We start from the raw sequence: 72,089 nt of genomic DNA, 5'->3' as shown, positions 1-72,089 counted from the left end.
ATAATAAGGTTAAAAAGCTTGTAATTACCAGTTTATAAGAAACGCTGGAAGTGGTGGCCATGGGCATCCAGGCATCACTGACTTCGTATGATGACGTTCCCAGTAACATGCTATAATCGGCAGGCGTGATGTTGTTAATTTGTCTAGTAATGTTACGTTTAAGATCGTCTAGTATGCGAGGATGGTCAGCATATACTGGGCTTTTCAGTGTGTCCCATAAATAAAAACCACACTATGTTAAGTCCGGGGACGTTGGTGGCCAGAGGCCTCTACTGTCAAGTCTGTCTTCAGGAAACACGTTGGTAATGTGGGCCATACTTGGGTTGGATGTGTGAGCGGTTGCTTCATCTTGTTGTAATTTTGCGTACAGCTTCTCTGCATCTGTTAATTGTGCATGCAAAGAGTTATAGACCTCTAGACATCTGGCACTGTTTAAGGTGTAACTGAAAAATATGGGAGCAATAATGCGCATGCCGGACAATGCACACCAAACTCCTATCTTCTCTGAAAGGAGAGGTTCTTCATGCAGAATATGTGGGTTGCCTTACTACAAGTATCTGCAGTTCTGGGGCTTACATAACCTGACAAACGAAATCAGATATCGTCCGACATGAAATAAAGCAAAGGGTCCAAGTAACTGCTAACAACTGATCTTAACAGTCAGCTACAATAATGAACTCTTCTTTCCCTGATCCTCAAAGTTCAGCTCTTGCACCACAACTTACACGTTAGGTTTTTAACTTCGTATCTTTTAGTACGCGACAACACGGTGTACGAGATACACCACTCTGCCGCGACAACCCGCTTACCGACTTGCGGGGACTTCTCGTAATGTCCATGTGAAATCTGTGTACAGTTTCAAGGGTGCTCACAGTCGGTCGCCAATTCCTTTGCACATCCTGAACGGATCCTACAGCCTTCCATTTCTTATGCAGATCTTGAATAGTGCTCGACGTGGGGAGTTTCATACCAGGATACTTCGCTTTTCTGTAGACTCCTTGATGGCGCCTGTCTGTGTGTAGCACCCAACAATATCAGTTCGTTGTTGTAATGCAAACTGCCGCAAACAAATATGCAACATGAGCTTCTCACAACAACTGACGCACGAACACACTGTTGCACTCAGATTTCGGATAAACTGCAGTGTAGCCAACTACCGAGACAGTATTGCCACTTCACAAACAATTCGACGAGAGACGGTTAACAGGTACGTGAGGCTTACAAGTTTCATGTGGGACACCCTGTACAGCCGTGTCCATACATCACTTGCTATCGAGAGCCATCAGAATAGTGTCGTGGCGAAATACTGAAGACAGGCTTAAACATGTCAATGTGTCCACTCACATGTAGTTGTGATTTGTATTTGAGCTGCTGCGTGTTTTCAGGATCACTTGATATTGATCGTGAAGTGTTAATTGCGATGTGGAGGAACGATGTCTACAGCCAGCCGAAGAATGCAAGGACAGACGACTTATTTTGCAAGCATTCGTAGCACTACTATTTGATTTATTCCAACGCCGAACATTCACAAGTCTCGTCTGCTACAAGTGCTTTATCTGAGGTGCGTTCAGAGAATAATGGGAGTTTTTGTTTTTTGGGAATAATTATACACGTATTTCCCCGTCAATATTAATTTTATCACCATTACATATCATACACTTACGCTGGTGATTTTACAGTCCTGTAAACACATCTTGAACTTGATCTTTGGGATAGCTTTCAGCTCTATCAGCAATACTTTTTAAATCTCAATTATGTACAAACGACGGTCGTTTAAGGTTTCATTTACTTTTGAGACCAGAAAAATGTTGCTTGCCGCCATGTTTGGCGAATATGGGTTTGCGAAAGCTTTGCAGTATAGTTTTTAGCCAAAAATTCACTAACATGCAATGAAGCGTGAAAAGGCGCATTATCGTGATGTAAAAACAAAGAATTGCCTCACCACAAATCCAGGCTTTTTCTCGGATTGTGTTACGCAAACGGTGCTGGAATTATCAGGAGTACTCTTTCTAGATCGTCAGAACATGTGGAACAATTCATGGGCCACTAAGCAGTCAAATTTGAAGAACATAGCGGGCATAAATCCCACATTTGAGCTAAGCTGTCGAGCTTTCTTAGATTTTGACGATCCAGAACGCTTCTGCTCAACTTAAATTTCGACGTCATATATGTAAGCTCATGTTTCATCATCTGTTCTGACACGTTTCAGTTATTTTGCCTCGTTGCTCACTCCATCTGGTGGCTCCCGAGACACTTACATTCGCCCCTGGTTTTGTTCGAAACTCAACAACTCTGGAACAAATTTTGCAGTCTCACATTTCATATCAAAAACATTTCATGGCATGAGTCAGTTGATGTACCAACATCATCAGCGACATTTCTAAGTGTCATACGGCGATCGTCCATCGCAATTTCTTTCACTTTTCCCACGGTTTCATTGGTTGATGGAGTGCTGGGCATTAGTTTCGATGTCTTGACCGCCTCTTCGAAACGCTTATACCACTCGTAAAACATTTTTTTACTCAAAGAAAGCTCACCAAAAGTAGTATTTAATATTTATAAAACTCGGCTGCACTTTATTTTGTTCTCATACTAAAATTTAGTACAAATAGTCTGATTCATTTTCATACAAAATGAATAATTGGCGATACAACCAAAACACATGTAATCTTTCTGACAGTTGAAAACAGACAAAATGTACCGATTATTTTCAGACTTGTTTACCAACGCAATAACGAAAAAAATCCATCGAATCGTATTAATACAGCACCCAAAATTACAGTTTTATTAAAAATTGTATTCATTTTTCTGAAGCAAGTTAATATATCCTAACAAGAAAATACGAAATACGTGCTCACCTCAGCTGGAATTTCAGGAACGAAAATGCAGTTCCGTATATTGGTGCGTTTATGATCCAAATGAGTACTTAATACTGTCAATAGCTTGTCAAAATATTACCTCTGACATTATAAAAATGTGAATGATCTTTCTATGGTCGTATTGTTTTTCGTACAGAATACTAAAGGCACAAAATTTTAATCCGTCTTACAGCAGAATATCAATCCAAATCCTCTAAATCGAGGCTGTTTGTTTTTGTGAAAATAATGTAGTCCAATGGAAGTGTTAACATCCATACTGCCCATCACAACCAAACCAGGAAATCGACTGATATTGCTCCCGCTATCTCCATGTCCAAGGATGCCGTTTGCTGTGGACAAGCGACCATCCTCTCAACGGGAAGGTACATATTATACAGTACTAGCCATTAAAATTGCTATACCACGAAGATGTGCTACAGACGCGAAATTTAACCGACAGGAAGAAATTGCTGTGATATGCAAATGATTAGCTTTTGATAGCATTCACACAAGTTTGGCGCCGGTGGCGACACCAAAGCGTGCTGACACGAGGAAAGTTTCCAACCGATTTCTCATATACAAACAGCAGTTGACCGCCGTTGCCTGGTGAAACGTTGTTGTGATGCCTCGTGTAAGGAGGGGAAATGCGTGCCATCACGTTTCTGACTTTGATAAAGGTCGGATTGTAGCCTATCGCGATTGAGGTTTATCGTATCGCAACATTGCTGCTCGCGTTGGTTGAGACCCAATGACTGTTAGGAGAATGTGGAATCGGTGGATTCCGGAGGGTAATACGGAACGCCGTGATGGATCCCAACGGCGTCGTATCACTAGCAGTCGAGATGACAGGCATTTTATCCGCATGGCTCTAACGGATCGTGCAGCCACGTCTCGATCCCTGAGTCAACAGATGGGGACGTTTGCAAGACAACAACCATCTGCACGAACATTTCGACGACTTTTGCAGCAGCATGGACTATCGCCTCGGAGAACATGCCTGCGGCTACCCTTGACGCTGCATCACAGACAGGAGCACCTGCGGTGGTGTACTCAACGACGAAGCTGGGTGCACGAACGGCAAAACGTAATTTTTTCGGATGAATCCAGGTTCTGTTTACAGCATCATGATGGTCGCATCCGTGTTTGGCGACATCGCGGAGAACGCACAGTGGAAGCGTGTACTCGTCATCGCCATAATGGCGTATCACCCGGTGTGATGGTATGGGGTGCCATTGGTTACACGTCTCGGTCACCTCTTGTTCGCGTTGACGGCACTTTGAACAGTGGACGTTACATTTAAGATGTGTTATGACCCGTGGCTCTACCCTTCATTCGATCCCTGCGACACTTTGCATTTCAACAGGATAATGCACGACCGCATGTTGCAGGTCCTGTACAGGCCTTTCTGGATACAGAATATGTTCTACTGCTGTCCTGGCCAGTACATTCTCCAGATCTCTTACCAATTGAAAACGTCTGGTGAATGGCGGCCGAGCAACTGGCTCGTCACAAAACGCCAGTCACTACTGTTGATGAACTGTGGTATCGTGTTGAATCTGCGTGGGCAGCTGTACCTGTACACGCCATCCAAGCTCTGTTTGACTCACTGCCCAGGCGTATCAAGGCCGTTATTACGGCCAGAGGTGGTTGTTCTGGATACTGATTTCTCAGGATCTATGCACCGAAATTGCGTGAAAATGTAATCACATGTCAGTTCTAGTATAATATATCTGTCCAATGAATACCCGTTTATCATCTGCATTACTTCTTGGTGTAGCAATTTTAATGGCCAGTAGTGTAATAACTTAAACGTGACTGCTAGAATCCAAAACCATCTTGCGCACTTGTAATGATGTACACGACTCCCATTGTTCTCTAACTGCCGAGTACAGTTCTCGCATTGTTGATCCGCTTCGACAAAGCCCAGATATTAAGAGCTGTGCATCGCTGCTGAAGATTCCGGAAGATACCGCCTTCTGGTAACAAACCGCTCAGCTCAGCCAGAGGAATATGAGGGGAAGGAAACAAACTACTCTTACAAATATGCCGCTTATGACAATGAAGCTATGGCACTTTGTAGATTACACTTCTCTGTTCCTCATTGTTTAGCTGATCTAAAGGTTATTTAACTTACGGAGAGAAGCACAACAAATACTTCAAATCTCCTTTACATGATTTTCTTTTTTAACTGAAAACATGTTGCTATCTTAGTTTGTCGAATAACATTATTCAGTACTGTTTACAAACTAAAAAGAAGATATATCTGTAGTGAGTTATTTCTATTCCTGGACACTGCAAATTTTGAGAGTAAAGTATGAAACTAAGCTCTCTGTTTCAGTTTCTGGATTTGCTTGTCACATAAAAGTATTTTCAGTGAGTAATACATTTTATTTCTTTTTTATTTGGTTACTTGCAGTTAGTAATAATCTTAAGTAATATTGATTGGTTGCAACTGTAGCGGAATTAAGTGAATGATGAGTTCTCTGTGTTCATGATATATGTTCCTCGTTGCTTAAATTACAAGCTATGAAAACCATCACCATATGCACACTCACGCAGGCACGCAAGCATACAGACACACACACACACACACACACACACACACACACACACACACACACACCCACACACACACTCACACACACACAGTATCATTATTGATTGTTATAGAGTACAGGGAAGCTATCGAGGACATTGATAACATATGTGAAAGGACATTTATTTTAAGAACCTGCTATTAATTTTAGAAAAAAAAAGCAAAGCCGTCGCTTACATTAGTATATTCTCCATTTTGGTGATAAATACTCAGTTTTTAAAAGCAAAACACGTACGTTCGTGTTCGATTTATTACGTGACTGTACTTTATATCGACACAGGTGCTCTGTTTCTTATACAGCACGAAGCACAGTGTTATAACTAACGGGCCCTTGTAGTCTTTTTTGGCAAAAACATTCACGTCGGTGGAAATGCGATTTATGCTCGCGTTCCACCAGAGGTATCTGTATTCTAGATTGTGAAGCCTCACCTGAAAGTGTAAACGGAAGACAGATATTTCAGGCGCATGCCGCAAAGTTAAATTTTCCTTCTCATTTCTCTGTGTTAAGTGCGTTTACACGCTCTGACATACGTATACTCATCGTCAAAATGAAATGAACACAAGCATCTGTCAAACTGACAACAGCGCTTATCTTAAAACCCCGTAGCTTATGGGGTTATTTCAAGAGTATGATTCACGACAGTTGGCTGCGCGTGGCACAGAAACCAAGTCGAGCGCTGAAACTTATTTGCCTCTGGCCAGGAATGTTTCTGTAAGACAGTACCTCATAGGACTTAATGCGAGAGACGTTCAGTAATTAAAGAGAAAAATATTAATGTAGAAATGAGACAGTTTTGTGGGAGAAGTTTTCCACTTTCATTGACATTACTGGAATCAGCTGAGAACAGCTGTCGGATAAAAACTGTTTTGTTTATAACCTCGGTATTACACTTAAAGATGGCGTATTCGCTTGAAGTTCCCACATTAGTTGAACGACGTTCAGTGGTCCAGTTTTTGCTTTCTGAGGGTGAAAAACAGGCTGAAAAATTTTTTCGTATGCTTTTACAGTGCAGTGAAAGTTGTCTGAACCGCGGAAATTTTTATCAGTGGGTAGAACAGTCCAAAAACTGTCTAACCTCGGTGACTGATGAGTAACGTCCTGGGAAACCAGCTGAAGCGTCAAATCCTTCGCTTGAAACCCAAATTTACGACATTACTCGCGAAGACCGACGTGTTACAGGTGAACATATAGCAAAACAGTTGCAGTAAGTGTTGGTAAGTTCATAAATTTATCACTAACAAGCTCAAGCACAGCAAAACAAGTACGAGCTTGGACCGGGAAGAGTTAACAAAAAAAAAATTCAAATTTGTGTGAAATCTAATGGGACTTAACTGCTAAGGCCATCAGTCCCGAAGCTTACACACTACTTAACCTAAATTATCCTAAGGACAGACACACATACCCATGCCCGAGGGAGGACTCGAACCTCCGCCGGGACCAGCCGCACAGTCCATGACTGCAGCGCCCTAGACCGCTCGGCTAATCCAGCGCGGCGAAGAGTTAACACAGCACCACAAGACGACAACACTCAAAGTGTGTACAGGCTTGAAAGAACCATATGACAAGGAAGGTGACCATTTTCTAAACCAGATTTTAACGTGTGATGAAACTTCATTCACTATTTTGAACCAGAGTTCAGAAGACAAAGTATGAAAAGTTAGAATTTGTGGAATAATTAGAAACGACAAGACAAGAATTCTCTGCAGCAAGTATAAAAAAGCTAGATTTTGTTTGGGTCAAGTATGTTAATATTAGAGGGGACTATGTTCAGATATTGTATAAATCTCATTTTGTAAAAATACAGTTTTCTTCCTACATCGTTTTCGCCCTTTCATTATCGATAGTCCCTCGTAAAACGTAGGGACGAAAATTATTTATTACCAGAGATATCAGTGTTTCCCCTGTGCAGCCTATGGCGTAAAAAGTAGATAGCATGGGAGACACATTATATCACAGGAAGGCATACACTGATCAGCCAGAACAATATGAACACTGTGCTACCATCGATATAAACCCGTTCAGGCGGTAGCAGCGTCACCTGGTGAGGAATGACTACTAGTCAGACATACGCACGGTGCATGTAGTATCAGTGAGCGTGCTGTCCGTGTGTAGAATGGGGAAGGCGCGAGATTTATATGAGTTCGACCCAGGGCAGATCGTGATGGACCGGAGGCTCGGCACGAACATTTAGGAACCTGTCCGACTTGTAGGACATTCGAGTAATTGAGGAGAGTGTCTTCAACACGCGTTAAAACCAAGGTGATACCATGCCGAGACGTCGTGGGTTGGGCGGACCCTCCTCATTATAGATGTCGGACATCGTAGGCTGGGCAGACTGGTAAAACAGGACAGGGGGTGAACTGTGGTGGAACTAACATCAGACTTTAACTCTGGGCAGAGTACAAGCGTATCTGAACACACAGCGCACCGAACACTCCTAACGATGGTCCTCCGCAGCCGACGATCCTTGAATGTGGCAATATGTCAACACCACGACATCAGCAACTGCGACTGAAATGGGTACGTGATCACAGGCGCTGGACGGTGGCGCAGTGGCAGAGCGTTGCGTGGTCTGATGAATCCCGATACCTTCCTCATCACGCCGATGAAAGGGTGCGAATCCGTCGTCTTCCAGGGAACAGCTCCTTGACACCTGTACTGCGGGATGGAGACAAACTGGCGGCGGCTCCATTATACTCTGAGGAACATTCACGTGGGCATCCATGAGTCCAGTGGAGCTTGTGCAAGGGACCATGACAGCCAAGGAGTATTGTACGCTTGTTGCAGACCACGTACACCCTTTCAGGATGATCATGTTAGCTGACTGCAGTGGCATTTTTCAGTAAAATAACGTGCCATGTCAGGAGTGTGATGTAGTGTTCGAGAAAAACAGTGGCTATTCCATATGATGTACTGGTGTCTCCAACTCGCCAGATCTCAACCTGATCGAACGCAACTGAGATGAGATTGAACGTGGTGTCACAGCTCATCGCCTCCCTCCCCTGAATTTACGGGAATTAGGTGACTTGTGCGTGCAGGTGTGGTGCCAGCTCCCTCCAGCGGCCTACCAGGGCCTCACTGCTTCCATGCCATGAAGCCTCGCCGCTGTTATCCGTGCCAGAGGTGGACACACCGGCTGTTCGCTCAAAAATGATTCAAATGGCTCTGTGCACTATGGGACTTAACATCTGAGGTCACAGCCCCCTAGAACTTAGAAATACTTAAACCTATCCAACCTAACCACATCACACACGCCCATGCCCGAGGCAGGATTCGAACCTGCGACCGTGGCGGTCGCGCGTTTCCAGACGGAAGCGCCTAGAACCGCTCGGCCACCCCGGCCGGAGGCTGTTAGCTAGGTGGTCATAATGTTCTAGCTGATCACTGTAATGACAATATGCCATTAGTTCACTGTTTCCTGTAGTTTTCATTCAAAAACGGTGACCTGGACTGCATACCAGAAAGAACGCGAGACACAGTATAGGTATGTCTATAACTCCAAACCCAGCGAGGTGACGCAATGCTTAGGACATGGGACTCGGATTCGAGAGGACTCCGCTTGAATTCCCGGTCTGGTTCAGGTTTTCCGTGATTTCTCTAAATCACTCGAGGTAAATTCCGGGATGGTTTCTTTGAAAGGGCACTGCTGGTTCCTACCCCATTCTTAAACAAAAACATTCCGAGTTTCTACTCCGTCTCTAATGACCTCGTAGTCGACGGTACGTTAAACACTAATCTTCTTTCCTTCCTTCCTTCCTTTAGTATTCTTCGAGATATTCATGGTATGCGGCAATTTCATTTCTTTCTCTTCATTGATAATTTCATCCCCCATACTCACACCCGCCCAATGTAATTACGGGGAGTCACCAGGAGGATGACATCAGCCATATCGCTGCTCTTCAGCCCATTGATGTCAAGCATTTACTTTTAGCGTTTAAAAAGATAAAACACAATAATAATGTTTTGTTTTGATGATTTACCATAAAACATAAACAGTGATGTTGTTAGCGCTAAGATGACGTTATGGTGATGACGATGATGTTGCTGATGATGATGTTTCATTTTGAAAGTCCGTCCAGGTCAGCTTCCAGTAACTGCTGTGTGTGTAGAGCGGACAACACGTATAGAAGGATCACTATGTCTGGGAGTGGGAGGATGATTTTACGCTGGTCGTGGTATGTATAAGTGGAGACTAAAAAGGAAAGCAGCGAAGATGAGTCTGGAAAGTGGGAGAGGTATTTCCGGCCTTGATCTAAGGAAAGGAACTGACGCTAGGGTCATAGCTGGCAAGATAGTTAAATGTAACGAAGAGGAAGCCGGTTGCAGTTTTCTTGGACATGATGGTATAAACACAGCACTAGTCCAAGACTGAAGACGACTGGACAGATAATGGAGTTATGTTCTTAGAGTTTTCTGGATGCGGATATGATCGTCAAATTAGAGGAGACGGAGTAAATTTTGTCAACTGATAGAGGATGTATGTGAGAGAGTGATGTGAGGTATGAAAAACGAGGCGGAGGATATAGTGTTCTGGGCCATGTAAGGAATGGTAAAATTTTGGAGGTGCGGAGATCCAGACTGTGTTGGCAAGATGGAGACGGCTCAGGTGTAGAGGACGGCGAAATAAAGCAATCCATATGTACATATTGTTAGTAATTTTATGGAATTATGGAGTTTTTGTTCGGTGGCTTGTAGATGGGGACGCCATGTTAATGTGAAAGCAAATGTTTGTCCCAGATATTTTACTGTGTTAGTGAGATGAATGGAATGGCTGTGGATGATGAGATATGAGTCAGAGAGTCGGAACTGAGTTTATTGTCTTATTTTTCATATGACCGATCTTGAGATGCACGGGGGTACGTCAAGAGGTAATGTTAGGAATATGAGTAATTAGGCAGTCTTCCACTGCTCAGGATGGAAGTCAGTGTACAAGATGTCACTGTACTACTGTTACGGCCTAATGAATGGAGAAGAGACTTTCCTTGAAACGGCGGCACACAGTGTGCAGTTTTAATGTATTGTTTGAATTTCATGAACTATAACTGATATGTTTAAGTTGATTTGTGGCCTTTGGTGTAAGTATTGAAAGCTGGGAACAGAGACTGACATGGTTTTTTTCGTACGTTGATGGACATAAGGGGCTATGGAGTGGTCAAAGGTCGGATAGTTGGGAACAGTGAGGATGTCCTCAAGTTAAGGGGCAAAGAGTTTGGTTTTATTGAGGTTGTCCGCTAACGAGTGATTTTTGTGGAGGTGAGGATTATGTGGTGAAGAATTTGGTAGTGACGGTAGTGTGATTTCTGAGTTTTGTACATGTCCGTCGAAGTTTATTTTCCTGTAGGTGGTTACGGATGTGTCCCTGTAGTAGCGAGTGACGTGTGAGAGTGTCTGGGTGTTGGATGTCGAGAAAGGATCGGTACAGCCAAATGGATACTTTTGGAAGGAGTAGAGCACTTTGGGGAATTATGGTGAGGGTAAGTGGGTAAATGAACGGCAGGAACAGGGGTGGAAATAGCTTGAGAGAAGACGGTTTGAACGAAGGATGTGGCGAGTGAGTGTCACTGGGGTTTTGGAAGGTGAGGCTTTCAATTTAGGTATGGATGGTGTCGCGGGAGACTTTCCAGAAGGTGTCGGAGGGTATGTTGAAAATTTTTAACTGTAAATATGTCAAAGGAAAGCACCTGCCTCGAGAGAGCCATAAGTCATACTCTATCTCAATCGTCGTCTCAGGCTGCCGGTAATGCAATACACTTGAGGTGACAAGAAACTATTCAGCTGCAGTAAATAACCGGCTACTGTATCGTATTAACCGGTACTGGAAGTTATTTTAATAATTTGAAACTCCAGGCGCCATTGTTTACAGTGGCAACACAGCCGTGTATTGAAGCAAGCAAACGATCGTAACGGTGCCGTATGACATCCTGCGATAGACTGTCCGAAGCTTCTTGCACTTTTTTTTCAATTTGTCAATGGATTTTCCAAACCGTTGAGAAGTAGTAAGTTTTCGCTCCGGTATGTCCGATATGTGCTCAGTCGGTGAGAGGTCTGGTGCTCACGATGGACAGGACAGTTGTACATCACGATGAGAATGTTGCTTCGCAGCAACCGTACGTGGATGTGCATTGTCCTGCTGAAAAAGCACATCACCTGCATGTCAAAGAAATGGCAGTAGAACGTGGATAACAATCCGTGAAATGTAGCGGACAGTGGTTACTTTACTATTTAGAAACAGCAAACGTGACCACGAGCTGTGGCTAATGCCCCAACACCATGAAGCCTGGGGTGAGACTTGGTACTGTAGTGAGCCGTACACGCAGTCAACTCTTTCACGTCGCAAGAATAGCCGCGCTTCGTTATGTCGTGGTAGCCTGGCCAGAGGCACACGCGGTCTTAGTCCTTCCGCAAGCAGACGGTTCCCAACAGTTCGTGGTGATGTATGAGGTGCAACATATCCCAAATTTCTTCTGTGGATGATTTTCGGTCGGCCACTGCTGCTCTCACAATGCGACGATCTCGATGTGCGTCTGCATTGCCCGCACGCCCAGAACCTGGTCTACAAGTGTGGGAATGTTACACAGGCCACCACTGAAAGCAACGACACAACAGCGATACACCTGTACACATGTGTAGCAAACCATCGATACGTACATCTAGCTAGCTGCAGCTCCATAATGTGACCCCGTTCAAATGGCTGAAGTTATTCAACAGTAGTGCGTAATCATCGGCAGGGCGTAAGTGCACAATAGAATGAACGTTGCAATTACCGCCTGCATAGTCAAAATAGGGGGCGCAGAAAGAACATCCTGAGCACCAACTGATGCCGATGACGACGGCACATGAATCGCTAATACTATAATCCATTAATATGCACATATTATACTCTGGTACTGTCTTTGAGGGCGTTGCATTTTTGGCAATATACGAGTATATTAGATTATTGCACGTTCAGAAATTCTTCTATGGAAGATTCGGGATTTTAGTATTCTTGCACGGCAAATAAGTAGCAATACTTGAATATATACCTCACAGTTAATTGTAATCAGCATGGAATTAGAGACAAACTCCTCAGAGAACAAACTATTGAATCATTCTGTTTGGTAGTCAATTTGTAGTTAAACAGAAATAACCGAAGTGTTAATGTCGTTAGTTCTCCAAGCTGTTACTACCACATGAAGAAATTTAAGTACGTAGATACGTAAATCGTCGAATGGTACTTATAATGGAAAAAATGTCATTTAATATCTATTTTTGTGGTACATTAATTTATCTGGGAGTCTATAATTTCTCTCGTAATCATCTTGTATAGCAATCCAGGATTTCATCTTTTTTTTCATGTGCTGGGATATAACATACCGATGTCTTTCCGAATCTACTACAGAATATTGGGCTGTGAACCTTGAGTAGAAATTTTATCCTTTGCTTTCATGATAATTGATAAGTTTTAATACGACATATGCACTTTATAATATCTAGTTAGTTTTCACTCACGAGCTCTTTCACACGTCGTATTCTTACACAAGACATGCTATGAACTTTTCCACGAAAGAAAATAAACCTGATAACATCTGCTAGAATGGAACCCACAGGCATTCTTTCATCTTATCGGGGGATGACACTATCGAATCGGCCGCCACAAACTTTAGACGTACTTTAGAAGATTGAAAATTTATATAGAACATCTTAGTTTTCTGCTAATAAAATTCCACGTCATTTTTAACTCCATTCGAAACTTTATTACCGTAGTTATTAAATGTATTGTATGACGATCCATAGTACAACCCTTCTTACAGATCTTTACTGTAGAAGAAACTAAATTTTATCCGTAGCTGCCTTACTGGGTGTTCAAAAAAATGGCTCTGAGCACTATGGGACTTAACATCTGAGGTCATCAGTCCCCTAGAACTTAGAACTACATAAACCTAACTAACCTGAAAACAGCACAAGCATCCGTGCCTGAGGCAGGATTCGAACCTGCGACCGTAGCGGTCGCGCGGTTCCAGACTGAAGCGCCTACAACGCACGGCCACACCGGCCGGCATGCTGGGTGTTAGTTGATGCTTCATGAAATAACAATTTTATGTACCGACACCGCATTTCAGTCATTATACTTAACGAAATATTACAAAAATGACGCAGTTTTACGCTTCTATAAGCGCCGGCGTCAAAAAATAACATTTTTTCGTTACACGTTAAATAAATACGGTTTCCCGAATTATGAAATCAAATGTGACGTCTACTAGGGCTATTTTTCCATCATCCAATCATAGTTAGATAGCTAGATACTGTCAGTTATTAGTAACCGTTAAAAATAACTGGTATGAATAATAACTGTTACTGTAATACCTGGTAAACAACCAAACAATATCTATAACGCAGGTAGCTGCCAACATGACATCTCTTGATGATGTAATGAAATGTCAGCGAGGAATTGATATTATTTAAAGGGCTCATCCTTTCATTTTTTATGCTGCTCATATTTATTTCAGCAGAAGACGAGAAACTGCGAATTACAATTTCTATCCAACGTCTATTTCACAATTCACATGTCATTAATATTTTCACAGCTATTCTCTCTAAACACTAGTAACTGAATACTCAATTACTCATTATTTTGACTGTTCTAAACTTATACCTCGTTTATAAAATTGTAATGCAGCCGATCAGACCAGAGAACGCTGCTGTGCCTCATGGCTGCTCTTTCCGGACTGATAAGGCAGTTCAAACCACTTTGCTTGAGCGCAGGTTAGGCGGGACCCGAAGACACCCGAAGGGCTTCGTATGCCTTTTCGTTAAACTTTTGTTCCTATTTTTGCTTAATATTATGACTTTTCAAATAGGTGGGCGATAGCGTGGCATTTAGAGATACCTATATTTGAATGTCAAGGAAATTTAATGCATAGTTTTTATAATATTAATGATAGAAAATCAGAGTTATGGTGCGCTGCCTCCGAACACAGCAACCAATCGCAGATATGGACTACAATTCGAGCGGTCTTTCCCACCAAAAGGGTACCGGTCATAACAACTCTTACTTGACCTCACACTGTTTATTACGTCATTTGCTTAATGCTGGAATATCAATTGCTCTGAGGAGAGAATCTTGGAGATATATACAACGGTCGCCAAAGCTAGAAATATTAAATTGTGACAGTCTTCGATTTCTTAAATGATGTGAGGAAATCTTGATGTAATATCGCTATTGTCTACAACTAAGGTCAGTGATACCTGGAAAGTTACTGTATACACTAGTTCACCTTATTCTATTTGTATTGTGGTTGTAATTAATGTAGTCTGGACAATTTTAATTTCACTAATTAAATGTTGATTATCCGCAATATTGATTACTTACAACTTAATTTATGCGTCTCATGCTTACTCATAGAACCTCGGAATCGACCTCTACATAAATAGTTCTCAAACATGGAGCTGGACCGTTTTAACTGATAGAAAACAAGTAGAATGAGAAATTACCGCGATAGAGCAAGGAAAATCTGCGAACCAGAGCTGCTAGACGCAGAATTAAAACAACTCACCAATGTTCAAGATTGGTTATTCGTTTGCTTATGTGAAAAGAACGTTAGGACCAGCGCGTAGAAGTCATAGTGATGTTCAAGCGCCAGTGAAATAGGAAGTTTTCCTGCCACTCATTAAGGACGCGACTGAACGCGTAGAGAAAATCTTGAAAAAGCGGAACACCGCGGTAATTTATACACCCACACGGAAGATACATGATCACCTAAAGTCGGCCTAGGATGCTCGCCAGCCGCTGGAAAAACCAACAATTTATAGGATGCCTTGTACTTGTGGGGAGGTGTACGGGGGTGCTACAGAAAGAAATGTAAAAAAGACTCGAAGAACACAAGGGAAATTGCAAAAGAGGGGAGACTGACAGATGAGCTGTTGCGGAACATGCTTTACAGCCAGGAGACCACCACATTCGTGTCGATATGACTCAAGTACTGGCAGCCACAAGTGGGTACTACGAAAGGCCATCCAGAGAGTCCATAGAGATTGTGAAACACCGCAAGAATTTCAGTAGTACGGAGGAGGGCATGAAATTGAATGAAATTTGGATTCCGATGCTGAAGAAAATGTGTACCAGTCTTCCACCATGGGATGATAGTAACAGCGAACGACGGCAGTCGACAACGACCAAGTGCACTCGAGTATTCAAAACACACGACGTGATGACACTACGCGGAAGCGGAATTTTGCTGTAGTCAGTAGCGAGCCATCAGACATTCAACAAAGCTACGATCCCCCTTGAAAACGTCCTCCGCGGATGGGGACGAAACGTCGGATTTTAAAGTGAAATCCCTTCGACCACGTCATAATAACCCGGAATATTTTATTAGTTGTGAAATCTGTTCTTGCGGTTGCACCATACATCATTAATCTCAATCTCCCATGAGAGTCATGAACCGACAAAAATAGGAAGCCCGCAAAGCATAAAACAGAACTTGTAGAGACCTCACAGATGGGACAGCTGAATGGTAAACGTGTTTGTTATCGATGGCGATTTTCCACTCTATGGCGAGAATGTTATTAGACGCCGTGTGCAGTAAATAGTAGCCTTCAGAGAATAAAGATCCGCTATCTTGCCTGCAGTGAAGGTGGTATCGCTCACTGCTGTCTTAAGTCTTGCTTTACACGTTACAAGTAGCAATAATTATCACTCCAAGAGCACATTTTTTTCGTCTGCATCAGCAAGGACGTATTTTTTAAGTTTATTTCTGATGTTGACTCGTTTAAACCACACAATATTTTACTCATTATTGTCAGAAGTATGTAAGATAAAGAGAAACGTTCTGTGCACAGAGAAGAACAGATGTATACTACTGCATATAAGAAAAGTCTGTCTGATCGTAATATTGTGAATACAGAATGATGGCGCAAAAAAGTTTAACCTTTGAAAGTAATCGGGAGGGAGATAAGCTATTTGAAACTTTTGCTGTTTCTTCTTTATTTCTGTTGCAATTACATTGCTGTACAGTCAGCTCGTCGGAGCTTTCGTCTCAGCTATTTTATTAATTTGAAATTCAATTTTCATAAAGATAGTCACTGACACGTAGTATTAAGACATTTAAAACTCATACCTGCATCTAAGAAGAGTCTCAAAGCTTCAATCTCTGCATTTCATGGCTGTTATATATGCCGGTGCGCGCATTCTGACTCATTTATCATTGTGGTTCATGTGTGGATACTACATACAGAAGCCTAAAAAACTTATGTTTTAACAGTTGGCAACAACAGCGTTTCACCTGTAGCCTGCATTATAGTTCGCAATTCATGGTACTTACTTGCATCACTGTTGTTATGGAAAAGTTCACGATGGGCGTTTCGTTTCAAATTTCATACATTGAGAAGTTCATGCTACTGCGGAACAAGGAGACAATCCTTTGGACTGCGATGTAGCAGGTGGCTGAACTAGTTCGATCCAACCCGAACATCATAAAAAAGGAACAGTGCCACATTCACTCACAGAAGAAGAAAATTTCAAAATTTCTGGGCAAACGTAGAGGTCAAGAAGTTTTGCATTCAGGATACTTTTACTAATCCCGAAGGCTACCTCTTTTATAGAAATCATGTTACTCAACGTACGGAAAATTAAAAACGCCGAGAAATATTTGTATCTTGTGTGATAACTTTCATACACACACTGTGAATCTCCAATACTTCTTATGGAAACTCTGGATGTATTTACCGTTACACGCAGATCCTGTATCGCTGCTGAAGTAATTCTCTACTTTCACAAAAAAAGATAGGGCCAAAACTCGACGATAAATGCGTGATATCGTGGGACAATGCATTTATGCTTTAGTGTTAACGTGGTGTATACAGATAAAAAATTATGTAAATAGGATACGATTGTGCTGCAAAGTACCTCAGGGTGTGTTGTAAGTACAGTGCATGACCTAAAAATCTGTTAACATCTGAAAATTCAATACTTTACGTAATAACGTAGGTTGCAAGGTAGAAATTGACATATATGCTTGATATCCCATTGGGATTTCCAGAAACAAAAAAACCGTGCACAAAATGAGCAAAATTAGCCGTTTCGTACTATGCAAAAGTAATAACTAGCATAGCAATCGATTTTGAGCAAAGACGATGTCCTATACAAAAAGTGCTCAACATGTCGGCCGTCATTCATCAACAACATACTGCCTGCAATCGAGGGGCAATGTTGTGAACAGCATCCCTAGTGAGGTCGGACAATTGCTATAGACCTGCGACTTCAGGTAACTCCATAACCAATAATCACACGGACTGAGACCAAGCATGACGGAACTGGTGGCTCAGCACGTGATCCTCACCAAAGGATGTGCGCAACAGATCTTTCATAAATGTAGCAGTGTGGGGTGGAGCGTCACCCCGCATAAAAGTGGTACCTTCCAACAGGATTTTATCGAACTTCGTGATCATTTCCTTCACAGCTTGTCAGGATCCGTTCGAATGCCTTTCTTATCTCGATAGGATCGTAAAACTGCAGTAGCGGATTCTCCATTCCGATAACAAACCTTCAATAACAGTGCCTTTCCCGGCGAAGTCGACATGCCGCGATTGCTGGCACATCTATCACGATAGCTCATTTTGTACAAGATTTTCATGCGGCGTCACTGTCCAGCGTCATCTGTTGGCTGGTTTTTGAAATAATTTTTTGGTTTCAATAAAACCCCAGGTAATTTCACTCACGTGTGTCAAGTGATACCTCTGTACCTACATTATTTCGTGAATTAGTGCACTTTCAAACGTAAACGGGCTTTTGGGTGAAGCTGTACATTGAGTTAATACAACGACACAGTGTTGCAAAATATTATTTTCTGGACGAGACTTAAGACGCTATTTTTTTTTGTTTTGAATGCTAGAGCTAAGGTATTCCATATTGTTATCTATTTCCAAGTGACCAAGGTCACTACGCACCCAAGTGGAATTTGTATGAATGAGAGCAGAACGAGAATCTTGGCTTATCAACGAGCCTTAACAAAAAATGTAACAGCAACAGAACCTTGAGATCAGCTTTTATGTACTGCTGAGAAAGTTTAGCCAATACAGGACCGACGCATATCAACAGCATGGCTCAAAACTTTTTAATTGAGATCACTACGGCACGTTGCTCGAAACAGAATTGTTTTAGTTCTGTAGATCAACAGTAATCGACTTTAGCACACAGAATATAATTGTAGGGAAGACAGATGCCAGATTGAGACTGCTAGACCAATAGTTGAATACTGCCCCTCATTTTTTGGATCTCGCCATTATTCAGAGCTTCCCATCTTCCCATGTAGCCCCACCTTACATCTTCAACATCGCATTGGCCAGCGCTAAAAAGTGAATGTAGCAAGTCTTCACAAGAGGATGTCCCTGCACAGCAATCATAAAAAATGAAATAAAGCGACAGAGGAACCTTCTGCAGGTACCTATCTTCGAACAGGAAACTCCTCTATTTCAGTAACAGTAAGGTTGCACCAACTTACTTGGAACACATGTGGAAAGAAAGTTCCCGAAGCTAATTGAGTTGAAAAGAAGGAACGAAACAGGAGCCCTAAATCCCGAGCACCATGAAAAGTCCAAAATGAAGCTTGGTTGGGTCCTCTTACACCATGTCTATTACGATGATTGTTGATGGGGTTAAATTATCGATAAAGCGATGATGAGAAATCTTTGAAACAGGCTGATAAATTTTCTAACTCACTGATGTTACGCTGCGTGAAGTGCTTATGGGTAACTGTAAACATGACTTGTGCCCACCTCTGGACTTCTGAGGGCAGAATGTATGAAATGACGCAGTATCAGTTTATGCCTTGAGGGAGGAAACGATGACCAATCTGGGTATACCGCATTTGTCAACTTGATATAAAACGTCGATACTGTTCTGATTAAAAAAACTATGAGCAGTATCACGCATCCTGATGGTATCCGAACTGCAGGAGAGGTCAACAAATCAAGCTGACGTAATTTTACTTTCGAAGAAATTCGTGTACTTGTCGGAAACTTCGACACCAATTTATTCTCTCGGCTGCTCTAGCGCCATAAGGTAGCAAGTCATACCTTTCGACGGGGTAGCAGCCCCACGGTGACCTTAGAGCAGGACTGAAACGCCCACGGGGTGGCAGCAGTATCGAAAGCTGTCAAGAACGTCGTCCTGCCGTTTTCGAGAGCGAAATGTGTGGGAATCAACATCCCGAGGGAAGGCGTGGTTCACTGACGCCCTTTATAGTATCACCTGAGGGCTTTTCGTGTCGATTCTGAGTGTCGGTGTGTCTGAAACGTTTCCCACGGCCACCCATAAGAGAACCGCGTGATTTCAACGCAGAGTGTCGCCGTTCTGATTTCCATTGCAGAGGCAGGAAAAGAAGGTATGAAATATGGGTACGAGGGGGCGTGACGACCTTCCCATCGCGTGACACATCCATGGTGGCGTTGGGTAGAATTGTGGTGAAATTTGGTGACAACGTGACGTCATTAACTTACGTTAAAGTTCAGATAAACTTCTGAGCTGTGGCTTTTTTTTGCAATTTCTACATCTACATCTACGTGGTTACTCTGCTATTCACAATAAAGTTCCTGGCATAGGGTTCAATGAACCACCTTCAAGCTGTCTCTCTACCGTTCCACTGTCGAACGGTGAGCGGGAAAAACGACCACTTAAATTTTTCTGTGCGAGCCCTGATTTCTCTTATTTTATCGTGATGATCATTTCTTCCTATGTAGGTGGGTGTCAACAGAATGTTTTCGCAATCGGACGAGAAAACTGGTGATTGAAATTTCATGATAAGATCCCGTCGCAACGAAACATGCCTTTGTTTTAATGATTGCCACTTCAATTCAAGTATCATGTCTGTGACAATATCTCCCCTATTTCGCGATAATACAAAACAAGGAGCCTTTCTTTGTACTTTTTCGATGTCATCTGTCAGTCCCACCTGATGCGGATCCCACACTGCACAGCAATACTCCAGAATATAGCGGACAAGCGTGGTGTAAGCAGTCTCTTTAGTAGACCTGTTGCACCTTCTGAGTGTTCTGCCAATGAATCGCAGTCTATGGTTTGCTCTACCCACAATATTATCTATGTGATCGATCCAGTTTAGGTTATTTGTAATTGTAATCCCTAAGTATTTAGTTGAATTTGCAGCCTTCAGATTTGTGTGACTTATCGCCTAATCGAAATTTAGCTGATTTATTTTAGTACTCATGTGCATAACTTCACACTTTTCCCTATCTAGGGTCAATTGCCACTTTTCGCACCATATAGATATATTATCTAAACCATTTTGCAAGTCGTTTTGATCGTCTGATGACAGAATCATCGGCAAACAATCTAAGACGGCTATGTCGTTAAATAGATCAGGAACAATAGAGGGCCTATAACACTTCCTTGGGGAACGACGGATATTACTTCTGTTTTACTCGATGACTTTCCATCTATTACTACGAACAGTGACCTTTCTGACAGGAAATCACGAATCCAGTCGCACAACTGAGGCAATATTCCGTAGGTACGCAGTTTGGTTAGAAGACGCTCGTGAGGAACGGCGTCGAAAGCCTTCTGGAAATCTAAAAATATGGAATCAATTTGACATTCCCTGTCGATAGCACTTATTACTTCATGAGTATGAGTAGCTAGTTGCGTTTCACAAGAACGATATCTTCTGAAATCGTGCTGACTATGTGTCAATAAATCGTTTTCTTCGAGGTACTTCATAATGTTCGAATACAGTATATGTTCCAAAACCCTACTGCAAATCGACGTTAGTGATATAGGCCTGTAATTCAGCGGATTACTCCTACTTCCCTTTTCGGGTATTGGTGTGACTTGAGCAATTTTCCAGTCTTTAGGTACGGATCTTTCTGTGAGAGAGTGGTTGTATATAATTGCTATATATGGAGCTATTTTATCAGCATACTCTGAGAGAAACCTTACTGTTATACAGTCTCGACCGGAGGCCTTGCTTTTATTAAGTGATTTAAGCTGCTTCGTTACTCCGAGGATATCTACTTCTATGTTTCTCATCTTGGCAATTGTTCTTGATTGGAATTCACGAATATTTACTTCATCTTCTTTGGTGAAGGAGTTTCGGAAAACCGTGTTTGTTGCACTGTCATCAGTGACTTCACCGCTGTTATCGCGAAGTGAAGGTATTGATTGCGTCTTGCCACTGGTGTGCTTTATGCATGACCAGAATCTCTTTTGGTTTTCTGCCAGATTTCGAGACAGAATTTCGTTTTAGAAATTATTAAAATCATCTCGCATTGAAGTACGAGCCATATTTCGAACTTCTGTAAGACTTTGCCAATCTTGCGGATTTTGCCTTCTTTTAAATTTGGCATGCTTTTCTCGTTGCTTCTGGAACAACGATCTGACCCGTTTTGTGGACCATGGCGGATCAGTACCATCACTTATTAATTTATGTGATATATATCCCTCAACTGCTGTCGATACTATCTCTTTGAAAACATTCCACAACTTTTCTACACTTATATGATCAGATCGGAAAGAGTGAAGACTGTCTCTTAAAAAGGCGTTAAGAGCATTTTTATCAGTTTTTTTAAATACACTCCTGGAAATTGAAATAAGAACACCGTGAATTCATTGTCCCAGGAAGGGGAAACTTTATTGACACATTCCTGGGGTCAGATACATCACATGATCACACTGACAGAACCACAGGCACATAGACACAGGCAACAGAGCATGCACAATGTCGGCACTAGTACAGTGTATATCCACCTTTCGCAGCAATGCAGGCTGCTATTCTCCCATGGAGACGATCGTAGAGATGCTGGATGTAGTCCTGTGGAACGGCTTGCCATGCCATTTCCACCTGGCGCCTAAGTTGGACCAGCGTTCGTGCTGGACGTGCAGACCGCGTGAGACGACGCTTCATCCAGTCCCAAACATGCTCAATGGGGGACAGATCCGGAGATCTTGCTGGTCAGGGTAGTTGACTTACACCTTCTAGAGCACGTTGGGTGGCACGGGATACATGCGGACGTGCATTGTCCTGTTGGAACAGCAAGTTCCCTTGCCGGTCTAGGAATGGTAGAACGATGGGTTAGATGACGGTTTGGATGTACCGTGCACTATTCAGTGTCCCCTCGCCGATCACCAGTGGTGTACGGCCAGTGTAGGAGATCGCTCCCCACACCATGATGCCGGGTGTTGGCCCTGTGTGCCTCGGTCGTATGCAGTCCTGATTGTGGCGCTCACCAGCACGGCGCCAAACACGCATACAACCATCATTGGCACCAAGGCAGAAGCGACTCTCATCGCTGAAGACGACACGTCTCCATTCGTCCCTCCATTCACGCCTGTCGCGACACCACTGGAGGCGGGCTGCACGATGTTGGGGCGTGAGCGGATGACGGCCTAACGGTGTGCGGGACCGTAGCCCAGCTTCATGGAGACGGTTGCGAATGGTCCTCGCCGATACCCCAGGAGCAACAGTGTCCCTAATTTGCTGGGAAGTGGCGGTGCGGTCCCCTACGGCACTGCGTAGGATCCTACGGTCTTGGCGTGCATCCGTGCGTCGCTGCGGTCCGGTCCCAGGTCGACGGGCACGTGCACCTTCCGCCGACCACTGGCGACAACATCGATGTACTGTGGAGACCTCACGCCCCACGTGTTGAGCAATTCGGCGGTACGTCCACCCGGCCTCCCGCATGCCCACTATACGCCCTCGCTCAAAGTCCGTCAACTGCACATACGGTTCACGTCCACGCTGTCGCGGCATGCTACCAGTGTTAAAGACTGCGATGGAGCTCCGTATGCCACGGCAAACTGGCTGACTCTGACGGCGGCGGTGCACAAATGCTGCGCAGCTAGCGCCATTCGACGGCCAACACCGCGGTTCCTGGTGTGTCCGCTGTGCCGTGCGTGTGATCATTGCTTGTACAGCCCTCTCTCAGTGTCCGGAGCAAGTATGGTGGGTCTGACAACCGGTGTCAATGTGTTCTTTTTTCCATTTCCAGGAGTGTAGATATACTTTGCGTTTCTTTTTGAGTTGTAGGTGTTACGGTATTCAGCCTAGCAGCTCACTGTTTGGAGCGTAGCTGAGACCGAGAGTGAACATTCAGGGGCCACGCTTTTGATCAATTGTAGATGAAGCTTCCAGGCACCTTTGAGCCAAATTTCGAAGTTTTACATCGGAATGGGAGACAATTACGTGGTTTCGAAAAAGTGATCCCTTAGTTTTGTTGCGCAGTGTAGTTTTGGCTTACTAACTGGTATCAGGCAGATTGCTATGATCTGGATGATAACTGATTGCGAAAGCACGAAAATAAGATTAAAGTTCAACGTGCCGTCGTGATAACTGGAGACGAGGAACAAGCTTTGGTTGAGGAAGGGTAGGGATGGAAATCAGCTGTTTCGTTTTCAAAGCAACCATCCTGCTTCAGGCGATTGGAAAAACTCTCGGTCCGAATGACCGGCGTCGTAATTCGACGTCGTCTTCCCGAACGCGAGTCCAGTATTTGTGTGTGCCGGCCTGCTCGGTACGTGTTCTAATTTCCCATCAGCGCCAAGCTCGCAAGGCGAGCGTGGGAATTCAAGCCCCAATGATCTATGGCTAGATGGTAGCTGTACCTGTGATCTGTGGCGGGTGAACACTTTCTATATCCCTTTCTATATCCCGATCGCACCCTACCGACTCAAATGTGATGTGACCAACTATCCGTTACGGAAACGGTTCGGAAATTACTGGCCCTGACTAATGAGCCGTTGGTGTATTACGTGCCACGATTAATATTACTGAAAAAATTAAGTTCATCTAACTATTGAAATCAAAGATGGTTCCATTTTAAGCAACCTGTTAAAAAAAACGAAAGGCAAGCAAACACATTATTTATGAATGACACCGTGGATCCAGCCTGATGCATTTTAAGTTCGTATGATGGCACTCTGCAAAGTAAATCGAGACTCATTTGATAAATCATGGCGTTCCACTGGTATGAAATCCAGTATATCTGGTGGCATGGTGACTGCAAATGTAGCGTCCCATGGCAATAAATAAGCATAGCACACTTGATTGCTCATCGAACATATGGACTAAAGCAAGAAAACAATGCCTAGTAAACGTGGGCTCTAAAATGCATACTTTATGAGCTATCAGAGCTTGCTTAGCAGAAAGAATGTATTTCACAGTAGCGAAGCTGAACAAGTGCTCATAGCTTCTCGCGTCCGTCGGCCGTCGTAATTTAATATATTATTATTGTTATTATTATTATTTGATTGTTGCCGACTTACGTGGTAGGCCTTAATAAAAATGATATTCCATTTAATTTTGATTTTACGATTAAATGCTTTCCTGAAGTTCTCCTTTTGAACAATATTAATCTCAAATTATTTGTTACGTTAATGAATGTTAGACTCGCTGCATCTTAAAACATGAGCATACAAGCTGAACAATGTAATAAACTTTTCATATTAATTTCCTCGGCTAGTCAATTCACTTTAAAGCAAAAGATCTTTAGTTATTAATTACAATTGCGGCCCACACACGCGCGAGAGTATTTTTTCTTACCTCCGTTAACCATTGTATTGTAGTCGGAGTCCTGGCTCTGGGACTCGGCAATGGTACTGAAAATAAGAATCTTAAAGCTAAGTATTTTCTGCAACGTCGGGCGGCTGTGGAGAAAAATTAATATTATGTTAATAGCGGGCGAGTTTTCAGCTTCCGCTAATTTATCATAAGTTAATATCGCCACGTAATGGCGTCGTTGGCTGCATCGGCCGCTGCGATTGTTGAGCTGTAAATTACTTGAATGCAGGTTAATTCAAGTAAGGCGGACATGAAATCGGGATCACCTCTTACAAATTAAAAGTGCACAATAATATTAAATCATTATATTATATGCTTAACTCATACAAATATGCTTACATTTGCCAGCACTCGAAAGATGTCCGTCGATACACAATAAAGACAAGAGAACAAGTGAAGACGACTAAAAAATTAACAAAAGAGCTATCTTGTCGCCTCTTTAGATCACTTTGTTATATTTCTTTGCATTGCATTTCTTTGCATTTCTCGACAGAGAAATTATTGTTTTACGGCTACATGAAAAAAAAATATATTATTCAGTTTATGAATGTCTCTTCTTTATAAATATTGTTTTTAAGTCTTTTCGTACTATGGCACTGGGGACGCTATAAGCTCTTAAGGTATTAACTTCAGAGTCCATGTTTACTGGATATTTTTGCTCCGAGTGATCGTTCCTCTCATATCCCTGAATACTGACCATTTCTCCTGGGCACACCATGTACATCTATATCGTAAGACCATAGAATACGGCCGGCTGGGGTGGCCGAGCGGTTCTAGGCGCTACAGTCTGTAACCGTGCGACCGCTACGGTCGCAGGTTCGAATCCTGCCTTGGGCATGGATGTTTGTGATGTCCTTAGGTTAGTTAGGTTTAAGTAGTTCTAAGTTCTAGGGGACTGATGACCTCAGCAGTTAAGTCCCATAGTGCTCAGAGCCATTTTGAACCAAATCATCCTGAAGAATAAGCATAAGAATAAAACGTAAGAAGTTCAAATGTTGAAATGTGTATGAAATCTTATGGGACTTAACTGGTAAGGTCATCAGTCCCTAAGCTTACACACTACTTAACCTAAATTATCCTAAGGACAAACACACACACCCATGCCCGAGGGAGGACTCGAACCTCCGCTGGGACCAGTCGCACAGTCCATGACTGCAGCGACCTAGACCGCTCGGGTAATCCCGCGCGGCGTAAGAAGTAATATAAGAATGAAAAGTAAGAACATGAGAGCTTAAAAAGATGTTGACCCTAAAAATACCATACACACATATATTATACAATAAAGGTAGAACATTTATTGCGAAACCCACTGGTAATTATATAAGTGGTATAACGATCTTGTATCTCCCAAGGTGATAAGAAGCATTCGTGTAGTAGTCTTCTACGGACATGGGTAGGTAAACGAAAAAAAAAAGAAAAAAATGAAATCAAATAAAATCAATAATCGAGTTCTGAAGAGGGGGCGCAAAAGCGTGAAGCCGTGACTCTAACCATTGTGCCACCGCTTCGGTTAAACTGAAGCTAAAAGGCACATAAAATACCTCGAGACCTTTGGCCGTCGTTTTCTCAGAAACGGTCGAGGTCTACGGGTAAACCGAGACACGTTGTCGCTTATTTTGACTCCTCTTCCACTGAGCGAAGTTTCTGGGAAATCGTGTGATCGCACTTGCCATGTTTCCCTCGTGCGTGTGCCTGGGCGTTTGTGCGCACAAGGAAATACTAGCCACATTCAACAAAGAGTGCTGTGCAGGGGCAGTGGCGAGTGGGCGCTCTCGTCTGCTACTTTCTGGTCACCTTTGAAGTGGATGATGTGATGAGGTCCACTTGGTTCTGGGTCTATATTACGGTACTTTGTGGTCGCATGTTACTGACATTTACTGTGAATGCTTTTACTTGTGGAACTTAGTCTGGAAGATTAATGCTCCGCTACAACTGTAATCTGAGTAGTAATTAGTTCTGCTTGCTTCAAGATACACACTGAATACGGTGCTTCATCCTCATTGATTTGAGAATATTATGGAGCTTGTCTTACTCAATATTAGATTTTTTTTAATTTCTCTGAGGCACCAAGTATGACTTTGGTATATGATTTGCACTGTCCAGGCAAATGTAAAGCTTTTCAAGTTCACGTAAGGGTTGGGTTGTTGGGTTGTTTTGGGGGAGGAGACCAGCGAGGTCATCGGTCTCATTGGATTAGGGAAGGACGGGGAAGGAACTCGGCCGTGCCTTTCAAAGGAACTATCCCGGCATTTGCCTGGAGTGATTTAGGAAAATCACGGAAAACCTAAATCATGATGGTCGGACGTGGGATTGAACCGTCGTCCTCCCGAATGCGAGTCCAATGTGCTAGCCACTGCGCCACCTCGCTCGGTTTTCACGTAAGGCTTGTGTGAAGACCGATGTTTCACTATGTTTTCTGAGGTGAGATTAGAACTGTTTTCCATGTCTTGTTGGACTTTATAAATATTTATAGGAACTAATGCGCAGCCGGCCGGGGTGGCTGAGCGGTTCTAGGAGCTACAGTCTGGAACCGCGCGACCGTTACGGTCGCAGGTTAGAATCCTGCCTCGGGAATGGATGTGTGTGATGTCCTTAGGTTAGCTAGGTTTAAGTAGTTCTAAGTTCTAGGGGACTGATGACCTCAGAAGTTAAGTCCCATAGTGCTAAGAGTCATTTTGAACTAATGCGCCTCAGTTTAAAGGACGGATAGTGTCACTTTGTTTGCTGGGCGGGATTTGAAAAGTTATTGTCTCGCAACAAGAGCTACTGTCAGTCTCTTTCTTTGTGTATGACCTGCGTCTAAAATATGCGTGTTTCAGGGAACGGAACGCGTTGAGGAAAAGGCCAGTTGTTCCGAGGAAATATTGTGGAATTTGCACAACGTGATCCAGCGGCAAACCCGTGAAGACTATTTACGTAAGGCAATTGGTTCAGATGCATATTATGGATCAGGTTCATGTTGTAATGAATGCCGACGTCGGTGGCCTTACTGATCGTTGGGAGATGGGAGACATATGTGGAATGTATGGGGCAAAATACCTGTTATTTCAACACATATATTTGCCTTACAGCCAACCTGTCGTTAGTGTAAACTTTATCATTTGTTCTACTGAATAGCTTTGTATTTTATTAACATTAGGCAATATATTTGCAGTTTTACATAGTGTGACTGCAATTAAGACTCTGGGGAAATTGTTTTAAAGTTGTTGAGGCATTGTGGGACTCTACCTGAGTTTTGGAAAGATAGTTATTGTTACAGATATTGGTCAGTACCTGTGAACTGTGCTGTTATATGTCCGTCAACATCGATGTTAAGAACTTCTTGACTTGGTATTTTTTGAGTAACATTTTTTTAAATATTTTGAAATATATGTAGAAGTGTGAAAATTTTAGAGGGATATTTGTTACAGAATGAATAAATTATCTTTTTATGGATGTTTTAAATAAAATTGTTGCTGTGAATGAATGTCAGATGTCTTCGGTTGTACTGCTGTCCTTACGCCCCAATCAGCAACGGCAATTTCGATAGGGTGTTTAAGTTAAACCGCACAAGCAAAAAGGTCTAGTAATCATTTGGCCCAAAATATGTAACTTAGGAGATATTTGCACTTCTTCATCTTCGATACTGTGAAACAAACTTCTTCCATTGCAAGACCTTTCAAATGGTTCAAATAGTTCTAAGCACTATGGGACTTAAAATCTGAGCTTATCAGTCCCCTAGACTTAGAACTACTTGAACCTAACTAACCTGAGGACGTTACACACATCCATGCCCGACGACGAATTCGAACCTGCGACCATAGCAGCAGCGCGGTTCCGGAATGAAGAGCCTAGAACCGCTCGGCCACAGCAGCTGGCCAAGACCTTCCCTTTCCATATTTTTGGAGGGTGTAATATGGACTAAAACAAGAAAACAATGCCTAGTAAACGTGGGCTCTAAAATGCATACTTTATGAGCTATCAGAGCTTGCTTAGCAGAAAGAATGTATTTCACAGTAGCGAAGCTGAACGAGTGCTCATAGCTCTTAAGGTATTAACTTCAGAGTCCATGTTTACTGGATATTTTTGCTTCGAGCGATCGTTCCTCTCATATCCCTGAATACTGACCATTTCTCCTGGGCACACCATGTACATCTACATCGTAAGACCATAGAATACGGCCGGCTGGGGTGGCCGAGCAGTACTAAGCGCTACAGTCTGTAACCGTGTGACCGCTACGGTCGCAGGTTCGAATTCTGCCTTGGGCAGATGTGATGTCCTTGGTTAGTTAGGTTTAAGTAGTTCTAAGTTCTAGGGGACTGATGACCTCAGCAGTTAAGTTCCATAGTGCTCAGAGCCATTTGAACCACTTTCAAACCATAGAATATAAATTGCAGATAGCTCTGAAGGAGGTTTGTCTAGAGTCGTTCTTTTAGCGCACCATTTGCAACTGGTGTATTTATTTTTTTTGTGTTTATTTAACTCTATCAGATTACGGCCTTTAGGCACTCTCGTACCTCGGTTTCATAAATAGAATATTCGTTTTGTCACAGTAAAGTTACCTAACAAATAAAATATTTTTAATATGACAAATAATAATAAAGCACAATTACTAGAACTAAGAATAACTTGAATGCAGGTAGAGACAATGTGAAAAATAGTACTGATTAGAAGTAATACTAGCATTACTACTACTATTGCTTCAGCTGCTGCTATTGCCGCTAATAATAATAGCTATAATGGCAAGGACAAAATGGATTTACAGTAAAACAAAAATGATATTTTCTAACATTGCGGGTTCTGAGTGAGAGTAATTTGAGCAGACTGCCTCAGCTGAGGGCATTGGAAAACGAGGAATATCTGGATGGAACGAAGAAAGTAATGGGGTAAGGAGGGCTTAAAGGGACGAAGATACACGTTATTATTGCTACAGTAGATATGCCATTAACTGTCTTTTGAAGCTGGAAATGTTATATAATTCTCTGATTTAAGGAGGGGTGTTTTTCGAGACTCGAGTTCCTACTACTAAAAAGATGTTGAAGATATTTAACTACTAAAAAGAACTTCGAGAAAGTTGCTGAGTGATAGATGGAATGAGATGGAAGGGAATTTTATGTGATGGGAAGAGAGTTTCTGTCACATTCTTCAGACAAGAGCGTTTAGGGTCTGTCTCGGTTGGTAAAACAGTATACGAGGCATACTCTATGGAAATATTTGCGCTTGATTGCTATGCGTAATATGGTGAAATATGATAAATTCGAACATGACAGATATATCGATCGCAGGCGTTTATAACCAGTCCTATGCGCCCTGAGCTTTTCTAAGAAAGACCTTAAAGGATAATATCGCTGTGATCAACATTTGGAAGTACGAGGGTGATTGATAAGTCTGCTAAAAAATCAAGCAAAATGTTTGTTTCAAAAACATCTCGCCTTACTTCTAGACATAGTCTCCTTTTAGGTATACACACTTGGTCCAGCGATCCTTCAGGTTTTTCATCTCATAGGGAAAAGGGTTCTGTAAAACTCTGCAAGATACTCGTTGACTACAACTATCACTTCTCTTGATGAAAATGTCTACCCAGAAAGCCAAGGTTTCAAGTTAGGGAGAAGGAAGAAGTCATTTTCGGCTAAGTCTGATGAATAAGGTGCTTTAGGAACCAATGCAAAGCCCAATTCAAACGTTTTCGCCATTGTAATAGCTGGTGTGTAAGATGGTGCTTTTTGCTTTCCAATCTTGGTCGTTTTTTCAGCCAACTCACTTTTAATGCGATTCAGTAATGAAGCACAGTAGGGTCCACATATGGTTCCGTCTTTGAAGCACAGTAGGGTCCACTTATGGTTCTGTCTTTGTCGAAGTAATCTATGAGGATTATTCCTCGGGAATCCCAAAAGACAGCGGCCGTCACCTTCTCTGCTGACAAAATTGTCTTTGCCTTCTTAGGTGCAGTTTCACCAGCCATTGCCCATTGTTTTTACTGCCCTTTTGACTCTGGTGGGTAATGATGGATTCAGGTTTCGTCAACAGCCACAGATCAGCACAAAATGTCTTGCCGGTTGCGGTTAAACATCGCCAGAAATTATGGAGAAATCTTGTATTAGATGCACTTTTGGTCGACTACGAGCAGTCGCGACACCCATCTCGCACACAGCTTCTTCATAACAGATTATCTGTGCTGGGTATTATGCACTCACTAAATTGAGATGCCTACAGTCTCAACAATCTCACGAATTTTTATTCGGACATCTTGACTTAACATATTAATGATTGTATAACTGGTTTTCTTTGTGATGTCAATTGGACGACGAGAGCGCGCTTCGTCTTCGGTGCTTGTCCGACAACATTTCAATTCATTAGTCCAGAAGTAAATGGTCTTCAACGATGGTGGTGAGCCCCGTGTACTTCATCTAATTCTTTCTTGATCTGTGCAGCAGTCCAATTCTTCAAATGGAAATGTTTGATAATAGCATGAAACTCGATTTTCCCCGTTTTCTATCGCAGTCGACGCACTGAACAATTTAGAAGGCTGTCAGCAATGAACTACAGTTGGAATTCTTTATACGATCCTTGGAACAATCAAGCATACCAAATCATGAAGACGTAACAAAAATGTTCGATTCCTCCATGGAAATTTAGCAGACTTATAAAAACTACCCTCGTATAATCGTCTGTACAAGTTTCCTTTTCAGGTCAAACGTATATGCTTCCTATTTTTGATTATCGTGGCTTGCAAGGTCTTTCTCAGGAAATCTTAAGGCGCCTGGGATTAATGATCAGCTTCTGCGTTCGACTCCTTTAACATATTTCACAATCTTATGGTATATAACAGGGACAAACTGACAGTGATACACGAAGCCCCCTCCGCCACGCACCGTAAGGCGGCACGCGGAGTTTAGGTGTAGGTGTACTCCGAGAATAACCCACGAGTTGTGTGCACCCATCCAGCATGTCGGTGGGTGGGTGAGCCACTGACCGCGAGAGAATGCCCGCTATAGTGCAGGCGCCAGGTCTGCAGTATTTCAGCAGCAGGCAGGCAAAAGAGGCGCCGACGTCTCCATCTCGGTCTTCTGCGGGAGCTCTCCACCCGCGGGTGACGTCACCAGTGTCGAAGAGCAGCAGAGAGAAACTCGAAGTCGTGTGGCGACGGCCCGGCTCCATATAGCTTCTGCTATGCTGACGGCGAGTGAAGGGGAAAAAGAAAATAAGAGGGAAGGAAAATGAAAGGGGCACATGCGCAGTCTGGCGCTGAGAGGAAACGGCTGGAATAAACCGCCGTTTTAATGGATAAGCCGCAGAGCGTATTGTGCGGCCGCATGAATATTTATTTACGCCGACGAGCTGGGAGGTAATATTCGACTGAATATCATTACGGTGCAAAATCACATTAAATAGTTATTGTAATGTAATATGCTATGCAGTTGCCCATGCGGGATTCCTACGTGTTCGGCAAAAACGGACGCCCGCTACAACCAGTAGAGTGTACATTGGAATTATTGGAATGCAAAACCAGTTATTTTGTGATTCTCATTACTGGTAAATGTACTGACGTGATGTATAAGTTTAGTGAGTTGCAGCTCTGCGTATTTTTATGACAGCAACCGGTGGCTAACAATATCGAAAGCTCAGTTTCTTATAGTAAACAATCGATAAATCAGCGTTACTAGCAATACAGCCTAATCTTAAATAAATATCCGTTTAGCCATTTTGAATGGAGAGAGGATGGGCAGCAGGCGAAAAGTTAATACTACAGCTGCATGCGTCATCATTCTCAGTACAGTCTCGTATAAACTTGAGAAAGTTAAAGCTTCAAAACTAGCTGCAATAACGTATTATATATATTACGCTACAGATCTGTTTCGACTTATTGTCATTATCAAGCGACCAGCGAAAATAACATTGGTAAGATTATCTATACCTAAAGCGTGTCTGTTTTATGTTTACGTCTAGTTGGAAGTGACGACCTTATTGCATCTATAGTAAATTTTTTCTGTCAAGTCATGATAAGTATAATGCTTTTTGTAGTTACGAAACGTAAGAATACGTTTTTGACAGAAATTTTAACTGTTCAGTATTTTGACAACTCTTTACTGCGATGCTACATGTTTACAATGTAGATACATCTTGCCAGAGATGATGTTACATTTCGTTATTATTATTTTCCATGGATCGATATAAATATAGAAAAGTGCAATAAAATTCATTACGAAAGCACCCTTTTCACATCATATTCTTCCCTTCTTGGTTGTTCGAAATCTATACAAAAACAAGGTACATTAACGAGACCAAATGTATCGTACTACTAGTGCAAGTACACATTCAAGTAAAGGAAAACTTTGTTGTCTTCCTTACACTATGTTATTCGTGTAAGCACTGTAATTTTTAGTATTTAAAATAGTTGTTGCGTGCACACGACAGAAATAATGAACAAGAAGCAACCGTAAACAGCAGTCTGCCAATATTTTGGGCTGTTTAATATGGTGACAGGCCCCACCACTCTGGATTCAAAACAACGTAGAGCATAAGTCTTCCTTCTTTTGTTTTGTTTTCCATAAGACTATCCCTTTGGATAACAATTCCTGCAAACGTGACGTCATTTTGATGTCGCGCAATATCGACGACGGCGTGATGGCTGTTTACTTTGTGATAAGCAAGAATATGAATATTATTGCTCCTCGATTCACTCACAGCAGTTTAAGTTGTCCTCTTAGGTTCCTACCTAACCATCACTCGGAAGTCGCTACATATTCGGGAATAAAGAGACAAATATTTGTGATAAAAAAATACCCATTTTATTTCAGCTCGTTTTAGTCGCAGCATTTAAAGCTGTACTCTTAGGTTCCAGACTAACCACACCCTCGGAAATCGCCACACATTCGGAAATAAGGAGCCAAATTTGTGAAAAGGCAGAATATGGATTTTATTGCTACTCGTTTCAGTCGCAGCAATTTAAGCTGTCTTCTTAAGTTACTGCCCTACCACAAACCCGGAAATCGCTAAAATTTATTTTATCTTTCGTTCTCAGATCAGACTGAATGTAAATAACATCCAATACTGCAGTACATACTTGTATTACACTCATAAGAAAGTAACAGAACGTGTTAACAAGGCCAACATGAGAAAATAATCGCGTATAACGGGATGCGAACTGACAACTTTCGACTCCACAAATCACAACGTTATTCATTACGCTAGCACTTAACCATGCCATGTTTAACTCCGGTCTTGGTTATTACATTCTATCTTGAACGTTTGTATCGATGAATTATTAAGTGACAGTTAATGATTATGGTGATGTGTTCGTGATAAATTTTCTGTGCTCCGCTACATTAAAACGACACACTGCAAATTATAAAAAGTATGTTTTATCCTTAATTTGTAAATTAATGACGATAATAACTCACTGCTAAGAGAGTACACTTATATGAAGGCATTAACTGTAGATAAATAATTAAGTGACATTTTATTATAGCAATAATTATAATAAATCATCCTAAGAATGACGTGTTTTTGTAAATCTTCGGTACGTGCGCATGAAATGTTGTGAGAGCTTGTATCGAATGTTAACTGAAGTGTATAGTCGATCATATGGTCGTCGATATTGTGTGTGACGTCAAAACGACGCCATGTTTACGGGAATTGTGAAACGAGCATTACCTTATACCTTTTCGTACTCTGTTATGTCCATTAAGTTTTCGAGATAGTGTTTATATTTAAAGTCTGTGTCTTCATTTAGAATTTCATGTGGATATTTTCTTGTACGAATATGTATTTACAGTTTTTCGAGAATGTTCATGGTAAGCCTTTTCGGCATTCTGTGTAATATTTCTAAGGCAGTTTCAATTTTCTCGGCCTTGTGGTGTTGAGTTTTAAGATGTAAATAGAAGTTTGACGGATTACAGTCACTGTTTCTAGTAAGTTCTTTAAATCTAGTGTTAAAATTTCGTCCAATTTGGTCAATATAAAAATCGTTGCAGTCATCACACGTGATTTTCTATGTTCCAGAAGTGGCATATTCTCAGGTTTTGGTTGACCTCTAACGTAATTTTATGATAAGATTATTATTTATACCGAAAACCAGTTGTATTTGTGTGGATTTAAACACTGAATTTATTTTATTTGATATCCGTCCTCGGTAAACTGTAGGTGCGTAGGTTGTTCTGTGTTTCTATTAAGGATTCTCTTGTAAAATATACGTCATTATGTATCGTGGTGGGTTCGGTTTTGTGTGGTTTTTATATATTTGTCTTACAATATTTGGATCTAAATCATTTTTGTAGGCTATGAAACAGAGTGTTTTGAGTTCTTCTTGAATAGCTGGTTGTTGTAGAAGTAAATTGATTATTCTGTTAATCATTGAGTGTTGTAAAGTAAACAACCACCTACACTGATGAGCCACAACATTATGAGGACTGCCCAACCCGTGACTGAAAGCCGCCTGGTGACGTTGCGGACACGTGACGCGGCGAGGAAGGTACGAGTATAGGCTATTTGATCAAAAGTATCCGGACAACCACTAGTGAACATTAACACGGAGTGTGTCCACCCATCACCTCTACGACAGCCTGAACTGGTATGAGAACACTTTCAATTGGTTGTCTTTATGTCTCTGGAGGAATGGCAGCTCATTTTTTCTTAAGAGCCGAAACCAGGGGAGGTAGCGCAGTTGGACTCTGTGGTCCGGAGCGAAAGTCAATGTTCTAACTCATCCAAAGGTATTCCATTAGGTTCACGTCGAGACTCTGTGCCAGAATATATTAAAATGTTATTGTCCACAAACCACTGCCTCACGTAAGCTGTTCTACGACAGGATGCATTGTGACGCTAATACAAACAATAATCGTTTCCAAACTGTAAAATGCGTTCACACCATTCCGAATTTAACATTTCCTAAGCGCGATTCCTGCCTCGGGCATGGATGTGTGTGATGTCCTTAGCTTAATTAGGTTTAAGTCGTTCTAAGTTCTAGGGGACCTATGACCTCAGAAGTTAAGTCCCATAGTGCTCAGAGCCATTTGAACCATCCTAAGCGCGATAAGTGGACTACACTCTGACTACTAAAACCATCCCCATTTTACGTCGTTGAGTACTGAGTGCAGCTGAGGAACAGTTTGGAGACGATTATTGTTTGTATCATGACAATGCACCCTGTCATGGAACGAACCTGACATTCTAACTCATCGTCAGGACATTAAGCAGGCAAGTCGATTTCAGGAAGTTACTGTCCACAAACCATTGCCTCACACAGAATACAGTAGATGAGGCAGTGGTCTGTGGACAGTAACTTCCTGAAATCGACAAGACTGCTTAATGTCCTGACGATGAGACGATGAGTTAGAACGTCAGATTCGCTGCTGACTCCAGCGTCCAACATTACTCTACCTTCTTTGCTTTCTGCGCTTGAGAAAGAATGGGCTGCCATTCCATCACAGACATTTCGATACCTCAGTCAATTTGTCCCCAACATAGTTGGTTGGTTGGTTGGTTTTGGGGAAGGAGACCAAACAGCGAGGTCATCGGTCTCATCGGATTAGGGAAGGACGGGGAAAGAAGTCGGCCGTGCCCTTTGAAAGGAACCATCCCGGCATTTGCCTGGAGCGATTTTAGGGAAATCACGGAAAACCTAAATCAGGATGGCCGGACGCGGGATTGAACCGTCGTCCTCCCGAATGCGAGTCCAGTGTCTAACCACTGCGCCACCTCGCTCGGTCCCAACATAGTTCAAACCGTCATGAAGATGAAGGGAGGACGCATTCTGTAATAATGTCCACTGACACGTATCGGGATACTTTTCATGTTTCAAGAGATAATGTGGGGATGGGCTTTGTTGGTAGAACGGTCTGTAATGGTGACATTTAATGGTACATATGATCTAGCAGTATCAGAGTGACACTTGATTACAAAACGAAATTAATTTTTCTACATCTACATCTACATATATACTCCGCTAGCCACCAAGCGGTCTGTGGCGGAGGGCACAATTCGCGCCAAAGTCATATTTCCCCCCCTCTGTTCCATTCGCGGATCGCGCGAGGGAAAAACGACTGTCTGAACGCCTCAGTACGAGCTCTTATTTCACTTATCTTTTTTTGATGATGATTACGCGATTTGAAAGTTAGTGGTAATAATATATGCTCTACATCCTTGGTGAAGATTGGATTTCGTAATTTAGTGAGCAGTCGCTTCTGTTTAGCGCGTCGTCTATCTGCAAGTGTGTCCCGTTTCAAACTTTCTATGAGATTTGTAACGCTCTCGCGATGGCTAAATGTGCCAGTCACGAATCTTGCCGCTCTTCTTTGGACCTTCTCAATCTCTTGAATCAGACCTAACTAGTAAGGGTCCCATACAGAGGAACAGTTCTCTAAAACTGGACGAACTAACGTATTGCAAGCTACTTCCTGTGTTGAAGGACTGCATCTCTTCAGGATTCTACCAATAAACCGCAATATAGAGTTCGCCTTACCAGTTACTTGTGTAATCTGATCATTCCATTTGAGATCATTTCGAATAGCCACATCCAGATACTTGACTGATGTTACCGCTTCCAAAGACTGATAATTTATTATGTACTCATACATTAATGGGGATTTTCGCCTTGTACGCAGTAGGTTACACTTACTAATATTGAGAGAGAACTGCCAGTCATTACACCACGCACTTATTTTCTGCAAATCCTCATAGATTTGCTCACAACTTTCGTGTGATACTACTTTCCTGTAGACTACAGCATCATCGGCAAACAGTCTAAGGCCGCTGTCAATACCATCAACCAGATCGTTTATGTAAATTGTAAAACGCAGAGGACCTATTACACTGCCCTGGGCCACACCTGAAGTTACGCTTGTTTCTGTTGAAGTTATGCCGTTCAGGACGACATACTGCTCCCTGTCTGTCAGCAAACTTTCTATCCAACCACATATGTCATCGGATAGACCGTAAGCGCGCAGTTTTTGTAGCAAGTGACAGTGCGGAACTGAGTCGAACGCCTTTCGAAAGTCGAGAAATATGGCATCAACGTGGGAGCCGGTATCTAGAGCCTGTTGTATATCATGCACAAAGAGGGCCAGCTGTGTCTCGCATGACCGCTGTTTCCTAAAACCGTGGTGGTTTCTGCAGATGAGCTTCTCAGAGTCTAGAAAGGTCATTATGTCTGAAAAAATGTTTCATGATTCTACAACAAATCGACGTCAGTGAAATTGGCCGGTAATTATGTGCATCCGATTTTCTACCCTTTTTATAGATTGCTATGGCCTGTGCCTTGTTCCAGTCCCGTGGGCCTTTCCGCCGTTGATGATCTCTGGTAGATGATGGATAATAATGGTGCTATATTTGTAGCATAGTCAGCATAAAATCTTACGGGGATACCGTCTGGGCCAGATGCCTTTCTGGCGTCTAAGGATCTCAACTGTTTTACAATCCCAGATACACTAAACACTATGTCAGCCATCCTTTCGTTTGTTCGATAATTGAAAGGGGGAATGGTACTGCAGTCCTCAATCGTAAACGAGGTTTAGAATTTCGCCATTCTGTTTATCATCATCAGTTACATTACCCGTATTGTCAGTGAAAGAAGGTATTGAATTATTTGTAGCGTTCATAGATTTTACGTAGGACCAAAATTTTTTGGGGTCATTTTTAGAATCTGAAGATAAAATATTGCTTTCAAATTCATTAAAAGAGTCTCTCATTGTCCTTCTGATGTTTTCAATAATATGACCTTAATAGCGTTTATTTCATGATTTGCATTAATGACAAAAATAAGTGGTCTCGTCCGCGTAGGTGTTAAGAGTCTATTTTGAGTTAAGAAACAAAGTAAATTATAACCAAGCTGATATGATTAATTACTACACAGTATGATTAGTAAGCGTCACTTCATAAAAACTTGAAAGATGAAATGAAATTCTTAATCATGCAGCCAAGGATTGGGAACTAACATCTCTGTAATGGCAAAGGTGGTTGGCGGTTCGTGTGCATATATGGACAGTGAGTGAATGACGGTGAAACCACGAGAGGACGACAAGGAGCTGGATGCCTGTGCCTCATCACGGAATATGGAGGTCGGAGGCTTACTCCATCAGTAAAGCAGGATGAGTGTCCGTGTCATAAGGCCAGAATGTTGCTACAGGGGTTTGAGGAGCGTGACACTGAACTTACGCTTATGTCTTTCTCAACAAACTAAACTCTTCTTGGAAACTATCGGGCACAAACTTCGCGCCTAAAAACCGTCGTCCCGTAATTCACCACAACTGCACGACCTGAGCGTAGGTGCCTGCAGAAACCTAAAAAGGACTTGTCGAATGCATGCCACGCAGAATAGCTGCTATATTGGGCTCCTAATGTAGGAAAACAAACTATTAAACAGATGGTTATAATGTTTTAGGACATATGTATAGCGCACCATTACGGCTGTGCACATGAGAAGAACATTGACGTAGAACTAACACAACATGCGTACAATAGCTGAGACTATAAGGTATACGCCTATGTATGGGCTCTGTACCCTAAATGCGACGGAACTATGTTCTTTTCGGATAATATGGAGGAACACAAAGCATTTCATTGTTCTCAGTCACAAACTGCCCAATGGTATGGATAAACTGCGCTCTGAAGCCCCAACGTATTTGAAAGCCAGGAAACTACTCGCCGACATATTTAGTGTCACCGAAACATCGAAAAAGCAGTGGGAAAAGTTCTAATCAGTACGTGCATATGACTTTCCCTTTATCACAGAAAACTCCCGGGTTTCGAATTATACCATAAATATCGACCATTCTCAATATAATAAGAACAAACCACGGTAGACGTGATGACTTGTTCTACATCTACATCTATAGGCATACTTCGCCTGTCACCTTTACGATGCATGTTGGGGGGTAGCTTTTATCGCAACTAGTCATTGCCTTACCTGTTCCACTTGCAAATGGTGCGATGGAAAAACGGCTATCCACACGCGTCCATATCACCTCTGATTTCTCTTATCTTTTCCTCGCGGTCCTTACGCAAGATGTATGTTGGTGGCAGTAAGTCCGTTCTGGAGTTGGTCACAAATGCCGGCGCTATAAACTTTTTCAGTAGTGATTCGCGAAAAGGTCGTTTTCTCCCCTCCACGGATTCACATTTGGTTCACGAGCATCTTCGTGATATCTGTTGGTGGCCTACCGGTAACAAATGTAACAGATCGTCTCTGAGTTGCTTCGATGTCTTCCTTCAAACCGAGAGAGGTGGCGCAGTGGTTAGCACACTGGACTCGCATTCGGGAGGACAACGGCTCAATCCCGTCTCCGGCCATCCTGATTTAGGTTTTCCGTGATTTCCCTAAATCGCTTCAGGCAAATGCCGGGATGGATCCTTTGAAAGGGCACGCCCGATTTCCTTCCCCATCCTTCCCTAACCCGAGCTTGCGCTCCGTCTCTAATGACCTCGTTGTCGACGGGACGTTAAACACTAATCTCCTCCTCCTCCTCCTCCTCCTCTTCCTTCAAACCGACGACGTAGGGATCACAAACTCTCGAGCAGTACTGAAAAATGCGCTTTCCTCTAGGCATGAAATTATCCTAATAAACCGAAGCTGCCATTCGCCTTCCCTGCTGTAATCCTTAGGTGCTCGTTGCGTATTCATATGGCTTTCCAACTTTACTTTCAGATGTTTACTCGACGTCACTGTGAAAAGCAGCGCACTACTGATGCTGTATTCGAATATTATGGGTTTGTTTTTCCGTCTCGTGCACTTAAACCTATATTTTTCTACGTTTAGAGATAGCTATCACCCATCACACAAACTACAAGTTTTGTCAGTCGTCTTGTATCCTCCTACAGTCACTGAAATTCGATACCTTCTAGCGTAGCGAATTATTACGAGTTGTCATCTTGCATTGAAATCGTAGTTTGCCGTGGATCCGGAAGGAAAGCAGATTCTGATTCTCACGCTGGCACAGCTGACGCTGCCTGCTGGACCGAGTGAGACGGGTACCTGCCTAATGCCCCGCGCTATATGTTACACGTACTCTCTGTGAATTTGAAGGAGTGCTATTTAATATCAATAGATCTTAGTATACCAAGTTCTATGGATTGCATAACCATACTGTTAAAATTTCAAATCAATAACATCAGTACTTTCGGAGATAAAATTTTTTACCTAAAACACATAATAATCGTGCTAGCGTTGCTAGGGACTGTAGTGTATTCATCTGTAGTATCAATTGAAACTACAACTAAGAGGATAGGTTCATATAATCTAATTTTCTGGAATTTCTTTAGTTTCATTACCACAGATTTCTGATGGAAATCAAAAATACTTTCGAAAATAATTATTTCATCGTGATTTGGTTGTATGAATGTTTTGTAGAGACTGAGAGTGAACAGAGGACATCCGTAAAGTAAGAGTATGATATTTTATTAAAATTATGTAAATATTTTTGTGAGAAAGTTGTTGTGCAAAAGGGGAATTTGTGACATATATCCAAATGAGTTTGAATTTGTAAATGGCAGCCAGAAGAGACGCTGAGTATTACATTTATTAGTAAATTTTTGTGGAAAGCAATCTTCTTTTGTCTTCATTAAATTTTATTTAGTTTCGGAATTACGAGGTTTGTAGTCTAAATTAGTTATGGTAATTTGACTGGCTGTCATTAAAAAACCGCGAGTATAAAATTGCTCGAAATGCTCCACTTGGCTGCTTAACATACTATTCAATAGGAATTCAGCATTTTCCGCCTGTTTGAGTACTGCTTTGTCCCTCAGCTTTATGAGTCGAGATAGTCGCTCGGGAGCCGTCTTATGGTAAACACCTGTTTGAAACCACGCTGATCAGATTTGTATGAAAATGAAGAAATTCGCGCGTTTGATTGGTTCTCGCGTCGTTGACGAACAACGACTACTGTATTAAGTATTTTGTGAAAGTTTGAGCTTTCTGAGTGGTTTATTTTAGGAGATACTCGCGTGTGAACATTTCACGTCGTACGTCAACTCCGAATGGCGTGTTTTGTTCAGATTACCACACATTATGGCGAGCAGTTCTTTACAAGAAGCCTACTGAACGACTGAATGTGTTAACTCACAACTAGTCGTGGGTCATTGTTTAGCACGTTTAAAATATCAGGTTGGACTAAATATCTTCGCCGGTCGGTGTGTCCGTGCGGTTCTAGGCGCTTCAGTCTGGAACCCCGCGACCGCTACGGTCGCAGGTTCGAATCCTGCCCCAGGCATGGATGTGTGTGAAGTCCTTAGGTTAGTTAGGTTTACGTAGTTCTAAGTTCTAGGGGACTGATGACCTCAGATGTTAAGTCCTATAGTGCTCAGGGCCATTTGAACCATAAATATCTTCTGGCTGCCGTCGGGTGTGAACTTGTAACTGAGACAGTCAGTAACATTGCACAATTGACGTCGGGATATTAAATACGGACTTGATAGCGATTTTCCGTGTTTTAAAGACAATAAATTAATTTAATAGAAATTTTAGGCATTTTTTTCAAACGAGTCATGCTAGAAATCCAAAAACTCGATAGTTTAACTAAATTTCAGCAACTGCCCATGGACTGGTGTCATGTGGCCGTAGCAGGATAAGTATTTAGTCGAATTTTCGTCAACGCTGCTGTAGTCAGCTAAACCAGTATCTACCACCGCAGTATGAAGAGGGAGACAACGTGAATCCTTTCCAGGTAGGTTTACTGATTGTTTAAAGGATAGTGAGAGCAACGCCCCCCCCCCCCCCCCCCCGCCTCCTCCCTCTCCACCGCCGAAACTTTCTCGTACTCCACAGCATCATCAGCAAACAGCCACAGAATGCTGCTCACCCAGTTTGTCAAATTATTTATGTATGCATAGAATGGCAGCGGTAATATCACACTTCCCTGGAACACCCCTGAACATACACTTGTCTCTGACGAACACTTTATTAATTAAGAAGTCTTCGAGTCACGTACATACTGGTAACCTATTCTGTATGCTCGTTCCTTTATTAACAGCCTGCAATGGGGCTCGTGTCACATGCTTTTCGTAAACCTAGGAATATGGAATCTGCCAGTTGCCTGTCATCCACGGATTGCTGAGTTTCGCACGGCCAATGCTTTCTAAATCTCTACTGATCTGTAGACGGACGTTTTTCTGTCCTAAGGAAATTATATTCTAACTTAAAATATGTTCAAGTATTCTGTAGCAAGCTTGTCTGTAATTGTACGGGTCCACTCTTTTACCCTTCTTATACTGTTATTAAATTTCATAGTTTTCAGTAGTGTCTCGTGCTGTTTGTGGCGAAATAACGGTTTCGTAAACTTTTGGAAACGTTGGCACTCTATGGTTTTTAGACTTTTCTGTGCGTTGAAGCTGTTTAGTTAATTTCGTGCGATAGTTTTCGTTGAGTGTTCCAGTGGCCGCTTGATTTATTGGTTTTAGCTAAGAAATTTTGTGAAGTTTTGTTGGTTTGGTATTAGTTGTGGTTTAGTAGTATTAAGGAAAGTTGTTGCTTTCTTAGTTGAGAGAGAATTTCGTGATCACTATTGTTAGTTCTGCAAATAGTTCTGCTGGTGTAATTAAACTTAGGTAACGTAAACGTTTAGTTTTTTCTTCAGTAACTGTAAAATTTTACCACGAGTGAGAAGTGGGGCATTCTCGTAGGTTTGTGAGTTTTGGGTTACGGTGTGTGATTTGTTCAAAGTATTTTCAATGGGGGAAATGCAGTGGGGAAGCCAGTGGGCATTCTCGCTAGGTCCTCTCCTGCGAATGCAGAATATGTAGTAGAAATAAGTTGACAGAGGAGCAGGAGCGCAAGATCTGTGCCTTTCAGGTGCAGTTACAACACGCAAAGGAGGAACTAGATAGGATGAGGACGGTGAAGGGTGCTGTGGAATGGGAACTGGCAGTTGGCAAGAAGGCAGCTACGAGGAGGAGTAGGAGGAGGAGGAGGAGGAGGAGGAGGTATTCAGACAGTTATACTTTGCGTGTATGCAATAGATTTGACCAACTGTCAGAGTTGAGCGGAGAGGAACCTCTTTTAGCTGTAGTTGTAGAAAACATGCAGCAGTGCTCAGCAATTAGGAGCCCTAAGTCAGTTGCAAAGTCTAACAGAAAGAAGGAGATACTGCTGCTAGGTAGTTCGCACATTAGAGATGTGGGCCAGCAGTTGCAGGAAGTGTTGGGAATGAGTACCAGGTCACCAGCATTATAAGGCCTATTGCAGGGTTGGCTCGGCTGACTGACAGCATAGGGGAGTTGTGTAGGAATTTTTCAAAAGAGGATCAGGTAGTGATGGTGGGTGGAGCAGGGAATAGTGTTGATAGGGACGGGGAATATGATGTAGGTGGTGACCTGGTAAAGATAGCTACTTATACTGGTGGCACTAATGTGCATTTCGTGCAATTGTTTCAGCGTCATGATCGACCTCATCTCAATACGTCTGTTGGGTGCGTTAACATGGGGCTGGAGAGGTCACTGATGGCAGAGGGCATGGGGCACATTTCAATGGTGCCAGCTGGGTCCATCGGTAGATCGAGTTTCACTAGGCATGGCCTGCACCTCAATAGGTATGGGAAGGGGAGGCTGGCAAAGCAGGTGACAGTGTAGTGGGTGGTGGTGGTGGTATCACTCATGGAAAAATTGCAGTAGTAGCTGGTGTTAGAGCTGCATCTTTTTTAGATTGAAGTCTGCTGACAGGTACATCAGCTTAAAGGAAGCCTTTCTAACTAAGGAATCACCTTCAGAGGACGTCATGTTTCCAAGTAGAGAAGGAATTAGCATGTTTCATCAAAATATAAGAGGTATTAGAGATAATATTAGTGAACTGCTTATAGATGTTGATTCGGACATGATTGGCATATCGGACCGCAACTTAAATAATTTGAAAACTCAGAGGCTTCCTTTACCAGGATACAGATTAGCTGGCTCTTTTCAAGGAATTCCTTGTGGAGCGGGGGAGTGGCCGTATACGTAAATAACAGTATTCTCTTTGAGTCCATAGACGTATCACGGCACTGCACTGAACAGATATTTGAATGTCGTGCAGAGGCAGTTGAATTTAGTTAAACTAATCTACTAATTGTTACTATTTATAGGTCCCCTAACTCTGACTTCACAGCATTTCTGCTTAAGCTGGAGAGGGTTCCTGGTACACTTTATAGGAGGTACCAAAAATTAGCTGTTTGTGGTGACTCCAGTATTAATTTTGTATATGAGTGCGCAAGAAAAAGGATGTTGGTAGGTCTCGTAACTCATATAACATGATTCATACTGTGTCATATATAATTACAAACTATGTAGGAAAGCTAATCCAACGGCAATAGAGAGTTTTTAAACCTCGTTAAGGAACAAGAGTGGCAAGATGTTTATAGTGCCGATAAAATAGATGACAACTACTATGTTTTCCTTAACACAGTTCTCATGCTCTTTGAGAGTTGCTTTCCAGTAGAACGTCCTAAATGGGGTGTTGTTTGTTGTTGTGGTCTTCAGTCCTGAGACTGGTTTGATGCACCTCTCCATGCTATTCTATTCTGTGCAAGCTTCTTCATCTCCCAGTACCTACTGCAGCCTACATCCTTCTGAATCTGCTTAGTGTATTAATCTCTTGGTCTCCCTCTACGATTTTTACCCTCCACGCTGCCCTCCAGTACTAAATTGGTGATCCCTTGATGCCTCAGAGCATGCCCTACCAATCGATCCCTTCTTCTAGTCAAGTTGTGCCACAAACTCCTCTTCTCCCCAATTCTATTCAATACCTCCTCATTAGTTATGTGATCTACCCATCTAATCTTCAGCATTCTTCTGTAGCACCACATTTCGAAAGCTTCTACTCTCTTCTTGTCTGAACTATTTATCGTCCATGATTCACTTCCACACATGGCTACACTCCATTCAAATACTTTCAGAAACGACTTCCTGACACTTAAATCTACACTCGATGTTAACAAAATTCTCTTCTTCAGAAACGCTTTCCTTGCCATTGCCAGTCTACATTATATATCCTCTCTACTTCGACCATCATCACTTATTTTATTTCCCAAATAAAAAACTCCTTTACTAGTGTAAGTGTCTCATTTCCAAATCTAATTCCCTCAGCATCACCCGACTTAATTCGACTACATTCCATTATCCTCGTTTTGCTTTTGTTGGTCTTCATCTTATAACCTCCTTTCAAGACACTGTCCATTCCGTTCAACTGCTCTTCCAAGTCCTTTGCTGTCTCTGACAAAATTACAATGTCATCGGCGAACCTCAAAGTTTGTATTTCTTCTCCATGGATTTTGAAAACTACTTCGAACTTTTCTTTTCTTTCCTTTACTGCTTACTCAATATACAGATTGTATAGCATTGGGGAGAGGCTACAACCCTGTCTCACTCCTTTCCCAACCACTGCTTAACTTTCACGTCCCTCGACTCTTATAACTGCCATCTGGTTTCTGCACAAATTGTAAATAGCCTTTCAGTCCCTGTATTTTACCCCTGCCACCTTCAGAATTTGAAAGAGAGTATTCCATTCAACGTTGTCAAAAGCTTTCTCTAAGTCTACAAATGCTAGAAACGTAGGTTTGCCTTTCCTTAATCTTTCTTCTAAGATAAGTCGTAGGGTCAGTATTGCCTCACGTGTTCCAACATTTCTACGGAATCCAAACTGATCTTCCCCGATGTCGGCTTCTACCAGTTTCTCCATTCGTCTGTAAGGAATTCGCGTTAGTATTTTGCAGCTGTGACTTATTAAACTTATAGTTCGGTAATTTTCACATCTGTCAACACCTGCTTTCTTTCTGATTGGAATTATTATATTCTTCTTGAAGTCTGAGGGTATTTCACTGTCTCATACATCTTGCTCACCAGATGGTAGAGTTTTGTCAGGACTGGCTCTCCCAGGGCTGTCAGTAGTTCTAACGGAATGTTGTCTACTCCCGGGGCCTTGTTTCGACTTAGGTCTTTCAGTGCTCTGTCAAACTCCTCACACAGTATCATATCTCCTATTTCATCTTCATCTACATCCTCTTCCATTTCCATAATATTGTCCTCAAGAACATTTTCCCTGTATAGACCCTTCCACCTTTCTGCTTTCCTTTCTTTCCTTAGAACTGGGTTTCCATCTGAGCTATTGATATTCATGCAAGTGGTTCTCTTTTCTCCAAAGGTCTCTTTAATTTTCTTGTAGGCAGTATCTATCTTACCCCTAGTGAGATAACCCTCTACATCCTTACATTTGTCCTCTATCCATCCCTGCTTAGCCATTTTGCACTTCCTGTCGATCTCATTTTTGAGACGTTTGTATTCCCTTTTGCCTGCTTCATTTACTGCCTTTTTATATTTTCTCCATTCATCAGTTGAATTCAATATTTCTTCTGTTACCCAAGGATTTCTACTAGCCCTCGTCTTTTTACCTACTTGATCCTCTGCTGCCTTCACTACTTCATCCCTCAGAGCTACCCATTCTTCTTCTACTGTATTTTTTTCCCCCCCATTCCTGTCAATTGTTCCCTTATGCTCTCCCTGAAACTCTGTAGAACCTCTGGTTCTTTCAGTTTATCCAGGTCCCTTCTCCTTAAATTACCCCATTTTTGTAGTTTCTTCAGTTTTAATCTACAGTTCATAACCAATAGATTGTGCTCATAGTCCACATCTGCCCCTGGAAATGTCTTACAATTTAAAACTTGGTTCCTAAATCTCTGTCTTACCATTATATAATCTACCTGAAACCTTCTAGTATCTCCAGGGTTCTTCCATGTATACAACCTTCTTTCATGATTCTTGAACCCTGTGTTAGCTTTGATTAAGTTACGCTCTGTGTAAAATTCTACCAGGCGGCTTCCTCTTTCATTTCTTACCCCCAATCCATATTCACCTACTACGTTTCCTTCTCTTCCTTTTCCTACTGTCGAATTCCAGTCACCCATCACTATTAAATTTTCGTTTCCCTTCACTACCTGAATAATTTCTTTTATCTCATCATACATTTCATCAATTTCTTCATCATCTGCAGAGCTAGTTGGCATATAAACTTGTACTACTGTAGTAGGCGTGGGCTGCGAGTCTATCTTGGCCGCAATAATGCGTTCACTATGCTGTTTGTAGTAGCTTACCCACACTCCTATTTTTTTTTATTCGTTATTAAACCTACTCCTGCATTACCCCTATTTGATTTTGTATTTATAACCCTGTATTCACCTCACCAAAAGTCTTGTGCCTCCTGCCACCGAACTTCACTAATTCCCACTATATCTAACTTAAACCTATCCATTTCCCTTTTTAAATTTTCTAACCTACCTGTGCGATTAAGGGATTTGACATTCCACGCTCCGTTCCGTAGATCGCCAGTTTTCTTTCTCCTGAGTAGTCTCCGCCCGGAGATCCGAGTGGGGGGACTATTTTACGTCCGGAATATTTTACCCAAGAGGACGCCATCATCATTTAACCATACAGTAAAGCTGCATGCCCTCGGGAAAAATTACGGCTGTAGTTTCCCCTTGCCTTCAGCCGTTCGCAGTACCACAACAGCAAGGCCGTTTTGGTTAGTGTTACAGGGCCAGACCAGTCAATCATCCAGACTGTTGCCCCTGCAACTACTGAAAAGGCTGCTGCCCCTCTTCAGGAGCCACACGTTTGTCTGGCCTCTCAACAGATACCCCTCCGTTGTGGTTGCACCTACGGTATGGCTATCTGTGTCGTTGAGGCACGCAAGCCTCCCCACCAACGGCAAGGTCCATGGTTCATGGGGGGTGGGGGCGAAATGGGGTACTAGGAGCTCTACATGATATTCTTATCCCACTAGTCAGCCACCCCGGCTGTCTTTTACTAAATGGGGTACTAGCAGTAAAAGACAGCCGGGGTGGCTGACTAGTGGGATAAGAATATCATGTTGAACAAAGCAGGAATTATATGAAAATGTTAGATGTAGTCACAATGAAGCTACAGTAGCCCATTACAAACAGTATTGTAAGGTCCTTCAAATGTTATTAGAAAGGTAGGGATTATGTGGTAGGCAAATAGAATAGCTAATTCACAGGATAAAATTAAAACCGTATCGTCAGCTGTGAAGGAAGTGTCTGGTCAGCAGCATAAGATCGACTATATAAAGTTAGTTAATAGTTAAAATATTTCTGTTACTGCTGAGAACTCAGATGTATGTACAGTATTTAACAATCATTATCTGAGCATTGCTGGTGAATTAAATAAAAATGTTTCTGCAGCAAAATATATAACTCTCTTAGTAAATGCCTTTCCGAGATTGATGTCTGAAATACTCCTCTGTGATACTGGCAAGAAGGAGACTGAGTCAATAATTAAATCGCTGAAGACTAAGGACTCTCATGGATATGATGGAGTGCCTAGTAGAATATTAAAGTACTGTGCTGCACATGTTAGCCCTGTACGTAGCCATATTTGTAATTTTTCATTTAAGAATGGTCAGTTTCCTGAATGATTAAAGTACTCAGTAGTAAAGTCGCTTTATACAAAGGAAGAACGTGATAATGTAGACAATTTTACACCTGTTTCTATGCCATCAGTGTTTGCTAAAGTTATTGAAAAGGCTGTGATGTAAGGATAATCGTTCATTTTATATCACATAATTTGATATCAAAAGTACAGTTCAGCTTTAGATATCAGTTTACCAACTGAAAGTGGTATATTATCTTTTCTCTGTGAGGTACTGGATGGACTAAACAAAATATTTTGAACGCTAGGCATGTTTCTTTTTTATTTATTTAACTAAGGCTTATGATTGTGTTGATCACGAAATACTGCTCCAGAAGTTGGACCATTACAGAATACGGGGAGTAGCACACAATTGGTTCACCTCTTACTTTAATAACAGACAGCAAAAGGTCATTATTCAAAGTGTTGAGAATGACTGTGGCCTGAGTGGGGTACAGTCAAATGGGGGGTGCTTCAGGGATCAATGCTGGGACCGCTCCTTTTCCTTATTTATATAAATGATATGGCCTCTAGTACTACAGGTGATTCTAAAATATTTCGGTTTGTTGATGACACTATCTTGGTAGTAAAGGATGTTGTGTTCGACATTGGCACTGTTTCAAATAGTGCACTTCAAGAGGTTAGTTCATGGCTTGTAGAAAATAAACAGAAGCTAAATCACAGTAAGACCCAGTTTCTACATTTCCTAACACACAGATTAACAAAACCCGACGTTTTAATTTCACAGAATGGGCATATGATTAGTGAAACTGAACAGTTAAAATTGTAGGTGTTGAGATAGATAGTAAACTGCGTGGAAAGCCCACGTTCAGGATCTTGTTCAAAGACTTAATGCTGCCATTTTTACTATTCGTACGGTATCTGAAGTAAGTGATCGTTCGACAGGAAAATTAGTCTACTTTGCTTATTTTCATTCGCTTATGTCTTATGGAATTATATTTTGGGATAACCCTTCCCATTCTAAAAGTATCTTATTGGCTCAGGAACGTGCAAGGAGTGGCGTAAGTTCGCTAACCTCTTGTCGGCCCCCGTTCGCTAGTCTCTCAATATACAGTATATATTCTTTAATGTCGTTTCTTGTTAACAATGTCAGCTTATTCCCAAGAATTAGTAGCTTTCACACAGTTAATACTCGGCAGAAATCCAATCTGCATTTGGATGGCACTTCCTTAACCCTTGTGCGGAAAGGTATGCAGTATACTGCTGGATCCATTTTCAATTACTACCAGAATAATTCAAAAATCTTAGCAGTAATCCAAGCGCTTTCAAATCGAAACTGAAGAGCTTCCTCGTGGGTCACTCCTTCTATTCTGTTGAGGAATTCCTTGAAAAATTAAGCTGATTCTTATGTTATAATATTTATTGCGTTTAGTTAAACTTAAGGCTTGACTTTTTGGGTTCATAAACATTTTATTTTTATCTGTTATTACTTTTATGTTATAATTTCATGATCTGACCCTCCGCCACACACCGTCAGGTGGCTTGCGGAGTATGGATGTAGATGTAGATTCCATGACCTTGGAGATTCGTTCTTCAGTTTGGTTGTACGGAATTAGACGTGTAAATAAAAATAATATATAAATATTTAGTAGTTATCTGTTTTTTTTTCAGTCGTTTGGCGTTGTGAGCTTGGCGAGAGATTCAGGAAAAATGCAAGCAATGTAAGGGGCCAAAGCCGTAGAGTAGTATCTGTAAAACCAAATTGTTTTTCCATACGGACTTGGCGACTTATTTGTTTCCAACCCTGGGTTCGGTGTGGGGCGGTGGCAAGATGATTGGACTGCTGTGGCCTGTTGTGGGGTTGTGAACCACTGAGGGCTACGGCGGTACGAAGGCTCTCCATCGTTTCTAGCTCCTCGGTTCAACACACACACACACACACACACACACACACACACACACACACATACACCCAAGGACTCCACGTTTGTATATCCGGTACTGAACTACTCTTCTTGTTTCTATGTCACTCCATTTATCATTTAATACTGCTCCAACATACACACGAATGGATTTTACATGGTATGTGATTTTTTGCACTTTTTATTCCTCAACAGTAACTTTATTCGTGTGACTTTGGAAGATTTCTTTCTTCATTGATTTTAAACATTGCACCATATGGAGTGGATCGGGGGATGGTACCTTTCACGGTGAGATACCTAAAGCTGCTATTTCCGACAGATGGCGACAGATGGCGGCACCATCGTGTAGAACACTCAACAGCTGCGCTAACTGTAGTGTGGCGCTGTTTTTATTGTTCCTCCGCTTTCCAACCGACAAATACAAGGCAAGATCCATAGCGGACGCCTTCTTAATGATGCACAGATATTTTCTCTCGCTTTCCAGCATGTGAATAAAGTAGCGGAGGCAAATGTTAGACATGTCTGCACAGTGACTACTTTTTAGTATATGTTGCCATCCGCAGTTTCCATGCAACGGACACTTAGTCACGGAAGGTGGCATCCCACCTAGATCCCCGGAAGAGATGCCATTGTTTTGTTGGGGTAAAATGACGAATTTTATTGCTCACTTACGCAGTCGTTATTTTCGTAGAAAATTCTCGGGGCGTGATTAAGAACATCAAATAGGGGTAAGTGGTCTGAAGAGATGCCTATGGAGCATGTAAAGACTGGTGTAATGAATTATTTTAGAGCTTCCTAAGAATATGACATCCCATACAGAACTCTGAATCGACGTCTTGTGAAGAACGATGAAAAGATACGTGCCATGGACCCACAAAGTAAGAATTATTATATTAACTGCAATTTTTTGCCTGATTAGGGTGCAAAATGAGTATGTTTTTAACCGTAATATTTTATAAGATTAAAAATTAACTATTCAAAGACCAAGTTGTAGGACGTTAACTATGGTGCTCGAACTGCATATTTCCAGTTTCTGCAAACATTTCTCAGTGTCGAATAAGTATCACTTTATTATTATTATTATTATTATTATTATTATTATTTCTAGGTGGCCTTTCGAAAGCCTCAGTTGTACTTATGAATCAGAAGTCAGGGTATGTCAACTCTGATATATTAATGATATGGATGGAAGACGACGTTTGTCCCAGGAAACAACAAGGAAAAGTGGTTCTGGTTCTCGATGGCCAACCCCCCCAAATGGTTCAAATGGCTCTGAGCACTATGGGACTCAACTGCTGAGGTCATTAGTCCCCTAGAACTTAGAACTAGTTAAACCTAACTAACCTAAGGACATCACAAACATCCATGCCCGAGGCAGGATTCGAACCTGCGACCGTAGCGGTCCTGCGGTTCCAGACTGCAGCGCCTTTAACCGCACGGCCAACCAACCCCCCCCCCCTCCCCCCCCTCTGCTAATCCTCATATACTACAGCTTGCTATGGCTAATGATGTCATCTTGATTTGTTTACCTCCTCATTCAACGCACTATCTTCAGCCCCTTCAAATCACTGAAACAAGCTTTTTGCAGGCAATGCGCAACTGGACATTGTCTCATGCTGGACGTAAAACCTTAAGAACACAGTTCCCAGTCTTCCTCAGTGAAGCATGGAAGTAAGCGGCAGTCCTGTCCAATGCTAAATCTGGGTTTAAAGCTTGTGGCTTGTGTTCTTTCAACCCAGAAAGAATTTCAGAGGAGGCATTTAAAATTTCTGACACCGTTGTTACTGTTGCGGAAGACAGGAATGATAAAGGCAAGCTAACAGCAGAGGATGTGCTCGGGTTCTTCTTCCACAGACAGACAACAGCTCACTTGAAGCAGAGATTGAGAATGCCCGACACTCCTTTGAAGACATTACGGGCTTTCAAAAAATGAAATGATGGTGTGGCCCTCAATTACGTACCCTCTGGCTCAGAGTTGAAATATTAAAAGTTTTGGGCGGATTCGTTGTCTAGGAGTTGGAATACGTATTTGCCACATTACAAGCCAAATACTGCTGAGTGTACATTATACAATATGAATATACACATGAATCCAACGATCATGTATTTCGGTTGAACAAGTCTCAGTATTTTCCTGGTAGCTGTTGATGTGTGTCATAATATTCCCTGCAGTATGGCATTCGTCTGTATATGTGAAATCTAAAAGTCATACTGATTTTTACATTGTAAGTACTTCTTTTCGGTTATCATCAGTATGATATTCCAGCGCTTAGCCACTATAATCATGTACTTTTCCTTAGTACCGCGTACACTGAGGTGACAGATCTCATGGGATAGTGATATGAATATATGCAGATGGCGATACTATCGCGTACACAAGATATAAAAGGGCATTGCATTGCGCAGCTGTCATTTGTACTCAAGTCATTCATGTGGAAAGGTTTTCACGTGACTACGACCGCCGACGGGAATTATCAGACTATGAACTTGGAATGGCAGTCAGAGCTAGACTGATAGGACATACCATTCCGGAAATAGTTAGGCAATTCATTATTCCGAGATTCGCAGAGTGAAGAGTGTACCGAGGTTACCAAATGTCATTACTTAGCACAACGGACAACGCACTGGCCGACGGCCTTTACCGAACGACGGAGAGCATTGGCGTTTCCGTAGATTTATCAGTGCTGACAGACAAGCAACACTGCGTGAACTAACAGCAGAAATCAATGTGGGTTGTACGATAAAAGTATCCGTTAGGACAGTGAAGCGAAATTTCTCGGCAATGGGTTATGCAGCGCCTCTCCTGGGCTCGTGATCATGTCGGTTGGACGCTATACGAATGGAAAACGGTGGCATAGTCAGATGAGTCCCGATTACAGTTGCTAAAAGCTGACTATAGGATTCGAGTGTGACGCTGATCGCAAGAAGCCATGGACCCACGCTGTCAATAATGCTCTGCACAAGCTGATAGTGGCTCCATAATAGTGTGGGCTGTGTTTGCATGGAACGGACTGAGTTCTCTGGTCCAACTGAACTGGTCATTGACTAGAAATGATTATGTTCGGAAAGTCTGAGGTCATTTTCAGCCATTCATGGACTTCGTGTTCCCAAAGAACGGTGGGTTCTTTATAGAACACAATGCGCCATGCTGTTCGCAATAGCTTTGAAAATCATTCTGGACCATTCGAGCGAATGATTTGGCTACCCAGATCGCCCGACATGAATCCCATCGAATATTTATGAGACATAATCGAGAGGTCAGTTGCCGGCCGCTGTGGCCGAACGCTTCTAGGAGCTTCAGTCCGGAACCGCGCTGCTGCTACGGTCGCAGGTTCGAATCCTGCCTCGGGCATGGATGTGTGTGATGTCCTTAGGTTAGTTAGGTTTAAGTAGTTCTAAGTCTAGGGGACTGATGACCTCAGATGTTAAGTCCCATAGTGCTTAAAGGCATTTGAACCATTTGAGAGTTCAGTTCAGGCACGAAGTCCTGCATCGGCAACACTTTCGCAATTTACGGACGGTTACAAAGTCATCATGGCTCAGTATTTCTGCAGCGGACTTCCTACGAGTTGTTGAGTCCATGTCACGTCTAATTGCTGCACTACACCGGGAAATAGGAGGTCCGACACTATATTAGGAGGTGTCTCGTGACCTTTGTCAAATGGGTGTATTGTTCCTTTCCGTCTCTTTGCCGTAGCCCATGGATGATGCTTAAAACGGAAACCGGTCGGAATAAGTGTTTATCATTCAATACCGCAAATTTAACGTGCATTTGTGAAAATATTTTCGGGTATAGATCGTTGCCTAAAAATGTTCAGTGGATTTTCCCACTTGCGTCCCGTGTCGAATGGATCCCCATTCGCCTGTGCTGCCATTATAAACTTTTCTCACCTTGTGACGTGGCTGTAACCGCACCAGACGGCAGTCAGTCTCCCTCTCGCTTCCCACGCCCGGGTTCCCGGGTTCAATTCCCGGCGGGGTCGGGGATTTTCTCTGCCTCGAGATGGCTGGGTGTTGTGTGCTGTCCTTAGGTTAGTTAGGTTTAAGTAGTTCTAAGTTCTAGGGGACTGATGACCATAGATGTTAAGTCCCGTAGTGCTCAGAGCCAGTCTCCCTCTGGCCAGTGTTCATAACGTTTCGGCTAAGCATCCAGGAAAAAACAGTTCCAGGAAGAAATTAAAAATAGCTCCGAAGTCACTACTCCTTCCTAAGTTTTCTAGTGGTTTCCAAGCGACTGAAAGTAGCTGGTAATTGCCCCTCTCCTTGTTCCTTCCCCATATTCCCAGTTAGCAACCCCTCTGAACGACTTACGAATCGTTGGAATGTTGAATGAAAAGAACCGCTCTATAAAGGGCCAAATGTCAAATAGAAATAATGGAAGGAACATCAGGGTTAAACGTCGCGTTGATTCCTCGTCTATCAGAACCGAAGCGCGAGCTCGGATTGGCGAATCATGAGGAAGGAAATCGGCCGTGTCGTTTCACACGAACCGCTCCGTCATTCGTCGTAAGCGATTTAATGAGGAAACCTGAATCTGGGTGGCTCGTCAGGCATTCGGAGCACTGTCCTCCAGAATATGAGTGCAGTTTTCTTACATTGCCCCGCCTTTCTCGGTGTACCTCAAACAGTCCGCACTTTACAGTATTGCAAGGAACAAAAAGTATAAAATAAAGTACACTCGAAATTGGCTTTTAAATCGCCACTTTTAATGCTCAGTTTTACGTTTTCTAAAGTTTCATTGCTTCACAAAATAGCTACTGCAGTATTGATGCAAAAATGATTCTGTGCCCAGTATCGACTACAAAAACATTATCTTTGAAGCCGGCCGGGTGGCCGAGCGGTTCTAGGCGCTACAGTCTGGAACCGCGCGACCACTACGGTCGCAGGTTCGAATCCTGCCTCGGGCATGGATGTGTGTGATATCCTTAGGTTAGTTAGGTTTAAGTAGTTCTGAGTTCTAGGGGACTGATGACCTTAGAAGTTAAGTCCCATAGTGCTCAGAGCCATTTGAACCATTATCTTTGAACATTTAGTCTGTGAGGTTTAAAGGAAGCATAGGTTGTAATGCTTTCGGTAGCACAGGCTGCTCAGAGGGCTTACCGCTCTCGCAGCACGCTGTATCTTGGTTTCAAGTTCTGTTTTGTTCTGTCCTGTTCTCTCTTCTCTTCTCTTCTCTTCTCTTCTCTTCTCTTCTCTTCTCTTCTCTTCTCTTCTCTTCTCTTCTCTTCTCTTCTCTTCTCTTCTCTTCTCTTCTCTTCTCTTCTCTTCTCTTCTCTTCTCTTCTCTCCTCTTCTCTTCTCTCCTCTTCTCTTCTCTCCTCTTCTCTTCTCTCCTCTTCTCTCCTCTTCTCTCCTCTTCTCTCCTCTTCTCTCCTCTTCTCTCCTCTTCTCTCCTCTTCTCTCCTCTTCTCTCCTCTTCTCTCCTCTTCTCTTCTCTTCTGTGCTCCTCCATTTGCTGGTCAGATATGGATGCAGTAAGGCGAGGCGTTACCGGGTGGGATGCGGCTTGTCAAACGGTTGCTGTTCGTGAGATGGGGTTATCGCTGGGCATTGCCTATCTGAAAATTTATTTCTTTAGTCTTTCATGAGGGGGCTTGCATTCCATGGTTAAATTGTCACTAATTCACCTTGCGGAATTACTATGAATGCCGGAAGTCCACTTCCACTGACGTGACAAGAGTCATGGGGTAGTGATCTGCACATGTAAAGATGGCGGTAGTGTCGCGTACACAAGGTATAAAAGAACAGCGCTTGGTGCAGCTGTCGTTTGTTCTCATTTGGTTCATGTGAAAAGGTTTCCGCATGACGAGAGCACTACGTTTGCGTATAGTTGTCAGTGCTAACAGAAAAGCAACGCTACGTGAAATAACCGCAGAAATCAATGTAGGACGTCCGACGTACAATTCCGTTAGGACACAATTTGGCCTTAATCGGGTTATGGCAGCAGACGAGCGACACGAGTACTTGCAGCGTCTCTCCTGGGCTCGTGAGTCTGTTGATTGGACCCAAGACGAGAGGAAAACCGTAGCCTAGTCAGATGAGTCCCGATTTCAGTTGGTACGAGCTGATTTCAGGGTGAGAGTGTGGCACAGACCTCACGAAGCCATGGATCCAGGTTGTCAAGCTGGTAGTGACTTCGTAATGGTATGAGCTGTGCTCACATGGAGTGGAGTGGGTCTTCTGGTCCAACTCAATCGATCATTGACTCGAAATGTTAATGTTCGACTAGCTCAAGACCATTTATAGCCATTCATGGACTTCGTGTTCTCAAACAACGATGGAATTTTTATCTATGACAATGCGTCATGTCACTAGGTCACAATTGTTCGCGATTGGTTTGAAGAACATTGTGGACAGTTCTGATGCACCACACCAAACCCAGCGGAAATTTATGGGACATAATCGCGAGGTCAGCTCGTACACAAAATCCTGCACCGGCAACACTTTCGCTACTATGGACGGCTGCAGAGGCAGCATGGCTCAATATTTCAGCAGGAGGCGTCCAATGACTTATTGAGTTCAGGCCACATCGAAGTGTTACACTGCGCCGTGCCAAAGGAGGTCCGACACGATATTAGGAGGTATCTCATTACTCTGTCGCATCAGCGCACGTCCCACGTCCGTAGCTAATCCATTGTGTCCTTTAATGACGTTAAAAACGACGAGGCTTCGTACGATACATCATTTAATCCGAAGAGTGTTACAGTCACTTCGTCAGAGCTCGTGTAATGCTTTGTGTCGTGCATGCAAACTTTGTTCTATGATGAATATATATTTCCCTGTTACCTAACACGTGTAGTTGGGCACCACGAGGTGGTCTTTATTTTGTTCATTTGATTTACAGTTCAGTTATTTGCAGTGGAACATAAACATTCTCTCTTTCTTATTTCGATTTCGTTAATCACTTATTTTTGCTTAATTTCGTTAACGTGACTGATGCATTGCAGGCCTTATACGATCTCGCAGTACAGTATGTAACATTTGGCTGTATTGATTGAATCATTCCACGATCGTCTCATGGTATTGTCGTATGAAAGTTAGCACCATAGATTCTGAGCATTACGCATCTCATTATATGCATGTATTTACAGTGAGTAAGGTGTGTGACACGCTGATATAACTTGCTGTACGTGTTTCTACGCTCAGTCTTTCATGTTTGACTGTTGTAATCATAAATCGATGTACCTCCCTATTTCACGATTACCCACTCACTAAAAGTCGAGTTAATAAAACACGTTCACTATTTTTGAGATCCTATAGATAACTTTTCGAGTTCATTTCTGTTCCGTTCTCTGTTGCTACACCCGCTACTTACTGTTGCGCTATTAACCGTAGCTGCGAATTGCTGATTTAACTTTCATTTTACGTGCTGTAACCAGATTGCGTTCGTTAATTAGTTGCATGGGTCATAACTTTGTGTATGATAGGGAATAGTTTTCACAAATAAGGGCAAGTTAGAAGTTCCCAGCAATTCCATGCCGCTTCTAAGCAGAGTAGACACCTCATAAAACACTTGACGATGAAACATGTTTATTAACATTTACAGAGATACTCAAAAGAAAGAGGTATCGTACCCATTTTCCTAAATATCTATACGTATATCTACAGGGTGTTACAAAAAGGTACGGCCAAACTTTCAGGAAACATTCCTCACACACAAAGAAAGAAGATATGTTATGTGGACATGTGTCCGGAAACGCTTACTTTCCATGTTAGAGCTCATTTTATTACTTCTCTTCAAATCACATTAATCATGGAATGGAAACACACAGCAACAGAACGTACCAGCGTGACTTCAAACACTTTGTTACAGGAAGTGTTCAAAATGTCCTCCGTTAACGAGGATACATGCATCCACCCTCCGTCGCATGGAATCCCTGGTGCGCTGATGCAGCCCTGGAGAGTGGCGTATTGTACCACAACCGTCCACAATACGAGCACGAAGAGTCTCTACATTTGGTACCAGGGTTGCGTAGACAAGAGCTTTCAAATGCCCCCATAAATGAAAGTCAAAATGGTTTAGGTCAGGAGAGCGTGGAGGCCATGGAATTGGTCCGCCTCTACCAATCCATCGGTCACCGAATCTGTTGTTGAGAAGCGTTCGAACACTTCGACTGAAATGTGCAGGGGCTCCATCGTGCATGAACCACATGTTGTGTCGTACTTGTAAAGGCACATGTTCTAGCAGCACAGGTAGAGTATACCGTATGAAATCATGATAACGTGCTCTATTGAGCGTAGGTGGAAGAACATGGGGCCCAATCAAGACATCACCAACAATGCCTGCCCAAACGTTCACAGAATATCTGTGTTGATGACGTGATTGCACAATTGCGTGCGGATTCTCGTCACCCCACACATGTTGATTGTGAAAATTTACAATTTGATCACATTGGAATGAAGCCTCATCCGTAAAGAGAACATTTGCACTGAAATTAGGATTGACACATTGTTGGATGAACCATTCGCAGAAGTGTACCCGTGGAGGTCAATCAGCTGCTGATAGTGCCTGCACACGCTGTACATGGTATGAAAACAACTGGTTCTCCCGTAGCACTCTCCACTCAGTGACGTGGTCAACGTTACCTTGTACAGCAGCAACTTCTCTGACGCTGACATTAGGGTTATCGTCAACTGCACGAAGAATTGCCTCGTCCATTGCAGGTGTCCTCGTCGTTCTAGGTCTTCCCCAGTCGCGAGTCATAGATTGGAATGTTCCGTGCTCCCTAAGACGCCGATCAGTTGCTCCGAACGTCTTCCTGTCGGGATACCTTCGTTCTGGAAATCTTTCTCGATACAAACGTACCGCGAAACGGCTATTGCCCCGTGCTAATCCATACATCAAATGGGCATCTGCCAACTCCGCATTTGTAAACATTGCACTGACTGCAAAACCACCTTCGTGATGAATACTAACCTGTTGATGCTACGTAGTGATGTGCTTGATGCTAGTACTGTAGAGCAATGAGTCACATGTCAACACAAGCACCGAAGTCAACACTACCTTCCTTCAATTGGGCCAACTGGCGGTGAATCAAGGAAGTACAGTACATACTGACGTAACTAAAACGAGCCCTAACATGGAAATTAAGCGTTTCCGGACACATGTCCACATAACATCTTTTCTTTATTTGTGTGTGAGGAATGTTTCCTGAAAGTTTGGCCGTACCTTTTTGTAACATCCTGTATACTAATGACATGACTGTAAAACCCTCGTGTATATCTCTTTGTGTGTTTGGTCATGTTAATCTCCAAATTTACAAGATAAATTTTCGTGAGGTTATTGTTCGTAACTTGAAGATAGGAGATGAGGTACTGGCGGAATTAAAGCTGTGAGAACTGGTCGTGAGTCGTGCTTGGGTGGCTCAGTCGGTAGAGTACTTGCCCGCGAAAGGCAAAGGACCCGAGTTCGAGTCTCAGTCCGGCACACAGTTTTAACCCGGCAGAAAGTTTCAACCTGAAGGTAACCTGGGGCAACATATAGGCTTTATTTCATTAAAATTGTATCACGAGTGTACAGAGGGCAGGGACGTAATCAACAAGGACTTGTGGCTCGCGCTTACTGGGAATTCCTCGTTCCTGGCGAACAATTGCAAGACTCAATCCATGGTACGTTGGAGGTTCAGCGGTTTACCCCGACCTTTCGGCTTAGGAAGAAACTCCGATTCCTTCAGAATAGTGCGCGTGCTGCCCAGACATGTTATTGCTGCAACTAGTGCGGCTAGGAGCCACCCGTCCCTCTAAGAAGAAAAGTAATCGCTGACAGCACGAAGGATGTCACGCGTCTAGTTACCAGGCTAGAGTTGCGTTCGTCATCGGAATTAATCAGACAAGACACTCCACCAACTAAGAACGGTCATACGCTATCACCCGCCGAATTAAGAAGAACTTTCAGTCTCATCAGTTGAAACTTCCGGGCTGTGAGGCCGTGGTCGATGTATAAAATTTCCACCTAACGTTTCGTCTCCATCTGCGGGAGACATCTTCTAACGTCGTCCGGCTACTGCCACTAAGGCTCCAGGTACTGTCGCATTTATAGAGCTCATAGAGGGCATCACCATTCGTCACGTGATGCCGACGGTATGCCTATCTTTGGAAGACATCATCATTCACGATTAAGAGTAATCGATTGTCATTCTGCTGGCGCATCGTCGACATTCATATTTTGTCTAACTTTAAAACTTCCTCTTTTCTATTAAAATTGTTTCGGTGTTTGTGAATCTCTATTGCTTCTCTATACATGCGCGCATAGTAATGGGATGTTCGTGCTAGAACGCTTGTCTCATCAAATTTAATTTCGTGTTTCCCAACTCGAAAAACGTGAGCAGCTATGGTCGATTTTTCGATATGTCCCACGCGACAGTTTCTTTTATGTTCGGCTAAGCGGGTGTTTACACTTCTTTTAGTTGTTCCAATATATATTTGTCCACAACTGCATGGAACTTCGTACACCCCAGGTGTTGCTAGGGGGTGTCGGGCGTCTTTTGCAGTTCTTAAATATTCCTTAATCTTCTTGGTGGGTGTGAAGATGGTTTCGATCCCATACTTGGCCAGAACTTTCCTGATACGGTCCGTGACTTTATTAATGAACGATAGCAAAACTTTTCCAGTAGGTGACCGTTGTTGCTCTGGACTTCTGGCTTCTTTTCTTCTTTCATGGAGGGCTCGATCAATTTCCTTGCTGGTATATCCGTTTTTCATGAAGGCTAGTGATTTAGTTCATCTTGTAAGTAAGCCGGTTCGCAGATTTTGTTGGCTCTGTCCACCAAGTTTTTCATGACACCTCTTTTTTGCCTAGGATGATGGTTAGATTCCTTGTGGAGGTATCGATCCGTGTGAGTGTTCTTTATATATACCTTGTGATCCAGCGTCCCATCCACCCGTTTATTTACCGACACATCCAGGAAGTTGAGATGACCGTTACTCTCTTTCTTCATCGTAAACTGTATCTTCGGGATAATACTGTTCAGATGCACCAAGAAGACATCCAACTCTTCTTCACCATGAGTCCACACTACAGATGTGTCATCAAATATAGCGGTACCATTTAGCTGGCAGGCAGATGGAGACGAAACGTTAGGTGGAAATTTTATACATCGACCACAGCCTCTGAGCCCGGAAGTTTCAATTGAAGACACCACCGGCCGTGAAAGCCTACTTTGTAGAACTATCAATCTGTCAATCCTTCCGGTGTCCGGGCATGGTGAAGTTTCCCGTTTTGAGTCAAATTAAGCCGCACGCTACACTCCTAATGGTGCCCTTCTGTCAAATTCCTTGAAGGTTCAGCTTTGCAACCATACGTCCCCCGAAACCCAAAAGCTTTGGTTTCCCGGAGGCTGCCGATTCGTCGGAGGAACTGCGGCGGATCGCTAGCTGGCATCGTTTATGGTTAGAACTAGGGCGGTATCTGATTGCCTTCGAACCTCTAACTCTCGTTCTTGATTAATGAAAGCATTCTTGGCAAATGCTTTTGCTTCAGTTCGTCTTGTGACGATCCAAGAATTTCACCTCTAACGTTGCAGTACTACTTACTGCTATTATTGTAAGTGCGAGAGTAACTCTATTATTTTTTCACGACTAAACAACTGAACCGATTTCGATACAATTAGATACGGAAATTGGTTGAACTGCGAGGGAACTGAACATATATTATTACATCAATGAACATAAACCAAACGAGAAAAACTAAATTTGTTGCTTAATGTACACGCTGAGTAATGTGTAGCTGTTTCAATAGCACCATGCATACATGTGCACTCCTGCCCACGCCCCCCTGTGCTCACGGCTCAGCAGCGACGCCATACATGCCACCGCATTGTGTACGTTACTGCATGTACAGCAACTTCTTTAGTCACAACCACTCATCATAACAAAGCAGTTAATATCGGAGTACAGCCGTGGCTAACAGACAGTATTTTAATAAGCCTTCGAATTACTGAAGCTGCAACAGTATTTAGAAGGTCAGAATGTGTACACGCCAGATAGTCGTGCGTGTTAGCATTCTGCTTCCGTGACTCGGAGGAGGAGGGGGGTGAGGTAGGAGAGGGGGCTCATCGATCTCAGATCGAGGGCCAATGTGCTGACCAGCTTGGATTTGGTTTTTAGGCGATTTTCCACATTCAAAATGTTCGCACACTTTCACATGGTTGTTTGCATTTATCGCGAATCTTTCGCCCAGAGCAAAGTCCCAAGCGACTGGAAAAAAGGACAGGTGACACCTGTTATAAGAAAGGTAAAAAAACGCACCCGCGAACTTACACACCAATATAATTAACATCAGTTTGCTGCAGAATTCTAGAATACATTCGGAGTTCGAATATAACAAATCTGCTAGAAACCGAAAAACTTATACCCACGGATCAGCACGGTTTTTGAAACCGTGGACTCTGTGAAACTCAGCTTGCCCTTTTCTCACATGATATACTGCGAACTATGGATGAAGGGCAACAGGCAGATTCCATATTTCTAGATTTCCGGAAAGCATTTGACACGGTTCCCCGCTACAAACTGTTATATGTTACTGGACGTAAGACTTCTTAAGTAATAGATCCCAGTATGCTGTCTTCGGCGGCGAGTGTTCATCGGAAACGAAGATATCGTCACGACGGCCCAGGGAAGTGTGACAGGACTGCTATTGAAACTTTCTGGCAGATTAAAACTGTGTGCCGGACCGAGACTCGATCTCGGGACCTTTGCCTTTCGCGGCAAGTGGTAGAACACTTGCCCGCGAAAGGCAAAGGTCCCGAGTTCGAGTCTCGGTCCGGCACACAGTTTTAATCTGCCAGAAAGTTTCATATCAGCGCACACTCCGCTGCAAAGTGAAAATCTCATTCAGGCCTGCTATTACTTGTAGATACGTAAATGATATGGCAAACAAGGTGAGCACCAATCTTCAGCTGTCTGCTGATGACGTTGTGGTGTACGGGGAGGTGTCTATGTTGAATGAGTGTAGGAGAATACAAGATGACTTAGACAAAATCTGTAGTTGGTGTCATGAATGGCAGCTGGCTCAGATTGTAGAAAAATACAAGTTTAAGCAAATGAGTAGGAAAAACAAACCTATAATGCTCGAATACATCTATAGTATTGGACTGCTTGACACAGTCATGTCGTTTAAATAACGTTGCAAAGCGATAAGAAAAGGAACGGGCATCTGAGGACTGTGTTAGGGAACGTGAGTTTGACTATAGTTTACTGGGAGAAGCTTAGGAAAGTATGTTTCCTTTGTGGAGGATACGCATATAGCATGGTAGTGCAGTGGTTTCTTGGGTACTGCTCGAGTGTTTTGGATCTGCACCAGGTCAGATTGAAGGAAGACATCGAAGCAAACCATAGTCTGGATGCTAGACTTGTTACCGTAGGTTCGAACGACACGTGAATGTTACGGAGGTGCTTCGGGAGCTCCCACGTTTGATCCCCGGAGGGAAGTCGACCTTTTTTTCAAGGAGCACTGCTGAGAAAATTTAGAGAACCGAAATTTGCAGCTGACTGCAGAACTATCCTGCTGCAGCCAACGTACATTTCACGTTAAGGCCACCAAGATAAGATACGAGATGCCTCGGGCATGGATGTGTCTGCTGTCCTTAGGTTAGTTAGGTTTAATTAGTTCTCAGTTCTAGGCGACTGATGACCTCAGAAGTTAAGTCGCATAGTGCTCAGAGCCATTTGATAAGATACGAGAGATTAATGCTCATGCAGAGGCATATAGACAGTTGTTTTTCTCTCCGTCTATGTGAGAGTGGAACATGAAGGGTACCCTGGTGGCTTGCGGTGTATGGATGTAGATGTGGGTAACAGTGGATGCAGAAAGTCAAGATAAACTAATTCCGTTCCGGGAGAGGGGGGGGGGGGGGGGGGCGGCGGCAAAGGGAGTAGCAACAGGAAGGACATGGGGCCACTCTGTGGCATTAACAGTGCCCCCATCCGATAATTAACGTGCCGATCCCGTGTAGGTACAGGATAAAATCAAAAGAAAGTGAAGGAGTGTGAAGGTTAGAACGTGTCCTCAATAGTCGCTCGAGAGAGTGTGACGTGTCGAGAGAGCCGCAGTGGCGGCGGCCGCGGCATTGGGAGCGATCGCGAGCGCTGCGGAATGCTCGTAAACTGCTCGTCACGATAGCGCAATTGCCGCGGCTATTCTGAGAGCGTCGGCCGCCGTACAGGCGAGGAGGCGTCTGCCGATGGCCCCGGCAAGGCCGCGCGCTGCGGTCGGCGTCGCAGCCGCAGGGCGCGAGTGCAGCGCGGAAGATAGGCACGGCTTTCCTGGTGCCTCTCCAGCAGGTCCGATTCGTCACGTCCGTCAGTAGGCAAGGTGACATGACTGATCGACTGTGACGTCACTATATACAGTGAATTATCTTTGATCAGACAAGTGTTGGCAAAGAAAAGTTGAGAAGCCACTCAACTAAATGAATTTCTCTCCAGAAAACGAAAAGGTTCCAGAGCAACAATTCTCATACTGCTATTAATAACTGAAGCAAATGGAACAAAAAACAAGTATTCTTTTGTGGCGTTTGTGAAGGTTCATAACGCATTTCAGAGCGATCATCAGTAGTCTGGCCGGCCAGTGTGGCCAAGCGGTTCTAGGCGCTTCAGTCTGGAACCACGCGACCGCTACGGTCGCAGGTTCGAATCCTGCCTCGGGCATGGATGTGTGTGATGTCCTTAAGTTAGTTAGGTTTAAGTAGTTCTAAGTTATAGGGGACTGATGACCGCAGAAGTTAAGTCCCATAGTGCTCAGAGCCATTGGAACCATTTCAATCAGTAGTCTGTTTACTCATTGCTAAGTGTCGTGGCCTCATTTCTTAAGTAACTGAATTTTCCTCTAGACGACTCCATCCACATCGATCTTCAACTCTTCAAGTAGTGTGAAGGGGTGGATCGGCACTCTTATTCGCTTCATCCAGATATCTACACTCATGTAATAATAATAATAATAATAATAATAATAATAATAAACCAGGACATTTTGAACGATTTGAGATAGGACGTTCATATCCACAGGTCATGTACATTAGTATGTTCTACAGAAATGATTAGCCTTTCACTCACCTCGGTGCAGCATCAGTCATATTGCCTAGTAGCCATATGGTACACAATGGGCCCTTATAACTTGTTACATGCGTGATGGCATCGACTCGTATAATGCGGCATAGCCATCCATGCTGCATTCACCTGATTACAAAGTTCATATGTAGTGGTTGGCACTGGGTCACAGCACTGTAACCGCAGTTTCACCATATCCCACACATTTTAGATTGTCGACTAGTCTGTTGATCTGGCGGACCAGGGAAAAAGTTTGACATCCTGTAACACCAAGAGGGGACGTGTTCATGTAGCGACAGGTGGTCGTGCATTGTGTTGCTGTAAAATGGCATCTGGGGTTTAGCGCATCAAGGGTATTGCTACGGGTTGCAGGACGTCATTCACGTAGGTCACATTGGTCAATGTGCCCTGGGCACCCACCAACTGTGATTTGTGGTTGTACCCAATAGCCGCCCCCCCCCCCCCACACCATAAGTCCTCGAATTGGCTCTGTATGTCCTGTGCGAATGCAGTCACTATGATGCTGCTCCCCCTGTCTGCTGCGAACCCAAAATATGGCCATCATCTTCAAAGAAACGGAATTTAGATTCATCCAAAAACACTATCTGATTACATGTCTGTCTCCAGTGACGTCGTACTGTACACCAGTGCCGTCTAGCATCTTTCTACACATTCGTCAATGATAGGCGGAGAAGTTGACGACGCGGACCTAGCGCATGGCGTAATAAACGGCAACGGACTTTCACCCATGATGATCTACGATGTGTTACCGTTCCACTGTTGCACCTGAGCCGAGAAGAGCTCAGATCTGTGCCGCAATGCCGTTCGGAAGAGGCGTCGATTTTCCCGGGGGGATGGTCTGGGTGGTGCGACTTGACCCACCTCGTCACGTACTACGGCCTTCCGTGAACCATTCTGCACACAACCGTTTCACTGCCGAAACACCTCGTTCCATACAAGCAGCAATTTCCCAGATGGATGTATCACATTCTCTCATGCCAATAATGCGCCTTCTTTCAATTTCACTGTTTTGACGTAAGGTTCAAATGGTTCAAATGGCTCTGAGCACTATGGGACTTAACTTCTGTGGTCACCAGTCCCCTAGAACGTAGAACTACTTTAACCTAACTAACCTAAGGACATCACACACATCCATGCCCGAGGCAGGATTCGAACCTGCGACCGTTGACGTACGGCTCTCGCATACGTCTGCGAGGCATCCTGCACGTTTGCTCAAGTCACACTGATCCATTACGTACGGTTCATAGTGACAACGAGAGTTGAAGGCACATTTTATCGGTAGGTGGAGTTGCGCCTTGCTATAGAAGTTGACTTTCTTGAAACCGCAGGCCGACATAGTTCAAATGCTAGTTTTTCTGCGGAATATACTAATGTAGATGTCCTAATAATATGAACATCCTATCTCTAGTCGTTCAAGATGTTCCATTTTCTCTGAACATGAATGTATTTCCCACTCTTCCTCGTGGTCTTCTGCCTTCGATCTTGCCTTGTGAGAAGGTATTTTCTAAATTATCGCCTTCTCTTCAGAAAATGTGACCAAATAACTGGAAGAATCTTTGACTGCCAAGAAAGTTAAACTCCTTCTGATGCTAAGTTCTTGTATAATGGAAACATTGGATCGTTTTCTGTTTGTGGTACACATAAAATCTACCGTCAACCCTTACTTCGAAAGCATCATTAACTTTCGCGATCTAGCTCTTGCACCTGAACAAGAGCACATGGAATACAAATGGTTCAAATGGCTCTAAGCACTATGGGACTTAACATCTGAGGTCATCAGTCCCCTGGACTTAGAACTACTTAAAACTAACTAACCTAAGGACATCATACACATCTATTCCCAAGGCAGGATTCGAACCTGCGACCATAGCAGCAGCGCGGATCCGGACTGAAGCGACTTAAACCGCTTGGTCACAGCGGCCGGGCACAAGGAATACCAATGATTTCGACCAAGTGCATCCTCGTTGTTTTGGTTTCTCCCAGATCTTATTAAGTTAACCATTGCGGCTCAGCCAACAACGAATTTTCCTTTATTTCTATGTCACACTTTTCTGTGTAACTGATCAGAGATCCTAGATATACAGTCATTCACATCCTTTAAGCAACCTTCAAGTTGGACTTTATTTAAATATTGGCGATTAATAACTATTGTGTACATGGCTCAAGAGGTGCACGACAAAACCACTAGAAGCCGTCACCACAGAGGCATGTCACTCGCCCGGCATGTTCTCAGTTCCAAGCACAGCGCCTAGATGACGTTCACCAACCAGGACTACACTGTGCTTCCGTGCCACGTCCATCAGGTCGTTTTATTCGTCTGTCGATAGCGTTGCCAGCCGACAGAGAAAGCGCTGTCGACTGGGAAGAACTTGGTTTCTGCCTATTACTGTCGAAGATCGACATCCTTCCACCAACAGGCGAAACTGATGACATGCTTTGAACACTCAGTAGTTTCTGCGGCGTTAGCAGTGCAATTATTGCAATGCCACTAGTTTCTGCAGTTCGTCTAGTCCCGAAAGGGCCAACATGTCCTGAAATTACGTTACGGAAGCAGTTCCGAGAGTTCTGTTCAGAAAACTACATTTCGAATTAGCAATCACTAATTATGGAGAACTAGGACAGTGAGACGCGTGTCTGCACAATTATATTGAGTCATACTGCCACTATCATAGACTCCCAAGAGACAATAAAGTTATTTAGATTTCACAGCATCAGGTGAAGGACATCAAGTGCTACGTATCAAGTTGTTACCAAATTGAATAAAGTTTTATTTCATTACTAATCCATTTTATTGATTATTTGTTACTGTGTAGCCACCTTTCTGTTGTAGTGCCACCTTATCATGCAATAGTTTAATTAATAGTAACCAGAGTGCCAATTGCCACCTATTTTATTGAACTTCGATAGAAACGCGTTTTCCGCTAAACTGGATGTTTGGGCTGAACTGATAGTAACGTTTGGTTACAACATCACATCAGTAACTATTACTTTGGCCTTTTTCATGTTTATCTCTAGACTGAAATTTAAACTAATAGTCTTTACTCTGGAGAACAGATCACGTAAATCTGAGGTTAAAAGAATTTATTCACGCGTTGATTGATTGAATGTAGGAGAATTCTGTTAGTATGCAATGTCAATGTTACAGTCCGCTATCTGGAGCAGTCCCTAACTGATAATATAATATTTTGGGAAGACGAATCAGAACTGATGTAGTCTAGCGTTTTGGCCATTAGATCATATTATGTAATAAATGTAAAGAACATGCTTCCCTTCCCATTACAATCACTATTTTTCTGAATTACCCGAGGATATGTCAAAATATACACTATGGCCATTAAGTGCTATGCCATGAAAGCGGAACGCAACAAACATCATAGTAACGTGAAGATTACAACATGCTTGGATATTCAAATGATCAGCATTTCAGCTCAGCCACACAAAGCAGAAAGGAATCTCGTCATCTACATTCTGTGTACAAGGAAAGACCACACAGTGGCAGCGGTTCTCTCCTTCAGATATCGCATCTGAATGTTGTTTGCTTGTGAGAATATCGCATTTAACAAGGAGAAAAGCCTACGGACACGTGTCGTGAATCGACAGCGGCAGGAACGCGACCTTTTGAGACTAAGGCATGAGGGGTAGTCAGATGCGGATGGAAAAAGTAAGTTAACTTTTATTATTTCAAAAATAATCAACATAACGGTTATTACCATTATCCCACTGTGAGACAAGACAGTCAATGCCTTCATGGGAAAATGTTTGCGGTTGGGTATATATTGAACCAATGTAACTTTTCAGATTACGGAAACTTGTGATAACAACTTATTTTCAGCCATGGTTGTAGCTGTTTTCTAATATATAATGTCTGATACATTTTTTTTTTATATATTTACGCAATGTTGTAGCAGTCTGGCGAAGATCTTCCTTGCTTATAGCTAGTCGAATCTATATCGATATTTTTAAACGTTAGCAGGCTATGCGAGAATTAGTCTAACTATAAATGTCAGAACAAAATATAAAATACAATTTTGTCCTCAATTTTACTTTGTAGAACAAAATGACGTCACTTAGGAGAACTGTCACTTGTATTTGTTTAATTCATCAAATTATATTGCGCTGATACTATGACGTGAGCCAAAATCCTTATTTTTGAAAAAAGTTAATTCATTCTTCCAATTTCTTAAATGTTTTATTTACATCATCTTTTCAAAATATTTTCATGTGTGAAATACGTAAACTTTGATTTGTGTTAAAGATTAAAAACGGAAGTGTATACAGCACTAAATTGAATCATCGAATGTTCTGTATGCTTCTGGAACCTTGTCACGGGTATACTTTGTAATTCTGAAGCCAAAAGACTTCACTAGTTTTTCGACCATTCTCGTCTGGAGACCGTTTGCTATGAAAGTACTGAACAAAGAACTACTACACAGGAATTTTCGCTATGCAGACTATGACTTTATTTGACGTGGAAGATGTATGTGACATCTCTACTGAATGGAAAAACAGCGAATAAAATGTGGATGTGTAAAAATTAATGAACTATACTTCAGTCACTGCTGAAAGATAACCGTCGAGCAACGTCTGTCTTCATTAAGATTATCAACTGGGCAAGAACCCTAGACACTGACGCCATTTGCAAGATAAGTACTTTCAGCTTGGATATAAAGTTCTCCTCTTAAAACTTTAACCGTGTTTTTCACTTATTTGCAATAAATTTGGATTTCTACTGTTGTTGTTGTTGTTGTTGTTGTTGTCTTCAGTCCTGAGGCTGATTTGATGCAGCTCTCCATGCTCCTGTGCAAGCTTCTTCATCTCCCAGTACCTACTGCAACCTACATCCATCTGAATCTGCTTAGTGTATTGATCTCTTGGTCTCCCTCTACGATTTTTACCCTCCACGCTGCCCTCCAATGCTAAATTGGTGATCCCTTGATGCCTCAAAACATGTCCTACCAACCGATTCCTTCTTCTAGTCAAGTTGTGCCACAAACTTCTCTTCTCCCCAATCCTATTCAATACCTCCTCATTAGTTACGTGATCTACCCACCTTATCTTCAGCATTCTTCTGTAGCACCATATTTCGAAAGCTTCTATTCTCTTCCTGCCCAAACTGGTTATCGTCCATGTTTCACTTCCATACAGGGCTAAACTCCATACAAATACTTTCAGAAACGACTTCCTGACACTTAAATCTATACTCGATGTTAACAAATTTCTCTTCTTCAGAAACGATTTCCTTGCCATTGCCAGTCTACATTTTATATCCTCTCTGCTTCGACCATCATCAGTTATTTTACTCCCTAAATAGCAAAACTCTTTTACTACTTTAAGTGTCTCATTTCCTAATCTAATCCCCTCAGCATCACCCGATTTAATTTGACTACATTCCATTATCCTCGTTTTGCTTTTGTTGATGTTCATCTTATATCCCCCTTTCAAGACACTGTCCATTCCGCTCAACTGCTCTTCCAAGTCCTTTGCTGTCTCTGACAGAATTACAATGTCATCGGCGAACCTCAAAGTTTTTATTTCTCCTCCATGGATTTTAATACCTACTCCGAATTTTTCTTTTGTTTCCTTTACTGCTTGCTCAATATACAGATTGAATAACATCGGGGAGAGGCTACAACCCTGTCTCACTCCTTTCCCAACCACTGCTTCCCTTTCATGCCCCTCGACTCTTATAACTGCCATTTAGTTTCTGTACAAATTGTAAATAGCCTTTCGCTCCCTGTATTTTACCCCTGCCACCTTCTGAATTTGAAAGAGAGTATTCCAGTTAACG

Source organism: Schistocerca americana, chromosome 4, assembly GCF_021461395.2.
Source record: "Schistocerca americana isolate TAMUIC-IGC-003095 chromosome 4, iqSchAmer2.1, whole genome shotgun sequence".
NCBI lineage: Eukaryota > Metazoa > Arthropoda > Insecta > Orthoptera > Acrididae > Schistocerca > Schistocerca americana.
The sequence above is the reverse complement of the archived record's forward strand: the minus strand, read 5'-3'. Positions refer to the sequence as shown.